The sequence below is a fragment of the Rattus norvegicus genome, chromosome 7, assembly GCF_036323735.1.
Source record: "Rattus norvegicus strain BN/NHsdMcwi chromosome 7, GRCr8, whole genome shotgun sequence".
Classification (NCBI taxonomy): domain Eukaryota; kingdom Metazoa; phylum Chordata; class Mammalia; order Rodentia; family Muridae; genus Rattus; species Rattus norvegicus.
Window position 1 is genome coordinate 11253685 of NC_086025.1, and position 72089 is coordinate 11325773.

General features: G+C 41.1%; 2 protein-coding genes and 3 pseudogenes across 2 annotated transcripts; all 5 read right to left on the minus strand.

The window, feature by feature from the left end:
- Positions 21737-21892, minus strand: Olr1080-ps (olfactory receptor pseudogene 1080; annotated as a pseudogene).
- LOC134479621 (igE-binding protein-like) lies at positions 28918-31809 on the minus strand (annotated as a pseudogene).
- A 7336-nt stretch (positions 31810-39145) lies between these two features.
- Or7a38b (olfactory receptor family 7 subfamily A member 38B) lies at positions 39146-40099 on the minus strand. Its single transcript, NM_001000592.1, has one exon. The coding sequence runs from the start codon at positions 40097-40099 to the stop codon at positions 39146-39148; it is 954 nt and encodes a 317-aa protein (NP_001000592.1).
- Positions 40100-52172: 12073 nt separating this feature from the next.
- Positions 52173-55304, minus strand: LOC134479622 (igE-binding protein-like; annotated as a pseudogene).
- A 6278-nt stretch (positions 55305-61582) lies between these two features.
- Or7a38c (olfactory receptor family 7 subfamily A member 38C) lies at positions 61583-62536 on the minus strand. Its single transcript, NM_173335.2, has one exon. The coding sequence runs from the start codon at positions 62534-62536 to the stop codon at positions 61583-61585; it is 954 nt and encodes a 317-aa protein (NP_775457.2).
- Between the last annotated feature and the right edge of the window lie 9553 nt (positions 62537-72089).

Genomic DNA, 72089 nt, shown 5'->3' on the forward strand with positions numbered 1-72089 from the left:
TGGAGTTGTATCTCATTACAGGCATGCAAATAAAAATAAAGAATAATAAAAGTGAAGAAACACACTGGACACGTGTAAAAACTGGCCTGATAGAAACACATACAAAATTAAAAGACACATTGATGAATTCTTTCTGAAGAGCAAGAAGCCAGTTAAACACTAGTATGGCTGATTATAATAGATTTGTGCACACAAAATAAACTTTTAAATATTACTATAAATATACATCTAGGAATAATAAAGGAATAGGTGGAAGGTAGGCCATTTGTGAAAAAGAATGTAAAAGGACTCTAATACATACAGGGAAAGAGTACATTTGACACCAGGAATACATATATGTTCCCACAAGAGAATACAAGAAAGGACGTTCTAGGCATTTTCAGTAGAGAAAGAAAATGAACAATAACTCATAGAAACATTGAGTCTCTCAGAGATTGGAGCAGTCACCCCCCCTCTCTCTCTCTGTGTGTGTGTTTAATAGTCATTTCTCATCGATGTATAAGAATGCTTTCTACTGATGTTTTTCATCCTCCTAAAAACAATAAATCTTGTTTAATACAAAAATGCCTTTATTTCTCTGCACCACAGTCATTCTTCCACTACTTTTAACTGTAAAGATTATTGGATAGTTCTTACAATGTATTGAAATTGAATGCCAAGGTAAGCTCAGAGGCATCCCACTACACGAACAGGGACTGGCTCTCCAGTGACCTCAGAAGGATGAACCCGAGACCACCTTTCTTTGACAATTTCTTGCGGTGTCTTTAGAGTTCTGAGACTCACCTGAGCACTCTCTTTGAAGTTCCCAGAATGTCAGCTCAAGCTTCTCAGTGAATGGTGGAGACTGAAGGTCTGAGCCAGTCCACATAGCACAAAGAACTGGAAAGACTTAAGACTTAAAATGCAATGAGTTCTCCCTCTCCAGCTTCTGTCCAAGGCTGCATACTCTGAAGGTCATCAGATGACAAGCTTGAAGTGTCCTATATTTGCTCGTTGGCACATTTCCCTATTTTTACATCATTATCCTTTAAGCAGCTGATTACCCTCTGGGACACAGGTCTGGAAAGCCAAGAATTTAATTTTGCTATTTCCAGGGACCAATGACTTTTGGCTGTCTCTTTTCCATGAACTTAACTAGTCTCTAGAGGTCTTGTCTCCTAGCACCATTATTCCATTGACATTTTCCTAAAGCCCAAGACAAATGGATTTTCTTAAGTCAATTTTATGAATCTTTAAAATATTAGTGGCTCGTACAAAAATCCCTGAAACTTCAGAAAACTGTCACCACATCTGCTCTCAAAACTTTTATTGTTGTTGTTTTGTCTGCGCGCGTGCACGCGCGCACACACACACACACACACACACACACACACACACACCCCATATGGGTGCCTGTGCCTTGAGGGACCAAAAATAGATCTTGAAGAAGTGGAGTTAGGGATGGTTGTGGACTCTGATGTGCATTTCAAGAACAAAATGTGAATTGTCTGCATAGTAGCAAATCCGCTAACTACTGCTCCATCTTGCCATCCTCACCTTTAACGTTTTTATTTAATTTAAATTTTTTTTACTTATTCAATTAACATCATGTACACTATCCCCCTCAAGGTCACCCCCTTCCATAATCTTTCACTAATACTCCATCCCATTCTCCTCTGAGTATGTGGGGACTCCCTGGGTTTCTCTCCCCTTCTTGGCATTTCAAGTCTTTGGGAGACAGGACACTTACACGTGGAGGTTTCAGGAAACAGCCCAGCTAGTAGAACACATCCCAGGTACAGGCTTTGATGATAATCCCCAATGCAGTTGTTCAGAACCCACATGAAGGGCAAACTGCACATCTGCTATATTCGATTGTGGAGGCCTAGATCCAGCCTGTGTATGTTCTTTGTTGGTGGTTCAGACTCTGACAGCCCCCAAGTGTCCAGGTTAGTTGACTCTGTTGTTCTTTTGTTGAAGTTCCACTCCTTCGGGGCCACAATCCTCCCTCATATTTTCCATATCAGTAACCAAGCTCCATCCACTGTTTGGCTATGGACATCTTTATCTGTCTCAATCAGCTGCTGAGTGGACCCTCTCAGATGACAACATGGCAATGATGGCAAGCATAACACAGAATCATTAATAGTGTTAGTGATTCCCATTTGTCCATGGATGGGTCTCAATTTGGGCCAGTTATTGGTTGGCTATATCCTCCCTCTGCTTCAATCCCCACACTTATTTTTTGATAAAGAACCAAAAACTATACAATGGAAAAAGGAAGGCATCTTCAAAAAAATGTAGATGGACTAACTGGATGTCTACATGTAGAAGAACAAAAATAGATCCTTCCTTAAATCTCTGCAAATAAATAAATTCAAGTGGATCAAGGACCTCAGCATAAAACCTGATACAATAAATCCCATAGAAAAGAAACTGGGGGCATTCAAACAGCAGATCTCCTGCGGTCCAGACACCAGCCTGGACCTGAAGGGACCCGGTCAACAGCTCCCTGCACCCAAATCCTGGGAGAGGGAGAGCTAAACCTTCAGAGGGGAAGACATACATGGGAAGCCAGAAGAGAGTACACTCTACCCACATTTCTGACTCCAGAGGAAAACACATAACACCATCTGGGACTCCGGTGCACAGGAGCCCTGGGAAAAGGCAGCTCAGGCCTTCCTGATTGCTACTCTCACAGAGAGCTCAAAAGCAGTCCCCCATGAGCAACTTCAGCCATGGGACGACAGGTAAAACCAACTTTTCTGCTCTAAGAGACCTCCTTGTGGATTCAGGACACATGCCCACAGGAAGAGCTGAAGACCAGTAGATAGGAAAGACTACACGCCTGAAAGCAGAACACTCTGTTCCCACAACTGGCTGAAAGAAAATGAGAAAACAGGTCCACAGCACTCCTGACACACAGTCCTATATGATGGTCTAGCCAGTGTCAGAAATAGCAGAACAAAGTAACACTAGAGACAACCTGATGGTGAGAGACAAGCACAGCAACCCAAGCAACAGGAACCAAAACTACATGGCATCATTGGAGCCCAATTCTCCCACCAAAGCAAACACTGAATATCCAAACACACCAGAAAAGCAAGAGCTTCATTTTAAATCACATTTGACCATGATGATGGAGGATTTCAAGAAAGACATGAAGAACTCCCTTAGAGAAATGCAGGAAAACATAAATAAACAAGTAGAAGCCTATAGAGAGGAATCACAAAAATCCCTGAAAGAATTCCAGAAAAACACAATCAAACAGATGAAGGAATTAAAAATGGAAATAGAAGCAACAAAGACAGCACAAAGGGAGACAACCCTGGATATAGAAAAACCAAAGGAAGAGACAAGGAGGCGTAGATACAAGCATCACCAACAGAATACAAGAGATAGAAGACACAATCTCAGGAGCAGAAGATTCCATAGAAATCATCGACAAAACTTTCAAAGATAATGTAAAACAGAAAAAGCTACTGGTCCAAAACATACAGGAAATCCAGGACTCAATGAGAAGATCAAACCTAAGGATAATAGGTATAGAAGAGAGTAAAGACTCACAGCTCAAAGAACCAGTAAATATCTTCAACAAAATCATCGAAGAACACTTCCCTAACCTAAAGAAAGAGGTGCCCATAAACATACCAGAAGCCTACAGACATCCAAATAGATTGGACCAGAAAAGAAACTCCTTCCATCACATAATAGTCAAAACACCAAATGCACAAAACAAAGGAAGAATATTAAAAGCAGTCAGGGAAAAAGGTCAAGTAACATATAAAGGCAGACCTATGAGAATCACACCGGACTTCTCACCAGAGACTATGAAAGCAAGAAGATCCTGGACAGATGTCGTACAGACCCTAAGAGAACACAGATGCCAGCCCAGGTTGCTGTATCCAGCAGAACTCTCAATTAACATAGATGGAGAAACCAAGATATTCCATGACAAAACCAAATTTACACAACATCTTTCTACAAATCCAGCCCTACAAAGGATAATAAATGGTAAAGCCCAAAATAAGGAGGCAAGCTGCACCCTAGAAAAAGCAAGAAACTAATCGTCTTGGCAACAAAACAAAGAGAAGAAAAGCACAGAAACGTAATCTCACATCAAATACGAATATAAAAGGAAGCAACAATCACTATTCCTTAATATCTCTCAACATCAATGGGCTCAACTCCCCAATAAAAAGACATAGACTAGCAAACTGGGTAAAATATGAGGACCCTGCATTCTGCTACCTACAGGAAACACACCTCAGAGACAAAGACAGACACTACCTCAGAGTGAAGGCTGGAAAAGAACTTTCCAAGCAAATGATCTGGAGAAGCAAGCTGGAGTAGCCATTCTAATATGGAATAAAATCGATTTTCAACTAAAAGTCATCAGAAAAGATAAGAAAGGACACTTCATATTCATCAAAGGAAAAATTCACCAAGATGAACTCTCAGTCCTAAATACCTATGCTCCAAATACAAGGACACCTACATACATAAAAGAAACCTTACTGAAGCTCAAAGTACACACTGCACCTCACACAATAATAGTAGGAGATTTCAATACCACACTCTCATCAATGGACAGATCATGGAAACAGAAATTAAACAGAAACATAGATAGACTAAGAGAAGTCATGAACCAAAAGGACTTAGCAGAAATTTATAGAACATTCTATCCTAAACCAAAAGGATATACCTTCTTCTTACCACCTCATGGTAATTTCTCCAATATTGACCATATAATTGATCATAAAACAGGCCTCGATAGATACAGAAAGATAGAAACATTCCCATTCATCGTATCAAACCAACATGGGCTGGTCTTCAACAACAGTAAGGGAAGAACACCCACATATACATGGAAGTTGAACAGTGCTCTACCCAATGATAACCTGATCAAGGAAGAAATAAAGGAAGAAAATAAAGACTTCTTATAATTTAATGAAAATGAAGGTACAACATCCCCAAACTTAGGGGACACAATGAAAGCTGTGCTAAGAGGAAAACACATAACTCTGAGTGTCTGCAGAAAGAAACAGGAGAGAGCATATAGCAGCAGTTTGACAGCACACCTAAAAGCTCTAGAACAAAAAGCAGCAAATACACACAGGAGGAGTAGAAGGCAGGAAATAATCAAACTCAGAGATAAAATCAACTAAGTAGAAACAAAAAGGACTATACAAAGAGTCAACAGAACCAAAAGCTGGTTCTTTGAGAAAATCAAAAAGGTAGATAAACCCTTAGCGAGACTAACCAGTGGACACAGAGAGTGTGTCCAAATTAACAAAATCAGAAATGAAAAGAGAGACATTATAACAGAAATTCAAAAATCATCAGATCCGGCTACAACAGCCTACATTCAACAAAAGTGGAAAATCTGGAGGAAATGGACAATTTCCTAGACAGATACCAGGTACCGAAGTTAAATCAGGAAAGATAAACCATTTAAAGAACCCCATAACCCCTAAAGAAATAGAAGCAGTCATTAAAGGTCTCCCAACCAAAAAGAGCCCAGGTCCAGATGGGCTCAGTGCAGAATTCTATCAGACCTTCATAGATGACCTCATACCAATACCATCCAAACTATTCAACAACTTTGAAACAGATGGAGCGCTACTGAATTCCTTCTATGAAGCCATAATTACTCTTATACCTAAACCACACAAAGACCCAACAAAGAAAGAGAACTTCAGACCAATTTCCCTTATGAATATCGACGCAAAGATATTCAATAAAATTCTTGCAAACCGAATCCAAGAGCACATCAAAACAGGGATGGTTTGATATATGGAAAACCATGAACGTAATCCATTATATAAACAAACTGAAAGAACAAAACCACATGATCATTTCATTAGATGCTAAGAAAGCATTTGACAAAATTCAACCTCTTCATGATAAAAGTCCTGGAAACAATAGGAATTCAAGGCCCATACCTAAGCATAGTAAAAGCCATATACAGCAAACCAGTAGCTAACATTAAACTAAATGGAGAGAAACTTGAAGCAATCCCACTAAAATGAGAGACTAGACAAGGTTGTCCACTCTCTCCCTACTTATTCAATATAGTTCTTGAAGTTCTAGCCAGAGCAATCAGTCAACAAAAGGAGATCAAAGGATACAGATCGGAAAAGAAGAAATCAAAATATCACTATTTGCAGATGATAGGATAGTATATTTAAGTGATCACAAAAATTCCCCCAGAGAACTACTAAAGCTGATAAACAACTTCAGCAAAGTGGCTGGGTATAAAATTAACTCTAATAAATCAGTAGCCATCCTCTACACAAAGAGAAACAAGCTGAGAAAGAAATTAGGGAAACGACACCCTTCATAATAGTCCCAAATAATATAAAATACCTCAGTGTGACTTTTAGCAAGCAAGTAAAAGATATGTACAATAAGAACTTCAAGACTCTGAAGAGAGAAATTGAAGAAGACCTCAGAAGATGGAAAGATCTCCCATGCTCATGGATTGGCAGGATTAATATATTAAAATTGGCCATTTTACCAAAAGCGATCTACAGATTCAATGCATTCCCGATCAAAATACCAATCCAATTCTTCAAATAGTTAGATAGAACAATTTGCAAATTCATCTGGAATAACAAAAAACCCAGGATAGCTAAAACTATCCTCAACAATAAAAGGACTTCAGGGGGAATCACTATCCCTGAACTCAAGCAGTATTACAGAGCAATAGTGATAAAAAACACTGCATGGAATTGGTACAGAGACAGACAGATAGACCAATGGAATAGAACTGAAGACCCAGAAATGAACCTACACACCTATGGTCACTTGATTTTTGACAAAGGAGCCAAAACCATTCAATGGAAAAAAGATAGCATTTTCAGCAAATGGTGCTGGTTCAACTGGAGGTCAACATGTAGAAGAATGCAGATCGATCCATGCTTATCACCCTGTACAAAGCTTAAGTCCAAGTGGATCAAGGACCTCCACATCAAACCAGATACACTCAAACTAATAGAAGAAAAACTAGGGCAGCATCTCAAACACATGGGCACTGGAGAAAACTCCTGAACAAAACACCAATGGCTTATACTCTAAGATCAAGAATTGACAAATGGGATCTCATAAAACTGCAAAGCTTCTGTAAGGCAAAGGACACTGTTGTTAGGACAACGTGGCAACCAACAGATTGGGAAAAGATCTTTACCAATCCTGCAATTGATAAAGGACTTATATCCAAAATATACAAAGAACTCAAGGGGTTAGACTGAAGGGAGACAAATATCCCTATTAAAAAATGGGGTTCAGAGCTAAACAAAGAATTCACAGCTGAGGAATGCTGAATGGCTTAGAAACACCTGAAGAAATGTTCAACATCTTTAGTCATAAGGGAAATGCAAATCAAAACAACCCTGAGATTTCACCTCACACCAGTAAGAATGGTTAAAATCAAAAACTCACGTGACAGCAGATGCTGGCAAGGATGTGGAGAAAGAGGAAAACTCCTCCATTCTTGGTGGGATTGCAGACTGGTACAACCATTCTGGAAATCAGTCTGTAGGTTCCTCAGAAAATTGGACATTGAACTACCTGAGGACCCAGCTTTACCTCTCTTGGGTATATACCCAAAAGATGCCCCAACATATAAAAAAGACACATGCTCCACTGTGTTCATAGCTGCCTTATTTATAATAGCCAGAAGCTGGAAAGAGCCCAGATGCCCTTCAACAGAGTTATGGATACAGAAAATGTGGTACATCTACACAATGGAATATTACTCACCTATCAAAAACAATGACTTTATGAAATTCATAGGCAAGTGGAAGGAACTGGAAAATATCATCCTGAGTGAGGTAACCCAATCACAGAAAAACACACATGTTGTGCCCTCATTAATAAGTGGATATTAGCCCAAATGCTCAAATTACCCTAGATGCATAGAACACATGAAACTCAAGAAGGATGACCAAAATGAGAAATGCTTCACTCCTTCTTTATAAGAGGAACAAGAATACCCTTGGGAGGGAATAAAGAGGCAAAGTTTAGAACAGAGGCAGAAGGAACCCCCATTCAGAGCCTGCCCCACATGTGCCCCATACATATACAGCCACCAAACAAGATAAGATGGATGAATCAAAGAAGTGCAGGCCTACAGGAACCTGATGTAGATCTCTCCTGAGAGACCCAGACAGAATACACAAAATACATAGGCGAATGCCAGCATTAAACCACTGAAGTGAGAATGGGACCCCCATTGAAGGAATTAGAGAAAGGACAGAAAGAGCTTGAAGGGACTTGAGACCTCATATGAACAACAATGCCAACCTACCAGAGTTTCCAGGGACTAAGCCACTACCCAAAAACTATACATGGACTGATCCTGGGCTCCAACCTCATAGGTAGCAATGAATAGCCTAGTAAGAGCACCAGTGAAAGGGAAAGCCCTTGGTCTTGCCAAGACTGAAACCCCAGTGAACATGATTGTTGGGGGGAGGGCGGTAATGGAGGAAGGATGGGGAGAGGAACACCCATATAGAAGGGAGGGGGAGGGGCTAGGGTGATGCTGGCCTGAAAACCAGGAAAGGGAATAACATTTGAAATGTAAATAAGAAATGTCCCAGTTAATATAGATGAAAAAAGAATATGTAATTATAATATCTGAACATAAAATATTAAGTATCTTGTTTAGTAAAATGAAAAGTAATTTTTAGAAAAAAGGGAAAAAAAAGAAAGAAATTGATGCCCATAAATATACAAGAAACCTACAGTACACCAAAGAGATTGAACCAGAAAAGAAATTCCTCCTGTCACATCAGACTCAAAACATGAAATACAAAAAAACAAAGAAAGAATATTAAAAGCAGTAAGGAAAAAAGTCACATAACATATAAAGGCAGACCTATTAGAATTACACCAGAATTTTCAGAGAGACTATGAAAGCCAGAAGATCCTGGGCAGATGTCATACAGACTCTATAAGAACACAAATGCCAGCCTAGGGTATTATATCCAGCAAAGCTCTCAATTAACCTAAATAGAGAAACCAAGATATTCCATGACAAAACAAAATTGACACAGCTTCTGTCTACAAATCCAGCACTACAAAGGGTTATAGATGGAAACTCCACCACAAGGAGGGAAAGTATACCCTAGCAGAAGCAAGAAAGTAATATTCTTTCAACAAACCCAAAAGAAGAGAAACACAAACATAATTCCACCTCTAATAAAAAATAACAGGAAACAACAATCACTATTACTTAATATCACCTAATATCCATTAACTCACTTTCCCAATTAAAAGACATAGACTAACAGACTGGATATTCCAAGAGGACCAAACATTTTGCTGCATAGAGGATACACATCTCCGTGACAAAGACAGGTACTACCTGAGAGTCAAAGGCTGGAAAACTATTTTCCAAACAATTGGTCCCAGGAAACAAGTTGGAGAAGCCATACTAATATTAAAAAAATAGACTTTCAACAAAAAGTTATCAAAAAACATGAGGAAGGACACTTCATATTAATCAAGGAAAAATCCACCAAGATGAATTCTCTATCCTAAATGTCTATGCTCCAAATGCAAGGGCACCTACATTCATACAAGAAACTACACTAAAGCTCAAAACACACATTGAACCTCACACAATAATAGTGGGAGATTTCAACACATCACTCTCAGGCATCATGGGAACAGAAACTAAACACAGACATACAGAAGCTAACCAAAGTTGTGAACCAAATGGATTTAACAGATATTTATAGAACAGTTCCTCCTAAAACAGAGGAATATACCTTTTCTTAGCTCCTCCTGGTATCTACTCCAAAATTGGCCATATGATCTGTCACAAAACAAGTCTTAACACATACAAGTAGATTGAAAAAAATCCTATGCATCCTATAAGAACACCATGAACTAAGGCTTGTCTTCAATTAAAAAAAAAAAGAAAGCCCACATACACAAGGACACCAAACAATGCTTGACTCAATGATATCTCAGTCAAGGATGATATAAAGAAAGGAATTGAAGACTTTTTAGAATTTAATGAAAATGAAGGCACAGCATACCCAAAATTATGGGGCACAATGAAAGCATCGTGAAAAACTCATAGCTCTCAGTGCCTCCAAAAAGAAATTGGAGAGAGGATATAGTATAACCTTGACAGCACACATAGGAGCTGTAGAACAAAAAGAAGCAAGTACACCAAAGCGGGGTAGAAGGCAGGAAATATTCAAAAGCAGGGCATATATCAACCAAGTAGAAACAAAAAGGACTATACAAAGAATCAAAACTACTAGAAGCTGGTTCTCTGAGAAAATCAACAAGGTGGATAAACCTTTAACCAGACTATCTAGAGGGCACAGAGAGTATCCAAATTAACAAAAGCAGAAATGAAAAGGGGGGACAAGACCCGCGGATCCCGGCCCGCAGCAGCTCTCTGCTCCCAAACCCCGTGGGAGAGAGACCTCACCGCCTGATCAGGTGGGCACTCCTGAGGCTGCAGAGCGGAGGAGACCACCAACACTGCCCACCCCTGCCCACATCCCTGGCCCAAGAGGCAACTGTATAAGGCCTCTGGGTTCCCGTAGGGGAGGGCCCAGGAGCGGCAGGATCCCTGCGCCTGAGACACCGCCGGAACCTGAAGGAAACAGACCGGATAAACAGTTCTCTGCACCCAAATCCCGTGGGAGGGAGAGCTAAAGCTTCAGAGAGGCAGACAAGCCTGGGAAACCAGAAGAGACTGCACTCTGCGCACATCCAGATGCCAGAGGAAAACACCAAACGTCATCTGGAACCCTGGTGCACGGAGGCTCCCGGAAAGAGCGGCGCAGAACTTCCCGGGTGCTGCCGCCACGGAGAGGACTTAGGCAGTACCCCACGAGCAAACTTGAGCCTTGGAACCACAGGTAGGACCAACTTTTCCCCTGCAAGAAACCTGCCTGGTGAACTCAAGACACAGGCCCACAGGAACAGCTGAAGACCTGTAGAGAGGAAAAACTACACCCCTGAAAGTAGAACACTCTGTCCCCATAACTGGCTGAAAGAAAACAGGAAAACAGGTCTACAGCACTCCTGACACACAGGCTTATAGGACAGTCTAGCCACGGTCAGAAATAGCAGAACAAAGTAACACTAGAGATAATCTGAAGGCGAGAGGCAAGCGCAGGAACCCAAGCAACAGAAACCAAGACTACATGGCATCATCGGAGCCCAATTCTCCCACCAAAGCAAACACGGAATATCCAAACACACCAGAAAAGCAAGATCTAGTTTCAAAATCATATTTGATCATGATGCTGGAGGACTTCAAGAAAGACATAAAGAACTCCCTTAGAGAACAAGTAGAAGCCTACAGAGAAGAATCGCAAAAATGCCTGAAAGAATTCCAGGAAAACACAATCAAACAGTTGAAGGAATTAAAAATGGAAATAGAAGCAATCAAGAAAGAACACATGGAAACAACCCTGGACATAGAAAATCAAAAGAACAGACAAGGAGCTGTAGATACAAGCTTCACCAACAGAATACAAGAGATGGAAGAGAGAATCTCAGGAGCAGAAGATTCCATAGAAATCATTGACTCAACTGTCAAAGATAATGTAAAGCGGAAAAAGCTACTGGTCCAAAACATACAGGAAATCCAGGACTCAATGAGAAGATCAAACCTAAGGATAATAGGTATAGAAGAGAGTGAAGACTCCCAGCTCAAAGGACCAGTAAATATCTTCAACAAAATCATAGAAGAAAACTTCCCTAACCTAAAAAAAGAAATACCCATAGACATACAAGAAGCCTACAGAACTCCAAATAGATTGGACCAGAAAAGAAACACCTCCCGTCACATAATTGTCAAAACACCAAACGCACAAAATAAAGAAAGAATATTAAAAGCAGTAAGGGAAAAAGGTCAAGTAACATATAAAGGCAGACCTATCAGAATCACACCAGACTTTTCGCCAGAAACTATGAAGGCCAGAAGATCCTGGACAGATGTCATACAGACCCTAAGAGAACACAAATGCCAGCCCAGGTTACTGTATCCTGCAAAACTCTCAATTAACATAGATGGAGAAACCAAGATATTCCATGACAAAACCAAATTTACACAATATCTTTCTACAAATCCAGCACTACAAAGGATAATAAAGGGTAAAGCCCAACATAAGGAGGCAAGCTGTACCCTAGAAGAAGCAAGAAACTAATCGTCTTGGCAACAAAACAAAGAGAATGAAAGCACACAAACATAACCTCACATCCAAATATGAATATAACAGGAAGCAATAATCACTATTCCTTAATATCTCTCAACATCAATGGACTCAACTCCCCAATAAAAAGACATAGATTAACAAACTGGATACGCAACGAGGACCCTGCATTCTGCTGCCTACAGGAAACACACCTCAGAGACAAAGACAGACACTACCTCAGAGTGAAAGGCTGGAAAACAACTTTCCAAGCAAATTGTCAGAAGAAGAAAGCTGGAGTAGCCATTCTAATATCAAATAAAATCAATTTCCAACTAAAAGTCATCAAAAAAGATAAGGAAGGACACTTCATGTTCATCAAAGGAAAAATCCACCAAGATGAACTCTCAATCCTAAATATCTATGCCCCAAATACAAGGGCACCTACATACGTAAAAGAAACCTTACTAAAGCTCAAAACACACATTGCACCTCACACAATAATAGTGGGAGATTTCAACACACCACTCTCATCAATGGACAGATCATGGAAACAGAAATTAAACAGTAATGTCGACAGACTAAGAGAAGTCATGAGCCAAATGGACATAACGGATATTTATAGAACATTCTATCCTAAAACAAAAGGATATACCTTCTTCTCAGCTCCTCATGGTACTTTCTCCAAAATTGACCATATAATTGGTCAAAAAACGGGCCTCAACAGGTACAGAAAGATAGAAATAATCCCATGCGTGCTATCGGACCACCACGGCCTAAAACTGGCTTCAATAACAATAAGGGAAGAATGCCCACATATACGTGGAAATTGAACAATGCTCTACTCAATGATAACCTGGTCAAGGAAGAAATAAAGAAAGAAATTAAAAACTTTTTAGAATTTAATGAAAATGAAGATACAACATACACAAACTTATGGGACACAATGAAAGCTGTGCTAAGAGGAAAACTCATAGCGCTGAGTGCCTGCAGAAAGGAACAGGAAAGAGCATATGTCAGCAGCTTGACAGCACACCTAAAAGCTCTAGAACAAAAAGAAGCAAATACACCCAGGAGGAGTAGAAGGCAGGAAATAATCAAACTCAGAGCTGAAATCAACCAAGTAGAAACAAAAAGGACCATAGAAAGAATCAACAGAACCAAAAGTTGGTTCTTTGAGAAAATCAACAAGATAGATATTCCCTTAGCCAGACTAACGAGAGGACACAGAGAGTGCGTCCAAATTAACAAAATCAGAAATGAAAAGGGAGACATAACTACAGATTCAGAGGAAATTCAAAAAACCATCAGATCTTACTATAAAAACCTATATTCAACAAAATTTGAAAATCTTCAGGAAATGGACAATTTCCTAGACAGACACCAGGTATTGAAGTTAAATCAGGAACAGATAAACCAGTTAAACAACCCCATAACTCCTAAGGAAATAGAAGCAGTCATTAAAGGTCTCCCAACCAAAAAGAGCCCAGGTCCAGACGGGTTTAGTGCAGAATTCTATCAAACCTTCATAGAAGACCTCATACCAATATTATCCAAACTATTCCACAAAATTGAAACAGATGGAGCACTACCGAATTCCTTCTACGAAGCCACAATTACTCTTATACCTAAACCACACAAAGACACAGCAAAGAAAGAGAACGTCAGACCAATTTCCCTTATGAATATCGACGCAAAAATACTCAATAAAATTCTGGCAAACCGAATTCAAGAGCACATCAAAACAATCATCCACCATGATCAAGTAGGCTTCATCCCAGGCATGCAGGGATGGTTTAATATACGGAAAACCAACAACGTGATCCATTATATAAACAAACTGAAAGAACAAAACCACATGATCATTTCATTAGATGCTGAGAAAGCATTTGACAAAATTCAACACCCCTTCATGATAAAAGTCCTGGAAAGAATAGGAATTCAAGGCCCATACCTAAACATAGTAAAAGCCATATACAGCAAACCAGTTGCTAACATTAAACTAAATGGAGAGAAACTTGAAGCAATCCCACTAAAATCAGGGACTAAACAAGGCTGCCCACTCTCTCCCTACTTACTCAATATAGTTCTTGAAGTTCTAGCCAGAGCAATCAGACAACAAAAGGAGATCAAGGGGATACAGATCGGAAAAGAAGAGGTCAAAATATCACTGTTTGCAGATGACATGATAGTATATTTAAGTGATCCCAAAAGTTCCACCAGAGAACTACTAAAGCTGATAAACAACTTCAGCAAAGTGGCTGGGTATAAAATTAACTCAAATAAATCAGTTGCCTTCCTCTATACAAAAGAGAAACAAGCCGAGAAAGAAATTAGGGAAACGACACCCTTCATAATAGACCCAAATAATATAAAGTACCTCAGTGTGACTTTAACCAAGCAAGTAAAAGATCTGTACAATAAGAACTTCAAGACACTGAGGAAAGAAATTGAAGAAGTCCTCAGAAGATGGAAAGATCTCCCATGCTCATGGATTGGCAGGATTAATATAGTAAAAATGGCCATTTTACCAAAAGCAATCTACAGATTCAATGCAATCCCCATCAAAATACCAATCCAATACTTCAAAGAGTTAGACAGAACAATTTGCAAATTCATCTCGAATAACAAAAAACCCAGGATAGCTAAAGCTATCCTCAACAATAAAAGGACTTCAGGGGGAATCACTATCCCTGAACTCAAGCAGTATTACAGAGCAATAGTGATAAAAACTGCATGGTATTGGTACAGAGACAGACAGATAGACCAATGGAATAGAATTGAAGACCCAGAAATGAACCCACACACCTATGATCACTTGATTTTTGACAAAGGAGCCAAAACCATCCAATGAAAAAAAGATAGCATTTTCAGGAAATGGTGCTGGTTCAACTGGAGGGCAACATGTAGAAGAATGCAGATCAATCCATGCTTATCACCCTGTACAAAGCTTAAGTCCAAGTGGATCAAGGACCTCCACATCAAACCAGACACACTCAAACTAATAGAAGAAAAACTAGGGAAGCATCTGGAACACATGGGCACTGGAAAAAATTTCCTGAACAAAACACCAATGGCTTATGCTCTAAGATCAAGAATCGACAAATGGGATCTCATAAAACTGCAAAGCTTCTGTAAGGCAAAGGACACTGTGGTTAGGACAAAACGGCAACCAACAGATTGGGAAAAGATCTTTACCAATCCTACAACAGATAGAGGCCTTATATCCAAAATATACAAAGAACTCAAGAAGTTAGACCGCAGGGAAACAAATAACCCTATTAAAAAATGGGGTTCAGAGCTAAACAAAGAATTCACAGCTGAGGAATGCCGAATGGCTGAGAAACACCTAAAGAAATGTTCAACATCTTTAGTCATAAGGGAAATGCAAATCAAAACAACCCTGAGATTTCACCTCACACCAGTGAGAATGGCTAAGATCAAAAACTCAGGTGACAGCAGATGCTGGCGAGGATGTGGAGAAAGAGGAACACTCCTCCATTGTTGGTGGGATTGCAGACTGGTAAAACCATTCTGGAAATCAGTCTGGATGTTCCTCAGAAAATTGGACATTGAACTGTCTGAGGATCCAGCTATACCTCTCTTGGGCATATACCCAAAAGATGCCTCAACATATAAAAGAGACACGTGCTCCACTATGTTCATCGCAGCCTTATTTATAATAGCCAGAAGCTGGAAAGAACCCAGATGCCCTTCAACAGAGGAATGGATACAGAAAATGTGGTACATCTACACAATGGAATATTACTCAGCTATCAAAAACAACGAGTTTATGAAATTCGTAGGCAAATGGTTGGAACTGGAAAATATCATCCTGAGTGAGCTAACCCAATCACAGAAAGACATACATGGTATGCACTCAGTGATAAGTGGCTATTAGCCCAAATGCTTGAATTACCCTAGATCCCTAGAACAAAGGAAACTCAAGACGGATGATCAAAATGTGAATGCTTCACTCCTTCTTTAAATGAGGAAAAAGAATACCCTTGGCAGGGAAGGGAGAGGCAAAGATTAAAACAGAGACTGAAGGAACACCCATTCAGAGCCTGCCCCACCTGTGGCCCATACATATACAGCCACCCAATTAGACAAGATGGATGAAGCAAAGAAGTGCAGACCGACAGGAGCCGGATGTAGATCGCTCCTGAGAGACACAGCCAGAATACAGCAAATACAGAGGCGAATGCCAGCAGCAAACCACTGAACTGAGAATAGGTCCCCTGTTGAAGGAATCAGAGAAAGAACTGGAAGAGCTTGAAGGGGCTCGAGACCCCAAAAGTACAACAATGCCAAGCAACCAGAGCTTCCAGGGACTAAGCCACTACCTAAAGACTATACATAGACTGACCCTGGACTCTGACCCCATAGGTAGCAATGAATATCCTAGTAAGAGCACCAGTGGAAGGGGAAGCCCTGGGTCCTGCTAAGACTGAACCCCCAGTGAACTAGTCTATGGGGGGAGGGCGGCAATGGGGGGAGGGTTGAGAGGGGAACACCCATAAGGAAGGGGAGGGTGGAGGGGGATGTTTGCCCGGAAACCGGGAAAGGGAATAACACTCGAAATGTATATAAGAAATACTCAAGTTAATAAAAAAAAATAATAAAAAAAGTAAGTAAATAAATAAATCTTTTAAAAAAATAAAAAAATAATATAGTAATATAATTTATGTAAAAATGTTGCTCAATCAGGTTAATCCTTATAATTAATCTCTGTGTTGGTTCCTGCTGTTGCCCGATTTACACGGAATGAAGCTGGGACACACAGGAATGAGATTTACCCATTTTAAAGGCAGCCGTAGAAGCAATGGTAAATCAAATCCCAGTGAAGCTATGTTCAATGAAGTTTGATGAGTGACTGTGCACCCATGCTGGTCAACCACAGAAATATTTTTAAATTGAATTTGTTTTGTTCTATTGTTCTGGATTTATTTTGTGGAATTGATTCCAATGATCACTTCTTTTTAAGTTTGACTTAAATTGGTTAACACATTTTGTTTCCTATTGGGAAGAGTCAATGCAGTGTTTCCTGTATCACATAATTGCATGATTATATGATTCAAGGACAGGCCTATAATTGTGGAGTCTGTACTTGGCTGTCTATGATGATATACAAGTAAAGAGCACTTCTTGGGTGTTTCTTTGTTAAAAAAAAAAAGAAATACTCAAGTTAATAAAAAATAAAAAAAATAAAAAAAAATAAATAAAATAAAAAAAAAGAAAATACAAATTAAAAAAACAAACAAAAAAAACAAACAAACAAACAAACTGGATACGCAATGAGGACCCTGCATTCTGTTGCCTACAGGAAACACACCTCAGAGACAAAGACAGACACTACCTCAGAGTGAAAGGCTGGAAAACAACTTTCCAAGCAAATGGTCAGAAGAAGCAAGCTGGAGTAGCCATTCTAATATCAAATAAAATCAATTTTCAATTAAAAGTCATCAAAAAAGATAAGGAAGGACACTTCATATTCATCAAAGGAAAAATCCACCAAGATGAACTCTCAATTCTCATCTTCGATTGGTTTATAAGTGTGCAATTTCTAGGCTTGAAAGTAAAATGATGCTATCTGGTGCTGGATAGAGGAGCCTTATTTTTTATTATGGCAGCTTGCTATTTTTGTAACATGGTGATTTGGTTGAACACAATAAAGTACAGTAGTAACTGATCTCCCCCTCTTCCTGGATGAGTGAGGAGATGATTAAATGTTGATGTCAGCATCCATGAGCATATTCAGATGACCTTCTGCTTCTGTTGAAAAGGATGCTGTGTTTGATTGTGGTCCGAAGCTTTGAAGCACTACTTGGCATCTCCTTCCTTGGAGGTCTCACTGTTTAAACATAACAGATTTGATAGCTTGTTGGTAAGGTGAGGTCCAGCTTGTCTCCACTAGGTCATCTTCATGTGAATCCGGTGGTTATACGGTTTTGTTCTAGGGATATTTCATTTTTTTAATAACGGTTTTAGCTGACATTCATGGAGAGAATGAATCCTTAGAACTGTGCCACTATGAAAGGAAATCCTGTCTAGAGTATGTTTCTTTACAAAGCTGTGTCACACCATCCTTTGGGCCCTCTGCTGGAAAAGTAGAATCAAGTCTCAAATAATGCCTTTTAAATTGTATCCTCTAGTATTATAGATGTAGGACAGTACTGTATCATACCTCTGTGGATGTAAAATAGCTTGTACCTGCTTTATGATACGTAGTAGTGACCGTGTTTTATCAGAGCTGTTTTTAATGATGTTGCTCAGAATGTTTTCTTCCAGATGATGATTGAGAAGCTAATTTAAAAAAAAATGGTGCCAGGTACCACAAGAGTAACAGAACTGTGCTGTTTTCTCGGGTTTTGTTTTTTTACTTTTTTTTTTTTAATGGAGTGTGCTGGATGTCTCTACAGTTTTGTTCAGATGACTGCAGAACCTGGAAAAGCTGTTGCTGCTGTTGATGCATAACACACTGCTATTATTGGTCTTTTTATATAAATATAAATATATATACAGATATATAATTTGAATTTTTTGAAACTTTACCTGTGCTGTCAACTTTCGAAAGAAGTATCCCCATTTACTGTGTTGAGTTGGCACTGTACAGAAATTAACAGCCATATTGGTCTAGAAATGTTGAACTTAAGTTTTTTCCATTTGTACAGGGGTAACACACTGTATTAAATATGTAAGGTCTTATATACGTGGGTTTGATTACAAAAACTAATAAAGTATTCTCTAAATTGAAAAAAAAGAAAAGAAAAGGGGGGACAAAATAACAGAATCTGAGAAAATTTAGAAAATCATTAGATCCTACTACAAAAGTCTATATTCAAAAACACCTGGAAAATCTAGATGAAATGGGTAATACCAGGTAATAAAGTTAAAGCAGGATCAAATAAACCATATAAACAGAGCCATAACTCCTAAAGAATTAGCAGCAGTTATGAAAGTCTCCCAACCAGAAAAAGCATAGAACCAGATGTGTTTAGTGCAGAATTCTATCAGACCTTCTTAGAAGACCTCATACCAATACTGTCCAAACTATTCCACAAAATAGAAACAGAGGGAGGACTACCAAATTCCTTCTATGATGCCACAATTATGGGTATACCTACACCACAAGAAGACCCAACAAAGAAAGACAAATTCAGACCAATTTCCCTTATGAATATCAAGGCAAAAATATTCAATAAAATTCTTGTAAACTGAATCCAAGAACCCAACAAAACGATCATCCATCATGATCACCTAGGCTTCAACCCAGGAATACAGGGATGGTTCAATATATGGAAAACCATCAACGTAATCCACTATGTAAACAAACTCAAAGAAAAAAAACCACATGATTATCTCATTAGATTCCAAGAAAGCATTTGAAAAATTCAACACCCCTTCCCATTAAAAGACTTGGAATGATCAGAAATCCAAAGTAAATACCTAAACATAGTAAAAAGGAATATACAGTAAACCAGTAGCCAATATTTAACTAAATGGAGAGAATTTTGAAGCAATATGCTAAAATCAGGGTCTAGACAGGGCTGGCCCCCTCTCTCCCTACTTATTCAATATATTACAGAAAGTCCTAGCCAGAGCAATCAGACAACAAAATGAGGGCAAAAGAACACTAACTGAAAAGGAAGAAGGCAAAATATCACTATTTGCAGATGATATGATAGTATACCTAAGTGACCCCAAAAGTTCCATTAGAGAACTACTAAGCCTGGTTAAAAAACTTCAGCAAAGTGGCCTGGTATAAAATTAACTCAAACAAATCATTAGCCTTCCTCAATTCAAAGGATAAACAGGCAGAGAAAGAAATTAGGGAAACGATACCCTTCACAATAGTCCCAAATAACATAAAACACCTTGGTGTGACTCTAACCAAGCCAGTGAAAGCTCTGTATGACAAGATCTTCAAGTCTATGAAAAAATAAATTGAAGAAGGTCTCAGCAGATGTAAAGACCTTCCATACTCATGGAGTCATAGGAGTAATAGTGAAAATGGCCATTTTGCCAAAAGCAATATATAGATTCAATGAAATCCCCATCAAATCAATTCTTCATAGAGTTAGAAAGAGAAATTTGCAAATTCATTTGGAATAACAATAAATCCAGGATAGGAAAAACTATCACCAACAATAAAAGAACTTCTGGGGGAAACATGTCACTGACCTCAAGCTTTATTACAGAAAAATAATGATAAAAATTGCATGGTATTAGTACAGCGACAGGCAGGTAGATCAGTGGAATAGAATTGAAGACCCCTAAATGAAGCCACACACCTATGTTCACTTGATCTGTGACAAAGGCTAAACCCTTTTAGTGGAATAAAGACAGCATTTTCAATAAATTGTGCTGGTTCAACTGGCACTCACAATGTAGAGGAATCAAAATCAATCCATACTTATTGTCTTGTACAAAGCTCAAACCCAAGTGGACCAAGGACCTCCACATAAAACCAGATACAATGAAACTGATAAAAAGTGGAGAAGTATCACAAACACATAGGCACTGGGTAAAATTTCCTGAATAGGGCAGCAATGGTTTATGCTCTAAGATCAAGAATCGACAAATGGGACCTCATAAAACTACAAAGCTTTTGAAAGGCAAAGGATGCTGTCATTAGGATAAAATGGCAAACAACAAATTGGGAAAAGATCTTTACCAATCCTACATCTGATTGAGGGCTACTATCCAATGTTTACAAAGACCTCAGGAAGTTAGACTCCACAGAATCAAATAACCCTAATAAAAATGGGGTACAGAGCTAATCAAAAAATTCTCGGGGCTGGAGAGATGGCTCAGTGGTTAAGAGCACTGACTGCTCTTCCAGTGGTCCTGAGTTCAAATCCCAGCAACCACATGGTGGCTCACAACCATCTGTAATGAGATCTAATGCCCTCTTCTGGTGTGTCTGAAGACAGCTACAGTGTACTTGTATATAATAAATAAATAAATAAATAAATAAATAAATAAATAAACCTTTTAAAAAAATTCTCGACTGAGAAATGGGGAATGGCCATGAAGCACCTGAAAAATGTTGAACACCCTTATTTATCAGGGAAATGCAAATCAGGTCAACCCTGAGATCCCATCTCACATCAGTCAGAATGGTTTAGATCAGAAACTCTGGTGACAGCAGATGCTAGCTAGGATGTGGAGAAAGGTGAGCACTCCTCCATTGTTGGCAGGATTTCAGGAAGGTATAACCACTTTCAAAATCAGTCTGGAGGTTCCTCAGAAAATGGGATATAGTACTACCTGAGGACCCAGGTATACCACTCATGGGCATATACCCAAAAGATGGTTGATAATATAACAAGGACACATGCTCCACTATGTTCGTCGCAGCCTTATTTATAATAGTCAGAAGGTGGAAAGAAGACAGATGCCCTTCAACAGAGGAATGGATACAGAAAATGTGGTACATCTACACAATGGAATATTACTCAGCTATTAAAAACAATGACTTCATAAAATTCTTGGCAAATGGTTGGAACTAGAAAATATCATCCTTAGTGAGGCAACCCAAGCACAAAGGAATTAACATATGTACTCACTGGTAAGTTGATATTTGTGATGATGGCCATAATGATAAGCAGGTTCCCAAGCACTGTTACCAGGTACATGGACAGGAATAGTGCAAAAATGAGGAAGTGAAGTTGTGGGTTTTCTGTAAATCCAAGAAGAAAAAAACTTGAAAATCTTCTTGTGCTGTTCCCTGATTCCATCAGTCACATGTGTCTAAAGGAAAGGTAACAAGGCTCTTCTTCTCACATTCCTGATATATGTGATATGTTACATCTTATGTTTCCAACAAATTAACTTCTGAATTGGTTTCATGGAATTATTCAACTTAAGGAGTCCCTCCTGGTAATTGTGATAGACAGACATTCTTTCACTCTCTGAACCATTCCATTAAAAGGTTCCAAAGAATTCTACAATTTGAAGATTATTATGAAAAAATATTGTGAGGGATTAATATAGTTCAGGCTATGTTTAGAGATTTATAGAAGTTGGTAACAACAAAAAGTATTTCACGTCTATGGCTCAATGAATAGAATGTAGGCAAACAAAAAATACAATCTTCTCTCTTTGGGGTGATTGCATGCATATTGACCATGTATAGATTCAGCAGATTTCACCCTTTTAATAATGTGAACACAGACACACAGACACACAGACACATAGACACACAGACACACACACACACACACAAACACTCCCTCTCAAAGACAAGAGACAGAGAGAGCACAGAGAGAGGGGTGAGAAGAAGGGATGGAGAGAGGGAGGGAGGGAGAGAGAAGACAGAGAGAGAGAGAGAGAGAGAGAGAGAGAGAGAGAAACAACTAAAGATTTAAAAGCAATTATCTTTTAACAGGACAAGGAGTGATAACACAGCGAAGAATATTAAAGCATATATAATTGAAAAGGAAGATAGAAGCTGTCTTTATTTGTCTGTAATGTGCCTGCATATATCTGTGATTTATGTATTTTTGGGGATTCACACCCAGGACTTTCTGCATAGGAGCCAGATAACATTCTGACCAGATCAACCGGTGTAGTGGGATGTTCTGTGCCTCATTAGATGCTTAGAAACATCCCAGCCTCTAATGAAGCTTCCATGTATGACAGATGATAGTTCTAGACACTGAAGAGTGAAATTGCTTCACACCAAGAATTACAATTTGACCTAAAAGTAAAATTGTTATATCAGTATGGATATAATTATAAATCTATGAAAAAGAACACAAAATATCATCCCAGTGGATCCACAGGCTCAAGTATACAGTAGTCTACAAGGTGTCAAACAGCTAATCTGTAGTATGAACATTCATTTGCAGATGTCCCTGGCTCTTACTTATTGGGAAGATAGGGAGAGAAAAGCAATTGGAGGAGATATATAAGGCATAATGACAGGCCTAGAATGCTGCTGGAGCATTTCATACACATGTTTGAGCAAGGAGCACACATACTATGTAGAAAGACAGTTTAAGATATAATAAGAACCCCTGAGACAGAAAAGGGCAGCATCACCTAATCTTTATTCCTTGGTACCTTGAGATTATGGAGATTTTTTTTCATTTTATTTAGTATCATCACTACTTTTATTTATTCAAAGTGCTGTGGCTCATTGTGACATATCTGCACTTTTATAGAGAGGATCTCAATCACATTTCCCTACTCTACTACAATTTCTATGTGTCCTCTCTCTCACTCTTTCTTATTACCATGTCCACATTCATACAATGTTTTAGTATGACATGATTTCTTTAGTGTGGCTAAAGGTAGGGAAGCACAAAGGAGTGAAAGGAAGGGTAATCATGATACCGTGCAGTGTTACTATTATGTTGTCATTGATTGTGGCTTTTAATTTATCCCCAGTAACTTCTAATATGCATAGGATTCAGAGGGATAACTCCACACAAGTACACAGCATGCAATGGTCACATCAAGGGATTTAGTGCTGCTCTTTCCTTCAACATTTATTACTTACGTATGTTATAAGGATTTACATTCCTCTGTTCTAAATTTGTTTAAAAAGCATGTAATAAATGACGTGTACATTTTTAAAGTAACTTTTTAATTATTTTTAATTATTCTATTCCCTTTGAGTAGGGAAGTTACCAGGCGCCTGCGTATTGCCCTTTTTACTAGGTGCGTTCTGCCGGATGCCGGTGCCATCTTGTAATGGAGTATGTGAGGACAGCTCCTCACATATGTGAGGACAGCTCCTCACATCTCCCCCTTTTCTGTTTTTTTAAGCAAACAGGACACCCAGATATAGGAGGGCGAAGACAGAGGTCATATCCTCGTACGAAGTTGGCGAACCTGTACAAGAGAGATACCCTTAGGCTGTTGTTGGGACCCAGGGCACTCCCGACCCATCGCACTGACATTTTTCGAGGGAGGGAAAACTGGGGCAGAAACCCTCATGTAATATGACATGTCTTCCAGGGAGCGTATTTGGTAGAACTTCCCTGTGCGATGCTAAGCTCGTCACCCCTCATGGGCTGCTCAAGCCGGACACTCTAATCCTGTGCAATGAACCGAGGTTGTAGGAGTGCAAGAGCTGTCCAGCCGGCAACCTGTTGCTTGAGCATGGTCAACCAGATATCGGCTGACGCTCCTTATTCAAGGGCTACACGCGCCTGGGCCATCACTACTTTGTCCTTTCTTGTTTGAGATCTCAATTTGCAAAGCAACCAGAGGAGTAACACTAATCCACAGCAGAGGATCACTCCAAAAAGTCCCACTCCCACCCATTCCTTGAAATAAGAGACTGCTGAGGTGATTCAGGACGACAATCCCTCTGTCAAAGACAGGTCCAGTAGGGTAGAATTTACTTGAATGATGGTCGCTCTCAGCTCTCGAAGTGTCTGTTCAACCTCCGAGGTCCAATTCTGTAACAGATGCTGTGAAAGACTCTTAGACAGATTAGCAGCTCGGGTAAATTTGTCATATTATATGGAGGTGACACAAAGGCCTGGGAGTTTTTGCTCACAGCCAAGCTGGGCCAGTTGCCATACAATGTCTAATTGCTCTCGGACCAGATCTATACGTTGGTTGACAAGCATAAGGCCTCCCTATATCTGAGTATTGGCCGAGGCCTGTCTGTCCCGAGCCACAGAGATGGTGGCCGATAAATCATTGATAGTTTGGGTTGTCTGTACTGAATTTGACAAGGCCAGTGCCGAGGCAGTAACCGAGGCAGTGACTGCTGTCGTAGCAATAATGCCAGCAATAATTGCAGAAGTACCAAAATCTCTTTTTCCTCTAAATAAGGTCATGGTCCCCGGGGTATCAACAGGGATCGGGATAAAGCGAGGCATGCAGGTAACTACTGCGGTATTTTATATGAGTAGCTGTCCAGACAGAGGCAGCAGGTTTGATGTTCCCCATCCAGGAAAATGACAACCGTCCCTTTTCGCCCTTTCCTCCAAGTAGCATCGCCATGGGCGTAAGAACAGTGCAGCTACCATTAACGCAATGTAAGGCCACCACCATAGAGAACTGTGGTGTTAGCCACAATGTCCTCCTCACCAGTTCCCCATGTAGCCTCCCTTAACCAAGCAGAAGATTGATTACATAACATAATGCAAGGGAGATCAAAAGATGTTTTGTTGAATATGCAAAAACAAAGGTTGCCCTTAAGGGGAATAGTCCTATTTTCTTTTAGTCGTTCAACCTGTGAATCCTCAGGTAAATTCAACCTGTGGATCCTCAGGTAAATAGGCCAACCCTAAATCCCTGTTAGTGGTACATCACCGGCATCGGGAGTGGAAAGGTTGACATTATTCCCCAGCGTAACTTGCCCTGCACCGTTGCTGGCATCCATGGAAGAAGAGTGAGGAGGTGCAGGAGTCCCAGTCCCTTCTTGATCACTTGCTGTGATACTCTGAGTAAGTCGTCCTGGGATCCATATGGGATTTTCATGGTCCTGTGGAAAAACACAGACAGCTCCCCTGGATCTTATTAAAACAGGATCCTGGCCTTTCCATTCATTTGTCAATACATCCTTCCATTTGACTAATTCTTTTGGCCTCTTGGGCTCTGAGCAATGTCACTCAGCCGCTGTTTGTCCAGCTTCATCAAGATTTAAAAAATTTAAGGTAAAAAGGGCCAGAGAGGTGGCCACTTGGGGTGTTGGGAGGAGTTCTATCATAATTCCCACTCTTCGTTTTATTAAATATGATTTGAGCATCCGATGAGCACACTCTATGATTCCCTGTCCTTGAGGGTTGTAGGGCAGGCCCGTCAGGTGGGTAACCTGCATCTGAGCACAAAACTGACAGAATTTTTGAGATGCGTAGGTGGGGCCATTGTCAGTTTTTACACATTTTGGCTTTCCCCAAGCAGACCATGCTTCAAGGCAGTGCTGAATGACATGTGTTGTTTTTTCTCCTGTAAGTGGGGTGGCATGTAGAATGCCAGAACATGTGTCTATAGATACATGCACATACTGTAATTTTCCAAAAGTAGAATTATGAGTAACATCCATTTGCCAGATTTGCAATGGCTGTATTCCTCTCGGGTTGACCCCGATGTGAGGAACTGGGAGGAACTGGCAGCACTGTTGGCATTCGGTGACTATATCACGTGCCTCTTTTCTAGTTATAGAGAAGCGGCTGCGTAAAGTTTCTGCGGTGACATGGAAATTGCCATGAAAGGCTTTAGCGGCCTCTAAAGGAGAGGCCAGGGCCACAGCTATCATTTTTGTGGCTTTGTCAGCCAAATCATTCTCTGAACTCATTGGGCCAGGGAGTCCAGAATGGGCCCGTATATGAGTAATGTATACAGGGAATCTTCTATTTAATAGGACAATTTGGATTTTTCAGAAAATATCTGCCACCTTACTAGTGGTTTTAATTATACCAGCGGTTTCAAGAATACTAACAGCATTAACCACATAGGAGGAATCTGAAACAATATTTAGAGGAACCTGGAATTTTTCAATGACTTCCATGACCAATAGGCATTCTACCACTTGGGGTGAGGTTTCAAAATATTGTCGTGAGAATACTTGGGAGTTTACCACATATGCTCCCACCCCTGTTTTTGACCCATCCGTATACTCTGTTATCCCCTCCTTTAATGGTCTGTGGGATGTGACTCGAGGGAAAACAACAGGTTGTAATCTTGCAAAACACAATAGGGGGTGTTTAGGATATGATTATCTATCTTCCCTGCAAAGGATGTGAGCAGCACTGCCCAATCATCAGAGGTACCGGCTAGAGTTTGGACCTGGTAGGGTGTATATGGGATAATCAAAGATTGGGGTGGAGTCCCAAAATGACAGATGGCAGCTTTTAGGCCCTTCATAGCCCGATGTGCTACTGCGGCTGGATACCAATCAATAATCTTCACAGGGAAAGCATGTGGATGGATCCATAACAGTGGACCTTGTTGCCATAAAACTGCAGTGGGTAAATCCTTGGTATCTAGTACACAGAGTGAAAAAGGTAGAGACCAATCAATGCGTTGCAATTGGGCCTGTTTTATGGCATCTTCTACTTTTAGTAAGGCCTTGGTTGCAGCGGGAGTTAGCACACGAGGGGAGGTGATGTGGCCATCCCCTTCCAATATTTCGAGGAAAGGTTTTAATTCCGTGGAAGGGATTTTCAAAAATGGTCTCAACCAGTTGATATCTCCCAAGAGCTTCTGAAAGTCATTAAGAGTATGGAGGTGGTCTCTACGGATTTCCAGTTTCTGGGGTATAATCTTATCAGGGAAAATAATGGATCCTAGAAAATGACCTGTGTGCAATTTGGACCTTTTCTGTAGCAATATGTAAGTCCCATTGTTTAAGGGTTTTTTGTAATAAGGAATAGGCTTGTTTGAGTAATTCTAAGTCTTTATGACACATCAATATATCATCCATGTAATGGATTAACAGTAAATTTGGATAGGTCTCCCTGACTGGTTTGAGGGCTTCCTGAACATATAACTGACACATCGTAGGGCTGTTGGCCATGCCCTGAGGTAGGACCTTCCACTGGTATCTTTTATCAGGTTCAGTATGATTAATTGATGGGACAGTAAAAGCAAACCTGGGCCTATCAGGGGGGTAAAGCAGAATAGAGAAAAAACAATCCTTGATATCTATTATTACCAAATTCCAATATTTTTGTAGGGCCGAGAGTATAGGAAGGCCCCACTGAATGGGTCCGAGGGATTCCATCTGATCGTTAATGGCCCTCAAGTCATGGAGTAGTCGCCATTTTCCTGATTTTTTCCTTATTACAAAAATTGGGGTGTTCCAAGGAGAGGTGGAGGGCTCCAAATGTCCCAATCTTAATTGTTCATCCACCAGTCCTGTAGCTGCCTGTAATTTCTCAGAGGTTAATGGCCATTGGGGAACCCACACCGTGTCCTCCATCCTCCATGGTATGGGTCGTGCTGCCCCAATGGCGCCTAGGAAAAACCCAGGCCTTGTTTATGGGGGTTGACGATCGTTTCAGTGGGCGTGAGACGACCCTGTTCTAATCGCCCTAGGCCTTTCCCTTCCTTATAGCCCATTCTTGACGTCATGTGGGCCACTTGTGGGGGGTATTCATTAGATAAGGTCAGTCCCATGGTCTACATAAAATCCTTCCCCCAAAGATTAACAGGCAGGGGAAGTACATAAGGAATAAATTGTCCCTGTCAGCCATCGGCAGTTGTCCAAGTTAGAGTGGCAGAGCTGATCATAGGGCATGACTGGTAGCCTAATCCTTGTATCGAGTGAGAAGATTTTGTGGTAGGCCATGATTGAGGCCACCATTTTAAGGAAATTATACTTTTATCAGCCCCAGTATCCAGTATGCCTTCGAATTTCTTTCCATTAATTTCTAAGCTCAATTTTGGGCTGTTGTTAAGGTGAACCACCAAATATGCTGAATCATGACCAGTGGACCCCATGGGTCCCTTGGTATCCTGTATCGTGGCCTGGGAGCACGGAAGGAGTAATAACTGTGCTATTCTATCTCCTTTACTTATGGAAAAACCCCATTGGGACTTGAACAAAGAGTCTGAACATCACGAGAGCGCTGAGCTTCAACAAGGCCTGGATGGACTATCAGTCCTTGTACGGCAAGAGATCCTCTAACAAGGACAAGGCCTATGGTTCCTGGGAGTAGAGGCCCCACAGTCTGAGCAGGAATTGGCTGAATGCCCATCTGGGGCATTAGAAAGAAGTCTGAGGTGGCACGCAGGTCCAATTTTGTGTCGCCTATTGGGGGACCTCCTCTGCCGGGGTCATGGCCCTGTGAAAGCGGTTCCCATATCTTTGAGGGCCCTGGGACCGGGGGCCCACCAGCCCATTTTTTGACATCTCATTAGGCCGAGTCTCCAAAGGAGGGAGTAGTTTGCCTTTAATGTCTCTCACTGATCGGCACTGGTCAGCCCTATGGTAGCCATTGCCACATCGGACACAGAGGGTTGCAGACCCCCTGTCTCCTTTTGTCATCCTGCAGTCTCTTTTTAGATGGCCTGTTTTCCCACATTGAAAGCATGATCTTTTATCCGTCCCTTTAACGGGGCGTCGCTGGGACTGGAGAATGGCGGCCGCCAGGCCTGAGTTAGTAAGGGGCCCTCCAAGTTCCCTGCAGACTCTAAGCCAATCCTGTAGCCCTTTATTTCTTTGGGGGGCTATGGCTGCTCGGCACTCCTGGGTGGCTTGCTCAAAAACGGGCTGTTCTATAAGCGGTGCTGCTTGTTCAGGATCGCCAAAGATTCGTCCTGCAGCCTCTGTCATTCTAGCTACAAAATCTGAGAAATTTTCCTGGGGTCCCTGAATGATTTTTGTAAGTTGATTATCGATCCCTCCTCTCCTGGACAGTGCCTTCCAGGCTCTAATAGCCGTGCTGGAGACCTAAGCATAGGCGCCCCAGTGGTAAGCAGACTGATCAGCTGCAAAGTGGCCCTGTCCTGTTAAGAGTTCGAAAGTCCATTCCCGTTGCTCAGGTATTAAGGCCGTAGCATTCACTCTGGCCTGTGTTTGGGCTGCCTCATACCAGAGCACTTTCCATTCCATGTATTGGCCCATGCTGGTAAGGGCTGCCTTAGCAATTATCTGCCAATCAGCTGGTGTCAATGCCGTCATGGCCAACCTGTAGAGTTGTGTTAGAGTCAAGTTGGCCGTGACTCCATACTTTCTAACTGATTCCGCTAATTCCTTAATCTGATTATATTCAACAGGGGCATGGACCCGTCCTCCCTCCAGAGTCTCAAAGACAGGAAATGTCATACTCAGCTTTCTTCTCACCCTCTCAGGGACTGGTGAGAAGGCACGTGAGCGTGTCTCATATGGAGGGGGCGCCGTTTGTGGCGGCCGCGCTAGAACCCTTCTATTGCTTCCCCTACATTCATCGGGGTAATATCTTTCCTCCTCATATTTAGCTGCTTCCTCATCTAGCTCAGCCTCCTCCTCTGAGTCTAAGGTTTTATTTTCAGAGCTTTCAGAACTGTCGAGATTCAGCGCTTCCTGCTCTTTCACAGGATATAGGCTGGCTCCCCCTCCTGGTTTGTGTGTAGAGGAGGAAGTGCTGGAATCTGAAAATTTCAACGCTCCCTTGTCTGTGGACTTACCGGGAGGGCCTTTTTTCTTTCTTAGGACGTCCTTTTTCTTGCGTGCGCCCAACCTTTCACTACGTTCGGTTTCTGACATACTGTCCTGGACTACCTCGAGAGTGGCCTGTCCTTCTACTACTGCTGCCTTACACGTTTCATCCTTTAAACAATTCTTACCAGCTTCCATATAGCTTTCGTCCCTAGGCGCAGATCCTCTTCCGCCAATTTTCTGTCAAGGTCCTTTCCAAGTTTGTTCCATGAGGCAATTGTAAACGAGCCTGAACAGGCAAACCAAGGAGCCACCCTCTCCACATCCTTCACAAAGTTTTTAAGTGTTCTTCCTCCAATTTTGATGTCCCTCTGCTTTAACACCGTTTCCAAGGCCCTGACCACAGACTGTGAGGATCCCATGATGGGCCAGGAACGCCAGCGGCTTATCTACGTCCGTCTGACAAGGCGTGAGGTGAAAGGATAGAGACGGACACGCTGCTCTCTTATGTACGGGAGTCTTACATGCGCCTCCACGGACGGTGCCATTTATCTACGTCGACCTTATCGCGTCCTTATTCCTCAACAGTCAAAATCGAAGGTAAAAGGGAGCTGCGCGAAGCTCACTTATATACGAGAGACTGAGATGCGCCTTCAGCTCCTGTGATCGTCCTTTTAACAGTGAAAACAGTGAAAACAGAACATAATAATAAGAAAGAGTAGGGTGGCTCCCAGGACAAATACTATAGCCTCAACAAATCCTTCCCAAGGCGGTGACAACCCCAGACCAAAGTCCAAGAGAGGCCTGCCTCTCCAAACGTACCTACCTGAAGATCTGAATCCTCCTTGTCGCCAAGGGATCTCCAAAGGTGCTGACGATGGTGAGGTCTTTCCCGGGTTTTCCGCACCAGATGTCCCACGCTACGTCTCGCCAGCAGGAACGACGCGGCACACACAGGATCCTACTGCAGAAAAGCTTTAATGCGTCTTGAGAGGGAGAGCATAAGCTTTCAATGCGGAGACGCCGAGTGAGGAATAACCGGCTCTTATATAGGAAACTATCCTCGCCTAGGATGTGTCACTCCCTGACTGGTCACTGCCAATTATGCCAGATGACATACCAAAGCGTACGTGTCCCTTTGAGTAGGGAAGTTACCAGGCGCCTGTGTATTGCCCTTTTTACTAGGTGCGTTCTGCCGGATGCCGGTGCCATCTTGTAATGGAGTATGTGAGGACAGCTCCTCACATATGTGAGGACAGCTCCTCACATCCGCTCCACTCTTTCCCCCTTTATTTCCTTTAGAGAGGAGCAATTCTGGATTAAAATATTGGGAAGGGTGGGAGACTTTATTAACCTCTGTTCTCTACAGGTTCTCCCTCCCCTTTATTGGGCATTTCAGCTAATCTCATCCATCTTGGGTCTTGGGCGCCGCTTGCTTTCCTGACACATGGGACTTGCTGGTGGCTAACCCAGGTTACCCATCCACAGTTGCTACACACCTATGTTCACATTACTGGCACTGTGTATATTATCCCTGTCTCCTCTCACACCTGATTGTGTCATCTTTTCCACTTCCACTGATCTATTCATCCCATGTTCATCCCACATTCTACCTCATATATTTTGTGCCCCCTTAAAGAAGGACAGAAGCACACATAATGTGATTGTTCTTCTTAAGCTTCATGTGGTCTGTCAATTGTATCTTGAGTATTACCAGTTGGGGCTAATATCTACTTATATTGGATACCATGTGTGTTCTTTTGTGATTGCATTATCTCACTCAGGATGATATTTTGAAGTTAAATTAATTTGTCAAAGAATTTCATGATGTCACTGTTTTTATTAACTGAATAGTATACTCAGGTGGGGAAGGCTCTAAATGACCATTCCTTCAGTCTCTGTTCCAAAATTTGTCTTAATAACACCTCCTATGAATATTTTTGTTCCCCTTTTTAAGAAGGACTGAGGCATCCACATTTTAGTCATCCTTCTTCTTGAGCTTCATGTGGTCTGTGGATTTTATCTGTGGTAATTCAAGCTTTGGGGCTAATATTCACTTATCACTGAGTGCATACCATGTGTGTCTTTGTGATTGGGTTACATCATTCAGGATGATATTTTGTACTTCCATCCATTTGCCTATGAGTTTCATGAAGTCATTGTCTTTAATGGCTGAATAATACTGCATTGTGTAAATGGAGTAACACATCTTCTGTATCCATTCTCTGTTGAAGGAAATCTGGGTTCTTTACAGCTTCTGGCTATTAAATGAGGCTGCTATGAACATAGGGAGTATGCATCCTTGTTATGTGTTGGAGCATCTTTTGGGTTTATGCCCAGAAGTGGTACAGCTGGGTCTGCAGGTAGTGTTGTGTCCAATTTTCTGAGGAACCATCAGACTGATTTCCAGAGTGATTGTAACACCTTGCAATGCCACCAACAATAGCGGAATGTTCCTCTCTCTCCACATCCTCACCAGCATGTTTTCACCTGAGTTTGATCTTAGCCATTCTGCCTGGTGTCAGGTGGAATCTCAAGGTTGTTTTGATTTGCATTTCCCTAATGACTAAAGATGTTGAACATTCTTCAGGTGCTTCTAAGACATTCGATATTCCTCACTTGAGAATCCTTTGTTTATCACTGTACCCCATTTTTAATAGGGTTATTTGATTCTCTGAAGTCTAACCTCTTGAGTTCTTTGTATATTGGATATTAATACTCTACCGGATGTAGGATTGGTAAAGATCTTTTCCCAATCTGTTGCCTGCTGTTTTGTCGTATTGACAATGTCTTTTTCCTTACAGAAGATTCTCAGTTTTATGAGATTCCATTTGTCAATTCCTGATCTTAGAGGATAAGACATTGGTGTTCTGTTCAAGAAATTTTCACCTGTGCCCATGTGTTTAAGGCTAGTCTCTGCTTTCTCTTCTTTTAGTTTCAGTGTATGTGGTTTGATGTGGAGGTTCTTGATGTACTTGGACTTCAGCTTTGTATAGGGTGATAAGAATGGATCAATATACTTTCTTCTACATGCTGACCTCCAGTTGAACCAGCACCATTTCTTGAAAATGCTCTTTTTTCCACTGGATGGTATTAGCATCTTTGTATAAGATCAAGTGATCATAAGTGTGTGGCTTCATTACTGGGTCTTCAATTATATTCCATTCATCTACCTGCCTGTTTCTGTACCAGTACCATACAGGTTTTTGTCACTATTGCTCTGTAATACAGCTTGAGGACAGCAATGGTCTTTACAACAGAACATCTGCTCTCTGAAGTTTCTATTTGGAGGCACTGAGAGCTATGAGTTTTCCTCTTACCACTTTTTTCATTGTGTCCTATAAGTTTGGGTATGTTGTGCCTACATTTTTTTTAATGCTAAAAAGTCTTTCATTTCTTTCTTTATTTCTTTTTTGACTGAATTATGATAGAGTAGAACATTATTCAGCTTCCATATCTGTATGGTCGTCTTGGTGTTTTTGTTGTTATTGAAGACCAGCCTTAGTCCATGGTGATGTGATAGGATGCATGATATAATTTCAATCTTCTTGTATCTGTTGAGTCCTGTTTCATGACTGAATATGTGGTCAATTTTGGAAAATGTACTGTGATGTACTGAGAACAAAATATATTCTTTTGTTTTAGGATGAAATATCCTATAGATATCTGTCAAGTTCATTTGGTTCATTACTTCTATTAGCCTTATTGTATCTCTTTCAGCTTCTGTTTCCATGATCTGTAAATTGAAAAGAGTTGGTTGTTGAATTCTCCCACTGCTATTGTCTGTGATGAAGTGTGTGCTTTGAACTTTAGTAAAGTTTCTTTTATGAATGTTGGTTCTCTTGCATTTGGAGCATAGAAATTCAGAATTGAAAGTTCATCTTGGTGGATTTTTCCTTTGATGTGTATGAAGTGCTCTTCCTTGTCATTTTTGATAACTTTTGATTAAAATTCAATTTCATTCAATATTAGAATGGCTACTCCAGCTTATTTCTTGGAACAATTTGCTTGAAAATATTTTCCAGCCTTTAGGTCTCAAGTAGTGGCTGTCTTTGTCATTGAGGTGTGTTTCTCATAAGAAGCAAACTGCTGGATCCTGTATATGTATCCCGTCTGTTAATTTGTGCCTTTTTTTATTGGGGAATCTTATTGGGGAATCAATGTTAAGAGATATTATGGAGTAGTGGTTGCTGTTTCCTGTTATTTTTGTTGTTAGCTGTTGAATTATGTCTGCATGTATCTCTTCTTTCAGGTTTGTTGCAACAGGAATATTTTCTTGCTTTTTCTTTGGTATCGTTTCCCTCGTTGTGTTGGAGTTTTCCATCTAATATCTATTATTGGGCTGGATTTGTGGAAAATTATTGTGTAAATTTGTTTTTGTTGTGGAATACTTGGGATTCTCCCTCAATGTTAATTGAGAGTTTTGCTGGATATAGTAGCCTGGGCTGGCATTTGTGTTCTCTTAGGCCTGAATGACATCTATCCTGGATGTTCTAGCCTTCATGGTCTCTGTTGAAAAGTCTTGTGCAATTCTGATACATCTGCTTCACCTATTTCCCTTACAGTTTTCAATATTCTTCCTTTGTTTTGTGCATTTAGTGTTTTGACTATTATGTGATGGGAGTAGTTTCTTTTCAGGTCCAGTCTATTTGTAGTTCTGTAGGCTTCTTGTATGTTCATGGTCATCTCTTTATTTAGGTTAGGGAAGTTTTCTTCTATAATTTCAGTGAAGATATTTACTGGCCATTTAAGTTAGGAATCTTCACTCTCTTCTTTACCTATTATTTTTAGGTTTGGTCTGCTCATTGTGTCCTAGATTGCCTAGATATTTTGGGTTAGGAGCTTTTTGCATTTTGCATTTTCTTTGACTGTTGTGTCAATGTCTTCTATGCTATCTTTAGAACCTGAGATTCTCTTTTCCATCTCTTTTGTTCTGTTGATGATGCTTGCATCCATGATTCCGGATCTCTTTCCTAGGTTTTCTACCTCCAGAGTTGTCTCCTTTTGTGATTTCTTTATTGTTTATATTTCAATTTTTAGATCTCCAGCGGTTTTGTCCCATTTCCTTATATAATTTGTTGTGTTCTCCTGTGTTTAAGGGAGTAATTCATATCTTTTTTAAAATCCTCTATCATCATGATGGGATATGATTTTGCTCCGAATCTTGCTTTTCATGTGTAATGGGGTATCCTGGACTTGCTGTAGTTTGAGAATTGGGTTCTGATGATTCCCAGTAGCCTTGGTTTATGTTGTTTATGTTCTCGTACTTGCCTCTTGCCATCTGGTTATCTCTAGTGCCTGGCCTAACTGTCTCTGGATCCTGTCCTTCTTGTGATCCTGGTTCTGTCAGAACTCCTCAGAGTCCAGCTGTCTTTGTGATTCTGGGATTCTGGGATTCTGGGATTCAGGGATCCTCAGTGTTTCAGACTGGGAGTTTCTGGGAGTGAAGCTGCCTCTGAGATACCGACGTCCTGGTGTGACCAAGCTCCTGAGTTCTTGTCGTGTCAGAGCTCCTGGGAGTCAAGCTTTCTCTGGTTGTTGCAGGAGTGTGTTGGGGGAGGCCAGAGCTCTGAGTTTGTTCTGGCTTCAGATGCAAGCCGGAAGGAACCCATGCCTCTGGGTGGTCAGTGGTTTGTGTTTCCCTGCTTCCTATGTGAAGCTCAGTTATGCTGGGTTTGGGGGAAGATGTTATGGCCTCAACTGTGACCTTGAATATGTCAGATCTCCAGTGCTCCTGGTTTTGTCTGATTTTCTAGAATTCGAGTTTCCTCTCTGATCATGTACTCCTATGATCTTGGGTCTGTTAGCACACCTGCAATCCTGTGATCCTGTATTCCTATAATCCTGGGCATGTCAGAGTACCTGGGTGACAGGCTTCCTATGGGTCTTTTGGAAATGGGTGTGGTACCAGTACCCAAGGACTGCTCAGGGCACGTGTTCAAACTGGAAGGAATCCACACTGCTGGCTGGGCAGGGGATTCTGTGTCCCTGGATCTTGGGGAAACCCAGTAACTGTGGGTGTTAGGACAGATGTTGTGCCCTCCTCACCTGTGTTCCTGGGCATGCATATTTGAGTCTAACTTTTTGTGTTTTTATATATTTTGAATATTAGCTATCTGTCAGATCAGGAGTTAGTGAAGTCCTTTTCCCACTTGGTAGGCTGCTGTTTTGTCCTATTCACAGTGTCCTTTGCCTCACAGAAGGTTTTTAGTTTCATGAGGTCCCATTTATCAATTGTCAATCAATGACCCTGAGTCATTGCTGTTGTGTTCATGAAATTTTCTGCTTTTCCAATGTGTTTAAGGCTATTTTCCACTTTTTCTTTATTAGATTTAGTACATCGAGTTTTACGTTGAGGTCTTTGATGTACTTGGACTTGAGTATTGTGCAGGGTAGTAGATAAGGATCTCTTTGCAGAATCAGAGAAAGGACTGAAAGAGCTTGAAGGGGCTTGAGACCCCATATGAACAACAATATCAACAAACCAGAACTTCCATGGACTTAAGCCACTACCCAAAGACTATACATGGACTGACCCTGGGCTCCAACCTCATAGGTAACAATGAATAGCCTAGTAAGAGCACCAGTGGAAGGGGTCCTGCCAAGACTGAACCCCCAGTGAACGTGATTGTTTGGGGAGGGCGGCAATGGGGGGAGGATGGGGAGGGGAACACCCATAAGGAAGGGGAGGGGAGGGATTAGGGGGATATTTGCCCGGAAACCGGGAAAGGGAGTAACACTCGAAATGTAAATAAAAAACACTCAAGTTAATAAAAAAAATCCAATAAAGCAGACTTTCAACCAAAAGTAATCAAAAGACATGAGAAAGCACACTTCTTACTCACCAAAGGAAAAAACCCACCAAGATAAACTCTCAATTCTAAATATCTATACCGCCAAAGAAAGAGCCTAGGGTATTATATTCAGCAAAACTCTCAATTAACATAAATAGAGAAACCAAGATATTCCATGACAAAATAAAATTGACACAGCATCTGTCTACAAACCCAGCACTACAAAGGGTTATAGATGGAAACTCCACCACAAGGAGGGAAAGTATACCCTAGCAAAAGCAAGAAAGTAATATTCTTTCAACAAACCCAAAAGAAACACACAAACATAATGCCACCTCTAATAAAGAAAATAACAGGAATCTACAATCACTATTACTTAATATCACCTAATATCAATTAACTCACTTTCCCAATAAAAAGACATAGACTAACAGACTGGATATGCAAAAGGACCAAACATTTTGCTGCATAAAGGAAGCACATCTCCGTGACAAAGACAGGTACTACCTGAGAGTCAAAGGCTGGAAAACTATTTTCCAAGCAATTGGTCCCAGGAAACAAGTTGGAGAAGCCATACTAATATTAAAAAAATAGACTTTCAACAAAAAGTTATCAAAAAACATAAGGAAGGACACTTAATATTAATCAAGGAAAAATCCAACAAGATGAACTCTCAAACCTAAATGTCTATGCTCCAAATGCAAGGGCACCTACATTCATACAAGAAACTAAACTAAAGCTCAAAACACACATTGCACCTCACACAATAATAGTAGGAGATTTCAACACACCACTCTCAGGCATCATGGGAACAGAAACTAAACACAGACATACAGAAGCTAACCAAAGTTGTGAACCAAATGGATTTAACAGATATTTATAGAACAGTTCCTCCTAAAACAGAGGAATATACCTTTTCTCAGCTCCTCCTGGTACCTGCTCCAAAATTGGCCATATGATCTGTCACAAAACAAGTCTTAACACATACAAGTAGATTGAAAAAGTCCTATGCATCCTATAAGACCACCATGAACTAAGGCTTGTCTTCAATAAAAAAAGAAAGCCCACATACACAAGGACACTGATTAATGCTCGACCCAATGATATCTTGGTCAAGGAAAAAATAAAGAAAAAAATTAGAATATGATTCTTAATGAGGTAACCCAGTCACAAAAGAACACACATGGTGTGTAAACCCTGAAAAGTGAATATTAGTCAAAAAGGAGCTCACAATACACGTAATACAACTCAAAAAATTAAAAAGGGTTGTAATTTAATCCACAAGATCATTACTCTGAATTGGTCATGTCTTTGAATTAAAGCATGATAGGAAAGTCAATAACTGTGTTTAAATATGAAAGAAAGAGTTAATGAATTCAGTAAGATTTTAAGCAGGTGTTAAAACGCAGTTTACTATCTGAAGTCCACACTATCAGCATAAAGTTAAGATGTTGCCATGCTAATGACAGCAGGCTCAAAAGAGAAACTTCAGCCTTTAGATTTTCTGCCACTACAGTGAATAAAACAGCATTAGTGGTCGAGCCTTGCCCCACGTCCTTACAATGCCATACTTGTTTATATGGTAGGAAAACAACAAAAAATAAATACTACCCTACAGAATACATGTCGCATGTAAAGAAATTATTCTTAAGTGTTGCTGATCTATATAATTTTAGTCCTGTGTTTGGAATAACTCTGGGAATCCAGGACAACTAGAAATGAGAAAATTGTTGCACAACAGAGAGAACAAATATCTTAGTAATGTGGCTTGCATGATTCATGTCGACAGCAAGAATGAGAGGAATGGAAACTCCAGGGAATATTTATGTACAATTACAAGATCAATTTTATTTTTCTTATCGATATGTGTGTGTGTGTGTGTGTGTGTGTGTGTGTGTGTGTGTGTGTGTGTGGTATTGTGCCGGTTAGGTTAGGTATCTAGAAAGGTGAGAAGAGAGCATTTCATCCCTTGGAGCTTGATTTACAGGAACTAAATTTTGGTCTTCTGGAGAGCAGCAAGTATTCCTCTAACTTTGAACAAACTCTCCAGAATCTCCACAAAATATCCAGATGTATCTATCCCTGTGTGATCTGAAGAAAGAGCCCCAGTTTCTGGCTCTGTAGCTACACCCTCTGCAATCATGGGAACTTCATCCAGTCCAATGATACACTTTACAGTTTCCTTCTAACAGTCTTTCCAGAGCTCTCTTCACATCTTTATTCCTTAGACTATAAATGAAGGGGTTCAGCATGGGAGTGACCATAGTATACATGACCGAAGCACTTGCAGCAGAATTTGAGCTTTGGACCACAGCAGAACTGACGTACACTCCGAGGCCTGTACTATAAAATAAGGAGACAATGGAAAGGTGAGAGGCACATGTAGAAAATGCCTTGTACTTCCCCTGAACTGTGGAGATAGAATGTATGGAGGATACTATCTTGAAATAAGAGTAAAGGATGCCACTGAAGGAAATGGCTGCCAACATAACAGGTACAAGATTCATTATGAGGTGACTTGGAAAGTTGTCTGAACAGGTGAGTTGGGACAGCTGATTAAGTTCACAGAAGAAGTGAGGGATTTTCACATCTCCACAGAAGGTCAACTGTAGCACAATTAAGCTCTGTATGATGGCATGGAAAATGCTGACAACCCAGGACAGCAGAAGCAGCAGGATACAGAGACGGTGGTTCACAATGACTGTGTAACACAGTGGGTGACAGATAGCCACATATCGGTCATAGGCCATCACAGCCAGGAGAAAGTTGTCCAATTCTGGGAAAACCAAGAAGACACACATCTGGCTAATACAGTCTTCATAGGTGATGCTCTTGCTCTGGGTGTATATATTTACCAACATCTTTGGGATGGTGGTGGAGGTGAAACAGATGTCCACAAAAGATAGGTTAGCAAGGAAGAAGTACATGGGTGTATGCAAATGAGACTGTGTGATGATGGCCATGATGATAAGCAGGTTCCCAAGCACTGTTACCAAGTACATGGACAGGAACAGTGCAAAAATGAGGAAGTGAAGTTGTGGGTTTTCTGTAAATCCTAGAAGAAAAAAACTTGAAAATCTTCTTGTGCTGTTCCCTGATTCCATCAGTCACATGTGTCTAAAGGAAAGGTAACAAGGCTCTTATTCTCACATTCCTGATATATGTGATATGTTACATCTTATGTTTTCAACAAATTAACTTCTGAATTGTTTTCATGGAATTGTTCAACTTAATGAATCCCTCCTGGTAATTGTGATAGACATTCCTTTCACTCTCTAAACCATTCCATTAAAAGTTTCCAAAAATTCTACAATTTGAATGGAAAATTATTATGAAAAATATTGTGAGGGATTAATATAGTTCAGGATGTGTTTAGAGATTTATAGAAGTTGGTAACAACAAAAAGAATTTCACGTCTATGGCTCAATGAATAGAATATAGGCAAACAAAAAATACAATCTTCTCCCTTTGGGGTGATTGTATGCATATTGACCATGTATAGATTCAGCAGATTTCACCCTTTTAATAATGTGAACACAGACACACAGACACACACACACAAACACACACAAAAACTCTCTCTTTCTCTCTCTCTCTCTAACACAAGAGACAGAGAGAGCACAGAGAGAGGGGTGAGAAGAAGGGATGGAGAGAGGGAGGGAGAGAGAAGACAGACAGAGAGAGAGACAGAGAGAGACAGAGAGAGAGACAGAGAGAGAGACAGAGAGAGAGACAGAGAGAAACAACTAAAAATTTAAAAGCAGTTATCTTTTAACAGGACAAGGAGTGATAACTCAGCGAAGAATATTAAAGCATATATAATTGAAAAGGAAGATAGAAGCTGTCTTTATTTGTCTGTAATGTGCCTGCATATATCTGTGATTTATATATTTTGGGGGATTCACACACAGGACTTTCTGCATAGGAACCAGATAACAGTCTGACCAGGTCATTTAGTGTAGTGGGATGTTCTGTGCCTCATAGGATGCTTAGAAACATCCCAGCCTCTAATGAAGCTTCCCTGTATGACAGATGCTAGTTCTAGACACTGAAGAGTGAAATTGTTTCACACCAAGAATTACAATTTGACCTAAAAGCAAAATTGTTATATCAGTATGGATATAATTATAAATCTATGAAAAAGAACACAAAATATCATCCCAGTGGATCCACAGGCTCAAATATACAGTACTCTACATGGTGTGAAACAGCTAATCTGTACTATGAACATTCATTTTCAGATGTCCCTGGCTCTTATTTAGTGGGAAGATAGGAAGAGAAGTAGAAAAGCAAACTGGAGCAGATATATAAGGCATAATGACAGACCTAGAATCCTGCTGGAGCATTTCATACACAATGTTTGAGCAAGGAGCACACATACTATGTAGAGAGACAGTTTAAGATATAATAAGAACCCCTGACACAGAAAAGGGCAGCATCACATAATCTTTATTCCTTGGTACCTTGAGATTATGGAGATTTTTTCATTTCATTTAGTATCATCACTACTTTTATTTATACAAAGTGCTGTGGCTCATTGTTACATATCTGCACTTTTATAATAGAGGATCTCAATCACATTTCCCTGCTCTACTACATTTTCTCATGTGTCCTCTCTCTCACTCTTTCCTATTACCATGTCCACAATCCTACAAATTTTTAGTATGACATGTTTTCTTTAGTGTGGCTAAAGGTAGGGAAGCACAAAGGAGTGAAAGGAAGGGTAATCATGATACCGTGCAGTGTTACTATTATGTTGTCATTGATTGTGGCATTTAATTTATCCCCAGTAACTTCTAATATGCATAGGATTCAGAGGGATGACTCCACACAAGTACACAGCATGCGATGGTCACATCAAGGGATTTAGTGCTGCTCTTTCCTTCAACATTTATTACTAACGTATGTTGTAAGGATTTACATTCCTCTGTTCTAAATTTGTTTAAAAAGCATGTAATAAATGACGTGTACATTTTTTAAAGTAACTTTTTAATTATTCTATGAAATAAATATTAGATGTGAATGTATACATAATAAGTTTCAAACTGGGATCCCCTTGGCATACTGCAGATCCTGAGGTCTTCAGCACTCATGAAGTATTATTTGGTATCAGTTTGAATCTCCTTTTCTCCTATGATCTATTTTCCTAGACTTCAGTGACATCCTCTACTTTATATAACATTTTTATTTTTGTTTAGTTTGCTTCAATATGAACCAAATATCTAAAAGAACAATTTTTGATGACATTACAAGGGGTAAGTAACCTTTAATTGTATGTATTAGAGTTCTTTCATTTTTTTCACAAATTGCCTGCTTGCCACTTATCCCTCTAATGTTCCTATGTATGTTTATGGCAATATTTAGAAGTTTGTTTTGTTTACCTGTATGTATTTCAATCAGCCACCATAAACTCTTGAAGACTTGAAAGTAAGCAAATATGATTTAAAACCACCTATAAATACATGGAGGCTGGTTTATCAAAACATAATGTGTATCAAAGAGCTACATGTACAAGTATGCTCAAGTACATGGATGTTTCCTAGGTGATTTGTACCATGCAAATAATGAATAAATTGATGCTAGCCTCCCCTTTTGGGGTTATATCTCATTGCAGACATGCGAATAGCAAAAGAAGAAAAAGAAAGATGAAGAAACACGCTGGAAGCATGTAAAAATGACCTAATGGTGGCTGATTATAACAGGTACAGGTATACAAAACAAACTTTTAATTATTACCATAAACACATATATAGGAACATTAAAGGGATAAGTGGCAAGCAGGCAATTTGTGAAAAAATGAAAGAACTCTAATATATACGCTGAAAAAGTGCGCTCGATACCAGAAATATAAATGTTCCCACAACACAAAAAAAGACCTCATAGGCATTTTCAGTAGAGAAAGGAAGTGACCAATAACCTTATAGAAACATTGAGACTCAAAGACTGAAACAATACCCACCTCTCTCTCTCTCTCTCTCTCTCTCTCTCTCTCTCTCTCTCTCTCTCTCTGTGTGTGTGTGTGTGTGTGTGTGTGTGTGTGTGCAAGAGGTGATGTTTAGTAGCCATTTCTCAACAATATGTGAGAATGTTTTCTACTGACGTTTCTCATCATCATAAACACAATAAATCTTATTTAATACAAAATGGCTTTATTTCACTGCACCACAGCCCTTCATCGTTCCATTAATTTTAACCGTAAAGATTACTGAGTAGTTCCTACACTGTAATGAACTTGAATGGCAATGTAAGCTTAGAGAAATCCCACTACACTAACAGGGACTGGCTCTCCAGTGTCCTCAGATGGACAAACAGGATCAGTTATCTTTGACACTCTCCTGCAGTGTCTACAGTGTTCTGAAACTCACCTGAGCACTCTCTTTGAAGAGGTTCTCTGAATGATAGCTCAAGATTCTCCCTGAATGTTGAAACTGAAGCTTTTAACCAGTTCACACAGCACAAAGAACTGGAAACACTTAGGACTTAGAATGCAATGAGTTCTCCCTCTCCAGCTTCTGTCCAAGGCTGCATACTCTGAAGGCCATCAGAAGATGAGCTTGAAGTGTCCTATATTTGCTCGTTGGGCACATTTCCCTATTTTTACATCATTATCCTTTAAGCAGCTGATTACCCTCTGGGGCACAGGTCTGGAAAGCCAAGAATTTAATTTTGCTGATTCCCAGGGACCAATGACCTTTGGTTGTCTCTTCTCCATTAACTACTTCTCTCTAGAGGTCTTGTGTCCTAGCAACTTTACCCCATTGACATTTTCCTATAGCTCAACACAAATGGCCTCTCTCAAGTTAATCTCAAGAACCTTTAAAATATTAGTCAGTGCCTTGTACAAAAATCCCCAACGCTTTAGAAAATTGTCATCACCTTGTGTCTGAAAATATGTGTGTATGTTTGTTTGCCTGTATACATGAAGTGCACCTTCAGGGGCCAGAATAGGGGATTAGATACTGTAGAACTGGAGTTAGAGATGGTTGTGGGCTACCATGTGTGTTCCAGGCACGAAACCTGGACTGATGGCATGGTAGTAAATGTGCTAGCTTCTGCTCCACCTCACCAACCTTTCTCTTTGCCCTTATTGTACTTGGTCTTTGACAATTTCATACAAGTCTTATATACATTTTGATTGTTACAAATCAATCCCAACTCACCCCTCTTCCTACAGCTTCTTATTCCTGGTCCACCTTTCACCTTCAGCTTTCCCCCTTCTTATTATATTTTTATTTTTTTTCAGACTCACTGAAATTAAGTAGTATGTTTCTGGTCATAAGCGTAGATCTACACACTCAAGTCTGTTTGGGTCCTCAGTGGTCAAAAAACTAAAATGAATGACTATAAGAATTTGTCAGTAGTCAGTAGTTCATCAGGGAGGAGCAGAGCGCCATCTCCCTACTTCAGTCACAGTGATGTCATGGCGGTTTTGCTTTTGTCATGCTCGGAAGTAAGCATCTTGCATGTGTGTCTGTCTGTGTGGCTCTATATAAGATCGTTCCTACATGCAGTCAGTCATGAATTGGGGTGAGTATAAGGGTCCTGTTTAGAACTGTGCTTTCAGGTGTTACTTTCAGTAATGTGAACAGCCGTGCATCTACAGTCACCACTGTTCATTACAAAGATCTATTTCTCTAATTAGAGCTGGGAGTGTTAGAGGCCAGTTGGTTGAGTATTAACTGTATAAACTACCGACTTGACCAATATATGGAACGATTAAGTGGAAGTTATTTTTATTACTAATTTAATATGGGAGAGGACACGGAGGTGGCCTCTTCAGGTTCCACATCCCACTGCTATGCATCGCAACTAAGTTCCCCCTCCTTGACTCTTGGGAACCTCCACTATCCCAGGTCTCTGGCACTTCCTAGAGATTCCTACCACCCCGACCACTGGCAGCAGCAGATTTCCATTCATTTTCTTGGCTCTTTGGTTCTCTCTCCTGTCTTGACTTGAACCTGACAACACCCTTCCTTCCATTCCCATTCCCACCCAGTTCTCTCACTCTCTGTGTATCCTATGAGTATTTTATTCCCCATTCAAAGAGTGATTCAAGCATCCTTGCTTGGGCCTACATTCTTTTTTATTGAATATTTTTTATTTAAATTTCAAATGTTATCTCCTTTCCTGGTTTCCCATCCATAAACTTCCTTTACCCTCCCCCTCCCCCTTCTTGTATGGAGGTGTTCTTCTACCCAACCACCTAACCATTCCTCCCCACCCCAACATTCCCCTACACTGGGGAATACAGCCTTGGCAGGACCAAGGGTTTCTCCCATTGCTGCCCAACAAGGCCATCTTATGTTACATATGCAGCTGGAACCATGAGTCTGTCCATGTGTACTCTTTAGATGGTGGTTTAGTCCCTGGGAGCTCTGGTTGGTTGGTATTGTTGTTTTTTATTGGGTTGCAAACCCCTTCAGCTCCTTTACTCTTTTCTCTAACTCCTCCAATGGGAACCCCATTCGCAGTTCGCTGCGTGACTGCCAGAATTCATCTCTGTATTTGTCGATGCTCTGGCAAAGCCTCTCAGGAGACAGTTATATCAGGTTCCTGTCAGCATGCACTATTTTATTCCCCATTCGAAGGGAGATTTAAGCATCCTCATTTGGGCCTACCTCCTTGTTTAGCTTCTTTGGGTCTGTGGAGTATAGCATGGGTATCTTTTACTTTATGTCTAATATACACTTATAAGTGAGTATATATACCATGCAGGTCCTTTTGGGTCTGGGTTACTTCATTCAAGGTATATCCATTTGCCTGCAACCTTCATGACGTTCTTGTTTTTAATAGCTAGATAGTATATTGGGTAACTCAGTCCCATTTTCTATATTGATTCTTTGGTTGAGGGACATCTGGGTAGTTTCCAGTTTCTGGCTAAGAACAAAGCTATTATGAACATATGAGACCCAGCAGTATGGTGGAGTATGTTTTTATATACCTAGGAGTGGTATAGCTGGATACTCAGATAGAACTATCTTCAATTATCTGAGATACCACCAGACTGATTTCCAGAGTGGTTGCACAAATTTTCAATCCCATTAGCAGTGGAATAATGTTGCCCTTTCTCTGCACCTTTACCAACATGTGCTGTCACTTGAGTTTTTGATTGCGTCTGTTCTGATGGGTGTAAAATAGAATTTTGGAGTCAATTTGATTTGCATTTCCATGATGACTTAAGATGCTGAACATTTTTAAGTTAATTTTTTAAATTTTATTGGATATTTAATATATTTACATTTCAAGTGTTATTCCATGTCCTGGTTCCCCCCTATCTCATACCCTCTTACCCTGCTTCTATAAGAATGCTTCCCCTCCCACCCACCAGCTCCCATATCTCTGCCCAGGCATTCCCCTACACTGGGGTATTGAGCCTTCAAAGGACCAAGGGCTTCTCTTCCTTTTGATGCCAGAAAATGCCATCCTTTGATACATGTGCGGCTGGAGCCATGGGTCTCTCCATGTGTAAGCTTTGGTTAGTGATTTAATCCCTGAGAGCTCCGCTGTACTCTGGTTGTTTGATATTGTTGTTCTTCCTATGGGGCTACAAACTCCTTCAGCTCCTTCAGTCATTTCCCCAACTCCTCCATTAGGGTCCCCACACTCAGTATGATGGTTAGCTGAAAGCATCCTTGTCTGTATCAGTAAGGCTCTGGCAGATCCTCTCAGGAAATATCTATATCAGCCTCCTGTCAGCAAGCACTTCTTGGCATCAGCAATAGTGACTGGGTTTGGTGACTGCATATGGGATGGATCCCGAAATGGGGCAGTCTCTATATGGCCTTTCCTTCAGTCTCCGCTTATCCCACACTACGTCTCGCCAGCAGGAACGACGCGGCACACACAGGATTCTACTGCAGAAAAGCTTTAATGCGTCTTGAGAGGGAGAGCATAAGCTTACAATGCGGAGACGCCGAGTGAGGAATAACCGGCCCTTATATAGGAAACTATCCTCGCCTAGGTCGTGTCACTCTCTGACTGGTCACTGCCAATTATGCCAGGTGACGTACCAAAGCGTACGTGTCCCTTTGAGTAGGGAAGTTACCAGGGGCCTGCGTATTGCCCTTTTTACTAGGTGCGTTCTGCCGGATGCCGGTGCCCTCTTGTAATGGAGTATGTGAGGACAGCTCCTCACATATGTGAGGACAGCTCCTCACATCTCCCCCTTTTCTGTTTTTTTAAGCAAACAGGACACCCAGATATAGGAGGGCGAAGACAGAGGTCATATCCTCGTACGAAGTTGGCGAACCTGTACAAGAGAGATACTCTTAGGCTGTTGTTGGGACCCAGGGCACTCCCGACCCGTCGCACTGCCATTTTTCGAGGGAGGGAAAACGGGGGCAGAAACCCTCACGTAATATGACATGTCTTCCAGGGAGCGTATTTGGTAGAACTTCCCTGTGCGATGCTAAGCTCATCACCCCTCATGGGCTGCTCAAGCCGGACACTCTAATCCTGTGAAATGAACCGAGATTCTAGGAGTGCAAGAGCTGTCCAGACGGCGACCTGTTGCTTGAGCATGGTCAACCAGATATCGGCTGACGCTCCTTGTTCAAGGGCTACACGCGCCTGGGCCATCACTACTTTGTCCTTTCTTGTTTGAGATCTCAATTTGCAAAGCAACAAGAGGAGTAACAATAATCCACAGCAGAGGATCACTCCAAAAAGTCCCACTCCCACCCATTCCTTGAAATAAGAGACTGCTAAGGTGATTCAGGACGACAATCCCTCCGTCAAAGACAGGTCCAGTAGGGTAGAATTTACTTGAATGATGGTCGCTCTCAGCTCTCGAAGTGTCTGTTCAACCTCCGAGGTCCAATTCTGTAACAGATGCTGTGAAAGACTCTTAGACAGATTAGCAGCTCGGGTAAATTTGTCATATTATATGGAGGTGACACAAAGGCCTGGGAGTTTTTGCTCACAGCCAAGCTGGGCCAGTTGCCATACAATGTCTAATTGCTCTCGGACCAGATCTATACGTTGGTTGACAAGCATAAGGCCTCCCTATATCTGAGTATTGGCCGAGGCCTGTCTGTCCCGAGCCACAGAGATGGTGGCCGATAAATCATTGATAGTTTGGGTTGTCTGTACTGAATTTGACGAGGCCAATGCCGAGGCAGTAACCGAGGCAGTGACTGCTGTCGTAGCAATAATGCCAGCAATAATTGCAGAAGTACCAAAATCTCTTTTTCCTCTAAATAAGGTCATGGTCCCTGGGGTATCAACAGGGATCGGGATAAAGTGAGGCATGCAGGTAACTACTGCGATATTTTATATGAGTAGCTGTCCAGACAGAGGCAGCAGGTTTGATGTTCCCCATCCAGGAAAATGACAACCGTCCCTTTTCGCCCTTTCCTCCAAGTAGCATCGCCATGGGCGTAAGATCAGTGCAGCTACCATTAACGCAATGTAAGGCCACCACCATAGAGAACTGTGGCATTAGCCACAATGTCCTCCTCACCAGTTCCCCATGTGGCCTCCCTTAACCAAGCAGAAGATTGATTACATAACATAATGCAAGGGAGATCAAAAGATGTTTTGTTGAATATGCAAAAACAAAGGTTGCCCTTAAGGGGAATAGTCCTATTTTCTTTTAGTCGTTCAACCTGTGGATCCTCAGGTGAATTCAACCTGTGGATCCTCAGGTAAATAGGCCAACCCTAAATCCCTGTTAGTGGTACATCACCGGCATCGGGAGTGGAAAGGTTGACATTATTCCCCATCGTAACTTGCCCTGCACCGTTGCTGGCATCCATGGAAGAAGAGTGAGGAGGTGCAGGAGTCCCAGTCCCTTCTTGATCACTTGCTGTGATACTCTGAGTAAGTCGTCCTGGGATCCATATGGGATTTTCATGGTCCTGTGGAAAAACACAGACAGCTCCCCTGGATCTTATTAAAACAGGATCCGGGCCTTTCCATTCATTTGTCAATACATCCTTCCATTTGACTAATTCTTTTGTCCTCTTGGGCTCTGAGCAATGTCACTCAGCCGCTGTTTGTCCAGCTTCATCAAGATTTAAAAAATTTAAGGTAAAAAGGGCCAGAGCAGTGGCCACTCGGGGTGTTGGGGGGGAGTTCTATCATAATTCCCCCTCTTCGTTTTATTAAATATGATTTGAGCGTCTGATGAGTGCGCTCTATGATTCTCTGTCCTTGAGGGTTGTAGGGCAGGCCCGTCAGGTGGGTAACCTGCATCTGAGCACAAAACTGACAGAATTTTTGAGATGCGTAGGTGGGGCCATTGTCAGTTTTTACACATTTTGGCTTTCCCCAAGCAGACCATGCTTCAAGGCAGTGCTGAATGACATGTGTTGTTTTTTCTCCTGTAATTGGGGTGGCATGTAGAATGCCAGAACATGTGTCTATAGATACATGCACATACTGTAATTTTCCAAAAGTAGAATTATGAGTAACATCCATTTGCCAGATTTGCAATGGCTGTATTCCTCTCGGGTTGACCCCGATGTGAGGAACTGGGAGGAACTGGCAGCACTGTTGGCATTGGGTGACTATATCACGTGCCTCTTTTCTAGTTATAGAGAATCAGTGGCATAAAGTTTCTGAGGTGACATGGAAATTGCCATGAAAGTCTTTAGCGGCCTCTAAAGGAGAGGCCAGGGCCACAGCTATCATTTTTGTGGCTTTGTCAGCCAAATCATTCTCTGAACTCATTGGGCCAGGGAGTCCAGAATGGGCCTGTATATGAGTAATGTATACAGGGAATCTTCTATTTAATAGGATAATTTGGATTTTTCAGAAAATATATGCCACCTTACTAGTGGTTTTAATTATACCAGCGGTTTCAAGAATACTAACAGCATTAACCACATAGGAGGAATCTGAAACAATATTTAGAGGAACCTGGAATTTTTCAATGACTTCCATGACCAATAGGCATTCTACCACTTGGGGTGAGGTTTCAAAATATTGTCGTGAGAATACTTGGGAGTTTACCACATATGCTCCCACCCCTGTTTTTGACCCATCCGTATACTCTGTTATCCCCTCCTTTAATGGTCTGTGGGATGTGACTCGAGGGAAAACAACAGGTTGTAATCTTGCAAAACACAATAGGGGGTGTTTAGGATAATGATTATCTATCTTCCCTGTAAAGGATGTGAGCAGCACTGCCCAATCATCAGAGGTACCGGCTAGAGTTTGGACCTGGTAGGGTGTATATGGGATAATCAAGGATTGGGGTGGAATCCCAAAATGACAGATGGCAGCTTTTAGGCCCTTAATAGCCAGATGTGCTACTGCGGCTGGATACCAATCAATAATCTTCACAGGGGAAACATGTGGATGGATCCATAACAGTGGACCTTGTTGCCATAAAACTGCAGTGGGTAAATCCTTGGTATCTAGTACACAGAGTGAAAAAGGTAGAGACCAATCAATGCGTTGCAATTGGGCCTGTTTTATGGCATCTTCTACTTTTAGTAAGGCCTTGGTTGCAGCGGGAGTTAGCACACGAGGGGAGGTGATGTGGCCGTCCCCTTCCAATATTTCGAGCAAAAGTTTTAATTCCGCGGAAGGGATTTTCAAAAATGGTCTCAACCAGTTGATATCTCCCAAGAGCTTCTGAAAGTCATTAAGAGTATGGAGGTGGTCTCTATGGATTTCCAGTTTCTGGGGTATAATCTTATCAGGGAAAATAATGGATCCTAGAAAATGACCTGTGTCAGCAATTTGGACCTTTTCTGTAGCAATATGTAAGTCCCATTGTTTAAGGGTTTTTTGTAATAAGGAATAGGCTTGTTTGAGTAATTCTAAGTCTTTATGACACATCAATATATCATCCATGTAATGGATTAACAGTAAATTTGGATAGGTCTCCCTGACTGGTTTGAGGGCTTCCTGAACATATAACTGACACATCGTAGGGCTGTTGGCCATGCCCTGAGGTAGGACCTTCCACTGGTATCTTTTATCAGGTTCAGTATGATTAATTGATGGGACAGTAAAAGCAAACCTGGGCCTATCAGGGGGGTAAAGCAGAATAGAGAAAAAACAATCTTTGATATCTATTATTACCAAATTCCAATCTTTTTGTAGGGCCGAGAGTATAGGAAGGCCCCGCTGAATGGGTCCGAGGGATTCCATCTGATCGTTAATGGCCCTCAAGTCATGGAGCAGTCGCCATTTCCCTGATTTTTTCCTTATTGCAAAAATTGGGGTGTTCCAAGGAGAGGTGGAGGGCTCCAAATGTCCCAATCTTAATTGTTCATCCACCAGTCCTGTAGCTGCCTGTAATTTCTCAGAGGTTAATGGCCATTGGGGAACCCACACCGTGTCCTCCGTCCTCTATGGTATGGGTCATGCTGCCCCAATGGCGCCTAGGAAAAACCCAGGCCTTGTTTATGGGGGTTGGCGATCGGTTCAATGGGCGTGAGACGACCCTGTTCTAATCGCCCTAGGCCTTTCCCTTCCTTATAGCCCATCCTTGACGTCATGTGGGCCACTTGTGGGGGGTATTCATTAGATAAGGTCAGTCCCATGGTCTGCATAACATCCCTCCCCCAAAGATTAACAGGCAGGGGAAGTACATAAGGAATAAATTGTCCCTGTCAGCCATCGGCAGTTGTCCAAGTTAGAGTGGCAGAGCTGATCATAGGGCATGAATGGTAGCCTAATCCTTGTAGCGAGTGAGAAGATTTTGTGGTAGGCCATGATTGAGGCCACCATTTTAAGGAAATTATACTTTTATCAGCCCCAGTATCCAGTATGCCTTCGAATTTCTTTCCATTAATTTCTAAGCTCAATTTTGGGCGGTTGTTAAGGTGAACCACCAAATATGCTGAATCATGACCAGTGGACCCCATGGGTCCCTTGGTATCCTGTATCGTGGCCTGGGAGCATGGAAGGACTAATAACTGTGCTATTCTATCTCCTTTACTTATGGAAAAACCCCATCGGGACTTGAACAAAGAATCTGAACATCACGAGAGCGCTGAGCTTCAACAAGGCCTGGATGGACTATCAGTCCTTGTACGGCAAGAGATCCTCTAACAAGGACAAGGCCTATGGTTCCTGGGAGTAGAGGCCCCACAGTCTGAGCAGGAATTGGCTGAATGCCCATCTGGGGCATTAGAAAGAAGTCTGAGGTGGCACGCAGGTCCAATTTTGTGTCGCCTATTGGGGGACCTCCTCTGCCGGGGTCATGGCCCTGTGAAAGCGGTTCCCATATCTTTGAGGGCCCTGGGACCGGGGGCCCACCAGCCCATTTTTTGACATCTCATTAGGCCGAGTCTCCTAAGGAGGGAGTAGTTTGCCTTTAATGTCACTCACTGATCGGCACTGGTCAGCCCTATGGTAGCCTTTGCCACATCGGACACAGAGGGTTGCAGACCCCCTGTCTCCTTTTGTCATCCTGCAGTCTCTTTTTAGATGGCCTGTTTTCCCACATTGAAAGCATGATCTTTAATCCGTCCCTTTAACGGGGCGGCGCTGGGACTGGAGAATGGCGGCCGCCAGGCCTGAGTTAGTAAGGGGCCCTCCAAGTTCCCTGCAGACTCTAAGCCAATCCTGTAGCCCTTTATTTCTTCGGGGGGCTATGGCTGCTCGGCACTCCTGGTTGGCTTACTCGAAAACGAGCTGTTCTATAAGCGGTGCTGCTTGTTCAGGATCGCCAAGATTCGTCCTGCAGCCTCTGTCATTCTAGCTACAAAATCTGAGAAATATTCCTGGGGTCCCTGAATGATTTTTATAAGTTGATTATCAATCCCTCCTCTCCTGGACAGTGCTTTCCAGGCTCTAATAGGTGTGCTGGAGACCTGAGCATAGGCGCCCCAGTGGTAAGCAGACTGATCAGCTGCAAAGCGGCCCTGTCCTGTTAAGAGTTCGAAAGTCCATTCCTGTTGCTCAGGTATTAAGGCCGTAGCATTCGCTCTGGCCTGTGTTTGGGCTGCCTCATACCAGAGCACTTTCCATTCCATGTATTGGCCCATGCTGGTCAGGGCTGCCTTAGCAATTATCTGCCAATCAGCTGGTGTCAATGCCGTCATGGCCAACCTGTCAAGTTGTGTTAGAGTAAAGTTGTCCGTGACTCCATACTTTCTAACTGATTCTGCTAATTCCTTAATCTGATTATATTCAACAGGGGCATGGACCCGTCCTCCCTCCAGAGTCTCAAAAACAGGAAATGTCATACTCAGCTTTCTTCTCACCCTCTCGGGGACTAGTGAGAAGGCGCGTGAGCGTGTCTCATATGGAGGGGGCGCCGTTGGTGGCAGCCACGCTAGAAGCCTTCTATTACTTCCCCTACATTCATCGGGGAAATATCTTTCCTCCTCATATTTAGCTGCTTCCTCATCTAGCTCAGCCTCCTCCTCTGAGTCTAAGGTTTTATTTTCAGAGCTTTCAGAACTGTCGAGGTTCAGCGCTTCCTGCTCTTTCACAGGGTATAGGCTGGCTCCCCCTCCTGGTTTGTATGTAGAGGAGGAAGTGCTGGAATCTGAAAATTTCAACGCTCCCTTGTCTGTGGACTTACCGGGAGGGCCTTTTTTCTTTCTTAGGACGTCCTTTTTCTTGCGTGCGCCCAACCTTTCACTACGTTCGGTTTCTGACATACTGTCCTGGACTACCTCGAGAGTGGCCTGTCCTTCTACTACTGCTGCCTTACAAGTTTCATCCTTTAAACAACTCTTAACCAGCCTCCATATAGCTCTGGTCCCTAGGCGCAGATCCTCTTCCGCCAATTTTCTGTCAAGGTTTTTTCCAAGTTTGTTCCAAGAGGCAATTGTAAACGAGCCTGAACAGGCAAACCAAGGAGCCACCCTCTCCACATCCTTCACAAAGTTTTTAAGTGTTCTTCCTCCAATTTTGATGTCCCTCTGCTTTAACACTGTTTCCAAGGCCATGACTACAGACTGTGAGGATCCAATGATGGGCCAGGAACGCTAGCGGCTTATCTACGTCCGTCTGACAAGGCGTGAGGTGAAAGGGTAGAGACGGACACGCTGCTCTCTTATGTACGGGAGTCTTACACACACCTCCCTGGACAGTGCCGCTTATCTACGTCGGCCTTATCGCGTCCTTGCTCCTCAACAGTCAAAATCGAAGGTAAAAGGGAGCTGCGAGAAGCTCACTTATATACGAGAGACTGAGACGAGCCTTCAGCTCCTGTGATCGTCCTTTTAACAGCGAAAACGGTGAAAACAGAACATAATAATAAGAAAGAGTAGAGTGGCTCCCAGGACAAATACTATAGCCTCAACAAATCCTTCCCAAGGTGGTGACAACCCCAGACCATAGTCCAAGAGAGGCCTTCATCTCTGAAAGTACCTACCTGCAGTTCTGAATCCTCCTTGTCGCCAAGGGATCTCCAAAGGTGCTGACGATGGCGAGGTCTTTCCCGGGTTTTCGGTATTCCAATTTGGGGCTAATATCTACTTATATTGGATACCATGTGTGTTCTTTTGTAGTTGAATTATCTCACTCAGGATGATATTTTGAAGTTAAATCAATTTGTCAAAGAATTTCATGACGTCATTGTTTTTATTAGCTGAATAGTATACTCAGGTGGGGAAGGCTCTAAATGACCATTCCTTCAGTCTCTGTTCCAAACTTTGTTTTAATAACACCTCCTATGAATATTTTTGTTCCCCTTTTTAAGAAGGACTGAGGCATCCACATTTTAGTCATCTTTCTTCTTGAGCTTCATGTGGTCTGTGGATTTTATCTGTGGTAATTCAAGCTTTAGGGCTAATATTCACTTATCACTGAGTGCATACCATGTGTGTCTTTTGTGGTTGGGTTACATCATTCAGGATGATATTTTGTACTTCCATCCATTTGCCTATGAGTTTCATGAGGTCATTGTCTTTAATGGCTGAATAATACTGCATTGTGTAAATGGAGTAACACATTTTCTGTATCCATTCTCTGTTGAAGGAAATCTGGGTTCTTTACAGCTTCTGGCTATTAAATGAGGCTGCTATGAACATAGGGAGTATGCATCCTTGTTATGTGTTGGAGCATCTTTTGGGTTTATGCCCAGAAGTGGTACAGCTGGGTCTGCAGGTAGTGTTGTGTCCAATTTTCTGAGGAACCATCAGACTGATATCCAGAGTGATTGTAACACCTTGCAATGCCACCAACAATAGCGGAATGTTCCTCTTTCTCTACATCCTCACCAGCATGTTTTCACCTGAGTTTGATCTTAGCCATTCTGCGTGGTGTCAGGTGGAATCTCAAGGTTGTTTTGATTTGCATTTCCCTAATGACTAAAGATGTTGAACATTTTTCAGGTGCTTCCAAGACATTCGATATTCCTCAGTTGAGAATCCTTCGTTTATCACTGTACCCCATTTTTAATAGGGTTATTTGATTCTCTGAAGTCTAACCTCTTGAGTTCTTTGTATATTGGATATTAGCACTCTACCAGATGTAGGATTGGTAAAGATCTTTTCCCAATCTGTTGCCTGCTGTTTTGTCATATAGACAATGTCTTTTTCCTTACAGAGGATTCTCAGTTTTATGAGATTCCATTTGTCAATTCTTGATCTTAGAGGATAAGACATTGGTGTTCTGTTCAAGAAATTTTCACCTGTGCCCATGTGTTTAAGGCTAGTCTCTGCTTTCTCTTCTTTTAGTTTCAGTGTATGTGGTTTGATGTGGAGGTTCTTGATGCACTTGGACTTCAGCTTTGTACAGGGTGATAAGAATGGATCAATATACTTTCTTCTACATGCTGACCTCCAGTTGAACGAGCACCATTTCTTGAAAATGCTCTTTTTTCCACTGGATGGTATTAGCATCTTTGTCAAAGATCAAGTGATCATAAGTGTGTGGCTTCATTACTGGGTCTTCAATTATACTCCATTCATCTACCTGCCTGTTTCTGTACCAATACCATACAGGTTTTTGTCACTATTGCTCTGTAATACACCTTGACGACAGCAATGGTCATTACAACAGAACATCTGCTCTCTGAAGTTTCTATTTGGAGGCACTCAGAGCTATGAGTTTTCCTCTTATCACTTTTTTCATTGTGTCCTATAAGTTTGGGTATGTTGTACCTTCATTTTCTTTAAATGCTAAAAAGTCTTTCATTTCTTTCTTTTTTTCTTTTTTGACTGAATTATGATAGAGTAGAACATTATTCAGCTTCCATATCTGTATGGTCGTCTTGGTGTTTTTGTTGTTATTGAAGACCAGCCTTAGTCCATGGTGATGTGATAGGATGCATGGGATAATTTCAATCTTCTTGTATCTGTTGAGTCCTGTTTCATGACTGATCATATGCTCAATTTTGGAAAAAGTACTGTGATGTACTGAGAACAAAATATATTCTTTTGTTTTAGGATGAAATATCCTATAGATATCTGTCAAGTTCATTTGGTTCATTACTTCTATTAGCCTTATTGTATCTCTTTCAGCTTCTGTTTCCATGACCTGTAAATTGAAAAGAGTTGGTTGTTGAATTCTCCCACTGCTATTGTCTGTGATGAAGTGTATGCTTTGAACTTTAGTAAAGTTTCTTTTATGAATGTTGGTTCTCTTGCATTTGGAGCATAGAAATTCAGAATTGAGAGTTCATCTTGGTGGATTTTTCCTTTGATGTGTATGAAGTGCCCTTCCTTATCATTTTTGATAACTTTTGATTAAAATTCAATTTCATTCAATATTAGAATGGCTACTCCAGCTTATTTCTTGGAACAATTTGCTTGAAAATATTTTCCAGCCTTTAGGTCTCAAGTAGTGGCTGTCTTTGTCATTGAGGTGTGTTTCTCATAAGAAGCAAACTGCTGGATCCTGTATATGTATCCCGTCTGTTAATTTGTGCCTTTTTTTATTGGGGAATCTTATTGGGGAATCAATGTTAAGAAATATTATGGAGTAGTGGTTGCTGTTTCCTGTTATTTTTGTTGTTAGCTGTTGAATTATGTCTGCATGTATTTCTTCTTTCAGGTTTGTTGCAACAGGAATATTTTCTTGCTTTTTCTTTGGTATCGTTTCCCTCCTTGTGTTGGAGTTTTCCATCTAATATCTATTATTGGGCTGGATTTGTGGAAAATTATTGTGTAAATTTGTTTTTGTTGTGGAATACTTGGGATTCTCCCTCAACGTTAATTGAGAGTTTTGCTGGATATAGTAGCCTGGGCTGGCATTTGTGTTCTCTTAGGCCTGAATGACATCTATCCTGGATGTTCTAGCCTTCATGGTCTCTGTTGAAAAGTCTTGTGCAATTCTGATACATCTGCTTCACCTATTTCCCTTACAGTTTTCAATATTCTTCCTTTGTTTTGTGCATTTAGTGTTTTGACTATTATGTGATGGGAGTAGTTTCTTTTCAGGTCCAGTCTATTTGTAGTTCTGTAGGCTTCTTGTAAGTTCATGGTCATCTCTTTATTTAGGTTATGGAAGTTTTCTTCTATAATTTTATTGAAGATATTTACTGGCCAGTTAAGTTAGGAATCTTCACTCTCTTCTTTACCTATTATTTTTAGGTTTGGTCTGCTCATTGTGTCCTAGATCGCCTAGATATTTTGGGTTTGGAGCTTTTTGCATTTTGCGGTTTTTTTGACTGTTGTGTCAATGTCTTCTATGGTATCTTCAGCACCTGAGATACTCTCTTCCATCTCTTCTGTTCTGTTGATGATGCTTGCATCCATGATTCCCGATCTCGTTCCTAGGTTTTCTACCTCCAGAGTTGTCTCCTTTTGTGATTTCTTTATTGTTTATATTGCAATTTTTAGATCTTTGATGATTTTGTCCCATTTCCTTATATAATTTGTTGTGTTCTCCTGTGTTTAAGGGAGTAATTCATATCTTTTTTAAAATCCTCTATCATCATGATGGGATATGATTTTGCTCCGAATCTTGCTTTTCATGTGTAATGGGGTATCCTGGACTTGCTGTAGTTTGAGAATTGGGTTCTGATGATTCCCAGTAGCCTTGGTTTATGTTGTTTATGTTCTCGTACTTGCCTCTTGCCATCTGGTTATCTCTAGTGCCTGGCCTAACTGTCTCTGGATCCTGTCCTTCTTGTGATCCTGGTTCTGTCAGAACTCCTCAGAGTCCAGCTGTCTTTGTGATTCTGGGATTCTGGGATTCTGGGATTCAGGGATCCTCAGTGTTTCAGACTGGGAGTTTCTGGGAGTGAAGCTGCCTCTGAGATACCGACGTCCTGGTGTGACCAAGCTCCTGAGTTCTTGTCGTGTCAGAGCTCCTGGGAGTCAAGCTTTCTCTGGTTGTTGCAGGAGTGTGTTGGGGGAGGCCAGAGCTCTGAGATTGTTCTGGCTTCAGATGCAAGCCGGAAGGAACCCATGCCTCTGGGTGGTCAGTGGTTTGTGTTTCCCTGCTTCCTATGTGAAGCTCAGTTATGCTGGGTTTGGGGGAAGATGTTATGGCCTCAACTGTGACCTTGAGTATGTCAGATCTCCAGTGCTCCTGGGTTTGTCTGATTTTCTAGGATTCGAGTTTCCTCTCTGATCATGTGCTCCTATGATCTTGGGTCTGTTAGCACACCTGCAATCTTGTGATCCTGTATTCCTATAATCCTGGGCATGTCAGAGTACCTGGGTGACAGGCTTCCTATGGGTCTTTTGGAAATGGGTGTGGTACCAGTACCCAAGGACTGCTCAGGGCACGTGTTCAAACTGGAAGGAATCCACACTGCTGGCTGGGCAGGGGATTCTGTGTCCCTGGATCTTGGGGAAAACCAGTAACTCTGAGTGTTAGGACAGATGTTGTGCCCTCCTCACTTGTGTTCCTGGGCATGCATATTGGAGTCTAACTTTTTATGTTTTTATATATTTTGAATATTAGCTATCTGTCAGATCAGGAGTTAGTGAAGTCCTTTTCCCACTTGGTCGGCTGCTGTTTTGTCCTATTCACAGTGTCCTTTGCCTCACAGAAGGTTTTTAGGTTCATGAGGTCCCATATATCAATTGTCAATCAATGACCCTGAGTCATTGCTGTTTTGTTCATGAAATTTTCTGCTTTTCCAATGTGTTTAAGGCTATTTTCCACTTTTTCTTTATTAGATTTAGTACATCGAGTTTTACGTTGAGGTCTTTGATGTACTTGGACTTGAGTATTGTGCAGGGTAGTAGATAAGGATCTCTTTGCAGAATCAGAGAAAGGACTGAAAGAGCTTGAAGGGGCTTGAGACCCCATATGAACAACAATATCAACAAACCAGAACTTCCATGGACTTAAGCCACTACCCAAAGACTATACATGGACTGACCGTGGGCTCAAACCTCATAGGTAACAATGAATAGCCTAGTAAGAGCACCAGTGGGAGGGGAAGCCCTTGGTCCTGCCAAGACTGAACCCCCAGTGAACGTGATTGTTGGGGGAGGGCGGCAATGGGGGGAGGATGGGGAGGGGAACACCCATAAGGAAGGGGAGGGGAGGGATTAGGGGGATGTTTGCCCGGAAACCGGGAAAGGGAGTAACACTCGAAATGTAAATAAGAAACACTCAACTTAATAAAAAAAAATCCAATAAAGCAGACTTTCAACCAAAAGTAATCAAAAGACATGAGGAAGCACACTTCTTACTCACCAAAGGAAAAAACCCACCAAGATAAACTCTCAATTCTAAACATCTATACTGCCAAAGCAAGAGCCTAGGGTATTAAATCCAGCAAAACTCCCAATTAACATAAATAGAGAAACCAAGATATTCCATGACAAAATAAAATTGACACAGCATCTGTCTACAAACCCAGCACTACAAAGGGTTATAGATGGAAACTCCACCACAAGGAGGGAAAGTATACCCTAGCAAAAGCAAGAAAGTAATATTCTTTCAACAAACCCAAAAGAAACACAGAAACATAATTCCACCTCTAATAAAGAAAATAACAGGAATCAACAATCACTATTACTTAATATCACCTAATATCAATTAACTCACTTTCCCAATAAAAAGACATAGACTAACAGACTGGATATGCAAAGAGGACCAAACATTTTGCTGCATAGAGGAAGCACATCTCCGTGACAAAGACAGGTACTACCTGAGAGTCAAAGGCTGGAAAACTATTTTCCAAGCAATTGGTCCCAGGAAACAAGTTGGAGAAGCCATACTAATATTAAAAAAAAATAGACTTTCAACAAAAAGTTATCAAAAAACATAAGGAAGGACACTTAATATTAATCAAGGAAAAATCCACCAAGATGAACTCTCAATCCTAAATGTCTATGCTCCAAATGCAAGGGCACCTACATTCATACAAGAAACTAAACTAAAGCTCAAAACACACATTGCACCTCACACAATAATAGTAGGAGATTTCAACACACCACTCTCAGGCATCATGGGAACAGAAACTAAACACAGACATACAGAAGCTAACCAAAGTTGTGAACCAAATGGATTTAACAGATATTTATAGAACAGTTCCTCCTAAAACAGAGGAATATACCTTTTCTCAGCTCCTCCTGGTACCTGCTCCAAAATTGGCCATATGATCTGTCACAAAACAAGCCTTAACACATACAAGTAGATTGAAAAAATCCTATGCATCCTATAAGACCACCATGAACTAAGGCTTGTCTTCAATAAAAAAAGAAAGCCCACATACACAAGGACACTGAACAATGCTCGACCCAATGATATCTTGGTCAAGGAAAAAATCAGAATATGATTCTGAATGAGGTAACCCAGTCACAAAAGAACACACATGGTGCATACACCCTGAAAAGTGAATATTAGTCAAAAAGGAGCTCACAATACACGTAATACAACTCAAAAAATTAAAAAGGGTTGTAATTTAATCCACAAGATCATTACTCTGAATTGGTCATGTCTTTGAATTAAAGCATGATAGGAAAGTCAATAACTGTGTTTAAATATGAAAGAAAGAGTTAATGAATTGAGTAAGATTTTAAGCAGGTGTTAAAACGCAGTTTACTATCTGAAGTCCACACTATCAGCATAAAGTTAATATGTTGCCATGCTAATGACAGCAGGCTCAAAAGAGAAACTTCAGCCTTTAGATTTTCTGCCACTACAGTGAATAAAACAGCATTAGTGGTCGAGCCTTGCCCCACGACCTTACAATGCCATACTTGTTTATATGGTAGGAAAACAACAAAAAATAAATACTACCCTACAGAATACATGTCGCATGTAAAGAAATTATTCTTAAGTGTTGCTGATCTATATAATTTTAGTCCTGTGTTTGGAATAACTCTGGGAATCCAGGACAACTAGAAATGAGAAAATTGTTGCACAACAGATAAAACAAATATCTTAGTAATGTGGCTTGCATGATTCATGTCGACAGCAAGAATGAGAGGAATGGAAACTCCAGGGAATACTTATGTACAATTACAAGATCAATTTTATTTTTCTTATCGATATATATGTGTGTGTGTGTGTGTGTGTGTGTGTTATTGTGCCGGTTAGGTTAGGTATCTAGAAAGGTGAGAAGAGAGCATTTCATCCCTTGGAGCTTGATTTACAGGAACTAAATTTTGGTCTTCTGGAGAGCAGCAAGTAGTCCTCTAACTTTGAACAAACTCTCCAGAATCTCCACAAAATATCCAGATGTATCTATCCCTGTGTGATCTGAAGAAAGAGCCCCAGTTTCTGGCTCTGTAGCTACACCCTCTGCAATCATGGGAACTTCATCCAGTCCAATGATGCACTTTACAGTTTCCTTCTAACAGTCTTTCCAGAGCTCTCTTCACATCTTTATTCCTTAGACTATAAATGAAGGGGTTCAGCATGGGGGTGACCACAGTATACATGACCGAAGCACTTGCAGCAGAATGTGAGCTTTGGACCACAGCAGAACTGACGTACACTCCGAGGCCTGTACTATAAAATAAGGAGACAATGGAAAGGTGAGAGGCACATGTAGAAAATGCCTTGTACTTCCCCTGAACTGTGGAGATAGAATGTATGGAGGATACTATCTTGAAATAAGAGTAAAGGATGCCACTGAAGGAAATGGCTGCCAACATAACAGGTACAAGATTCATTATGAGGTGACTTGGAAAGTTGTCTGAACAGGTGAGTTGGGACAGCTGATTAAGCTCACAGAAGAAGTGAGGGATTTTCACATCTCCACAGAAGGTCAACTGTAGCACAATTAAGCTCTGTATGAAGGCATGGAAAATGCTGATAACCCAGGACAGCAGAAGCAGCAGGATACAGAGCCGGTGGTTCACAATGACTGTGTAACACAGTGGGTGACAGATAGCCACATATCGGTCATAGGCCATCACAGCCAGGAGAAAGTTGTCCAATTCTGCGAAAACCAAGAAGACACACATCTGGCTAATACAGTCTTCATAGGTGATGGTCTTGCTCTGGGTGTATATATTTACCAACATCTTTGGGATGGTGGTGGAGGTGAAACAGATGTCCACAAAGGATAGGTTAGCAAGGAAAAAGTACATGGGTGTATGCAAATGAGACTGTGTGATGATGGCCATAATGATAAGCAGGTTCCCAAGCACTGTTACCAGGTACATGGACAGGAATAGTGCAAAAATGAGGAAGTGAAGTTGTGGGTTTTCTGTAAATCCAAGAAGAAAAAAACTTGAAAATCTTCTTGTGCTGTTCCCTGATTCCATCAGTCACATGTGTCTAAAGGAAAGGTAACAAGGCTCTTATTCTCACATTCCTGATATATGTGATATGTTACATCTTATGTTTTCAACAAATTAACTTCTGAATTGTTTTCATGGAATTGTTCAACTTAAGGAATCCCTCCTGGTAATTGTGATAGACATTCCTTTCACTCTCTAAACCATTCCATTAAAAGTTTCCAAAAATTCTACAATTTGAATGGGAAATTATTATGAAAAATATTGTGAGGGATTAATATAGTTCAGGATGTGTTTAGAGATTTATAGAAGTTGGTAACAACAAAAAGAATTTCACATCTATGGCTCAATGAATAGAATATAGGCAAACAAAAAATACAATCTTCTCTCTTTGGGGTGATTGTATGCATATTGACCATGTATAGAGTCAGCAGATTTCACCCTTTTAATAATGTGAACACAGACACACAGACACACACACACACAAACACACACAAAAACTCTCTCTCTCTCTTTCTCTCTCTCTCTCTAACACAAGAGACAGAGAGAGCACAGAGAGAGGGGTGAGAAGAAGGGATGGAGAGAGGGAGGGAGAGAGAAGACAGACAGAGAGAGAGAGAGATAGAGAGAGAGACAGAGAGAGAGACAGAGAGAGAGAGAAACAACTAAAAATTTAAAAGCAGTTATCTTTTAACAGGACAAGGAGTGATAACTCAGCGAAGAATATTAAAGCATATATAATTGAAAAGGAAGATAGAAGCTGTCTTTATTTGTCTGTAATGTGCCTGCATATATCTGTGATTTATATATTTTGGGGGATTCACACACAGGACTTTCTGCATAGGAACCAGATAACATTCTGACCAGGTCATTCAGTGTAGTGGGATGTTCTGTGCCTCATAGGATGCTTAGAAACATCCCAGCCTCTAATGAAGCTTCCCTGTATGACAGATGCTAGTTCTAGACACTGAAGAGTGAAATTGTTTCACACCAAGAATTACAATTTGACCTAAAAGCAAAATTGTTATATCAGTATGGATATAATTATAAATCTATGAAAAAGAACACAAAATATCATCCCAGTGGATCCACAGGCTCAAATATACAGTACTCTACATGGTGTGAAACAGCTAATCTGTACTATGAACATTCATTTTCAGATGTCCCTGGCTCTTATTTAGTGGGAAGATAGGGAGAGAAGTAGAAAAGGAAACTGGAGGAGATATATAAGGCATAATGACAGACCTAGAATCCTGCTGGAGCATTTCATACACAATGTTTGAGCAAGGAGCACACATACTATGTAGAGAGACAGTTTAAGATATAATAAGAACCCCTGACACAGAAAAGGGCAGCATCACATAATCTTTATTCCTTGGTACCTTGAGATTATGGAGATTTTTTCATTTCATTTAGTATCATCACTACTTTTATTTATACAAAGTGCTGTGGCTCATTGTTACATATCTGCACTTTTATAATAGAGGATCTCAATCACATTTCCCTGCTCTACTACATTTTCTCATGTGTCCTCTCTCTCACTCTTTCCTATTAGCATGTCCACAATCCTACAAATTTTTAGTATGACATGTTTTCTTTAGTGTGGCTAAAGGTAGGGAAGCACAAAGGAGTGAAAGGAAGGGTAATCATGATACAGTGCAGTGTTACTATTATGTTGTCATTGATTGTGGCATTTAATTTATCCCCAGTAACTTCTAATATGCATACGATTCAGAGGGATGACTCCACACAAGTACACAGCATGCGATGGTCACATCAAGGGATTTAGTGCTGCTCTTTCCTTCAACATTTATTACTTACGTATGTTGTAAGGATTTACATTCCTCTGTTCTAAATTTGTTTAAAAAGCATGTAATAAATGACGTGTACATTTTTTAAAGTAACTTTTTAATTATTCTATGAAATAAATATTAGATGTGAATGTATACATAATAAGTTTCAAACTGAGATCCCCTTGGCATACTGCAGATCCTGAGGTCTTCAGCACTCATGAAGTATTATTTGGTATCAGTTTGAATCTCCTTTTCTCCTATGATCTATTTTCCTAGACTTCAGTGACATCCTCTACTTTATATAACATTTTTATTTTTGTTTAGTGTGCTTCAATATGAACCAAATATCTAAAAGAACAATTTTTGATGACATTACAAGGGGTAAGTAACCTTTAATTATATGTATTATAGTCTTTTATTTTTTTTCACAAATTGCCTGCTTGCCACTTATCCCTCTAATGTTCCTACGTTTGTTTTGTTTACCTGTATGTATTTCAAACAGCCACCATAAACTCTTGAAGACTTGAAAGTAAGCAAATATGATTTAAAACCACCTATAAATACATGGAGGCTGCTTTATCAAAACGTATTGTGTATCAAAGAGCTACATGTACAAGTATGCTCAAGTACATGGATGTTTCCTAGGTGATTTGTACCATGCAAATAATGAATAAATTGATGCTAGCCTCCCCTTTTGGGGTTATATCTCATTGCAGACATGCGAATAGTAAAAGAAGAAAAAACAAAGATGAAGAAACACGCTGGAAGCATGTAAAAATGACCTAATGGTGGCTGATTATAACAGGTACAGGTATACAAAACAAACTTTTAATTATTACCATAAACACATATATAGGAACATTAAAGGGATAAGTGGCAAGCAGGCAATTTGTGAAAAAATGAAAGAACTCTAATATGTACACTGAAAAAGTGCACTCCATACCAGAATTATAAATGTTCCCACAACACAAAAAAGACTTCATAGACATTTTCAGTAGAGAAAGGAAGTGACCAATAACCTTATAGAAACATTGAGACTCAAAGACTGAAACAATACCTCTCTCTCTCTCTCTCTCTCTCTCTCTCTCTCTCTCTCTCTCTCTCTCTCTCTCTGTGTGTGTGTGTGTGTGTGTGTGTGTGTAAGAGGTGATGTTTAATAGCCATTTCTCAACAATGTGTAAGAATGTTTTCTACTGATGTTTCTCATCATCATAAAGACAATAAATCTTATTTAATACAAAAAATGGCTTTATTTCACTGCATGACAGCCCTTCATTCTTCCATTACTTTTAACCGTAAAGTTTATTGGGCAGTTCCTACACTGTAATGAACTTGAATGGCAATGTAAGCTTAGAGAAATCCCACTACACTAACAGGGACTGGCTCTCCAGTGTCCTCAGATGGACAAACAGGATCAGTTATCTTTGACACTCTCCTGCAGTGTCTACAGTGTTCTGAAACTCACCTGAGCACTCTCTTTGAAGAGGTTCTCTGAATGATAGCTCAAGATTCTCCCTGAATGTTGAAACTGAAGCTTTTAACCAGTTCACACAGCACAAAGAACTGGAAACACTTAGGACTTAGAATGCAATGAGTTCTCCCTGTCCAGCTTCTGTCCAAGACTGCATACTCTGAAGGCCATCAGAAGATGAGCTTGAAGTGTCCTATATTTGCTCGTTGGGCACATTTCCCTATTTTTACATCATTATCCTTTAAGCAGCTGATTACCCTCTGGGACACAGGTCTGGAAAGCCAAGAATTTAATTTTGCTGATTCCCAGGGACCAATGACCTTTGGTTGTCTCTTCTCCATTAACTACTTCTCTCTAGAGGTCTTGTGTCCTAGCAACTTTACCCCATTGACATTTTCCTATAGCTCAACACAAATGGCCTCTCTCAAGTTAATCTCAAGAACCTTTAAAATATTAGTCAGTGCCTTGTACAAAAATCCCCAACGCTTTAGAAAATTGTCATCACCTTGTGTCTGAAAATATGTGTGTATGTTTGTTTGCCTGTATACATGAAGTGCACCTTCAGGGGCCAGAAGAGGGGATTAGATACTGTAGAACTGGAGTTAGAGATGGTTGTGGGCTACCATGTGTGTTCCAGGCACGAAACCTGGACTGATGGCATGGTAGTAAATGTGCTAGCTTCTGCTCCACCTCACCAACCTTTCTCTTTGCCCTTATTGTACTTGGTCTTTGACAATTTCATACAAGTCTTATATACATTTTGATTGTTACAAATCAATCCCAACTCACCCCTCTTCCTACAGCTTCTTATTCCTGGTCCACCTTTCACCTTCAGCTTTCCCCCTTCTTATTATATTTTTATTTTTTTTCAGACTCACTGAAATTAAGTAGTATCATGATTCTGGTCATAAGTGTAGATCTACACACTCAAGTCTGTTTGGGTCCTCAGTGGTCAAAAAACTAAAATGAATGACTATAAGAATTTGTCAGTAGTCAGTAGTTCATCAGGGAGGAGCAGAGCGCCATCTCCCTACTTCAGTCACAGTGATGTCATGGCGGTTTTGCTTTTGTCATGCTCGGAAGTAAGCATCTTGCATGTGTGTCTGTCTGTGTGGCTCTATATAAGATCGTTCCTACATGCAGTCAGTCATGAATTGGGGTGAGTATAAGGGTCCTGTTTAGAACTGTGCTTTCAGGTGTTACTTTCAGTAATGTGAACAGCCATGCATCTACAGTCACCACTGTTCATTACAAAGATCTATTTCTCTAATTAGAGCTGGGAGTGTTAGAGGCCAGTTGGTTGAGTATTAACTGTATAAACTACCGACTTGACCAATATATGGAACGATTAAGTGGAAGTTATTTTTATTACTAATTTAATATGGGAGAGGACACGGAGGTGGCCTCTTCAGGTTCCACATCCCACTGCTATGCATCGCAACTAAGTTCCCCCTCCTTGACTCTTGGGAACCTCCACTATCCCAGGTCTCTGGCACTTCCTAGAGATTCCTACCACCCCGACCACTGGCAGCTGCAGATTTCCATTCATTTTCTTGGCTCTTTGGTTCTCTCTCCTGTCTTGACTTGAACCTGACAACACCCTTCCTTCCATTCCCTCTCCCACCCAGTCTCTCTGTGTATCCTATGAGTATTTTATTCCCCATTCAAAGAGTGATTCAAGCATCCTTGCTTGGGCCTACATTCTTTTTTATTGAATATTTTTTATTTACATTTCAAATGTTATCTCCTTTCCTGGTTTCCCATCCATAAACTTCCTATACCCTCCCTCTCCCCCTTCTTGTATGGAGGTGTTCTTCTACCCAACCACCTAACTCTTCCTTCCTCCCCACCCCAACATTCCCCTACACTGGGGAATACAGCCTTGGCAGGACCAAGGGTTTCTCCCATTGCTGCCCAACAAGGCCATCTTATGTTACATATGCAGCTGGAACCATGAGTCTGTCCATGTGTACTCTTTGGATGGTGGTTTAGTCCCTGGGAGCTCTGGTTGGTTGGTATTGTTGTTTTTTATGGGGTTGCAAACCCATTCAGCTCCTTTACTCTTTTCTCTAACTCCTCCAATGGGAACCCCATTCGCAGTTCGCTGGGTGACTGCCAGAATTCATCTCTGTATTTGTCGATGCTCTGGCAAAGCCTCTCAGGAGACAGTTACATCAGGTTCCTGTCAGCATGCACTATTATATTCCCCATACGAAGGGAGATTTAAGCATCCTCATTTGGGCCTACCTCCTTGTTTAGCTTCTTTGGGTCTGTGGAGTATAGCATGGGTATCTTTTACTTTATGTCTAATATACATTTATAAGTGAGTATATATACCATGCAGGTCCTTTTGGTTCTGGGTTACTTCATTCAAGGTTTATCCATTTGCCTACAACCTTCATGACGTTCTTGTTTTTAATAGCTAGATACTATATTGGGTAACTCAGCCCCATTTTCTATATTGATTCTTTGGTTGAGGGACATCTGGGTAGTTTCCAGTTTCTGGCTGAGAACAAAGCTATTATGAACATATGAGACCCAGCAGTGTGGTGAAGTATGCTTTTGGAATATACCTAGGAGTGGTATAGCTGGATACTCAGATAGAACTATCTTCAATTATCTGAGATACCACCAGACTGATTTCCAGAGTGGTTGCACAAATTTTCAATCCCATTAGCAGTGGAATAATGTTGCCCTTTCTCTGCACCTTTACCAACATGTGCTGTCACTTGAGTTTTTGATTGTGTCCATTCTGATGGGTGTAAAATAGAATTTTGGAGTCAATTTGATTTGCATTTCCATGATGACTTAAGATGCTGAACATTTTTAAGTTAATTTTTTAAATTTTATTGGATATTTAATATATTTACATTTCAAGTGTTATTCCATGTCCTGGTTCCCCCCTATCTCATACCCTCTTCCCCTGCTTCTATAAGAATGCTTCCCCTCCCACCCACCCACTCCCATATCTCTGCCCAGGCATTCCCCTACACTGGGGTATTGAGCCTTCAAAGGACCAAGGGCTTCTCTTCCTTTTGATGCCAGAAAATGCCATCCTTTGATACATGTGCGGCTGGAGCCATGGGTCTCTCCATGTGTAAGCTTTGGTTAGTGATTTAATCCCTGAGAGCTCCAGTGTGCTCTGGTTGGTTGATATTGTTGTTCTTCCTATGGGGCTACAAACTCCTTCAGCTCCTTCAGTCATTTCCCTAACTCCTCCATTAGGGTCCCCATGCTCAGTATGATGGTTAGCTGAAAGCATCCTTGTCTGTATCAGTAAGGCTCTGGCAGATCCTCTCAGGGAATATCTATATCAGCCTCCTGTCAGCAAGCACTTCTTGGCATCAGCAATAGTGACTGGGTTTGGTGACTGCATATGGGGCAGTCTCTATATGGCCTTTCCTTCAGTCTCCGCTCCACTCTTTGCCCCTGTATTTCCTTTAGAGAGGAGCAATTCTGGATTAAAATATTGGGAAGGGTGGGAGCCTTTATTAACCTCTGTTCTCTACAGGTTCTCCCTCCCCTTTATTGGGCATTTCAGCTAATCTCAACCATCTTGGGTCTTGGGAGCCTCTTGCTTTCCTGACACATGGGACTTGCTAGTGGCTAACCCCAGTTACCCATCCACAGTTGCTACACACCTATGTTCACATTACTGACACTGTGTATATTATCCCTGTCTCCTATCACACCTGATTGTGTCATCTTTTCCCCTCCCACTGCTCTATTCATCCCAAGTCCATCCCACATTCTACCTCATATATTTTGTTCCCCCTTAAAGAAGGACAGAAGCATCCATAATGTGATTGTTCTTCTTAAGCTTCATGTGGTCTGTCAATTGTATCTACGGTATTCCCAGTTGGGGCTAATATCTACTTATATTGGATACCATGTGTGTTCTTTTGTGATTGCATTATCTCACTCAGGATGATATTTTGAAGTTAAATCAATTTGTCAAAGAATTTCATGACGTCACTGTTTTTATTAGCTGAATAGTATACTCAGGTGGGGCAGGCTCTAAATGACCATTCCTTCAGTCTCTGTTCCAAACTTTGTCTTAATAACTCCTATGAATATTTTTGTTCCCCTTTTTAAGAAGGACTGAGGCATCCACATTTTAGTCATCCTTCTTCTTGAGCTTCATGTGGTCTGTGGATTTTACCTGTGGTAATTCAAGCTTTGGGGCTAATATTCACTTATCACTGAGTGCATACCATGTGTGTCTTTTGTGATTGGGTTACATCATTCAGGATGATATTTTGTACTTCCATCCATTTGCCTATGAGTTTCATGAGGTCATTGTCTTTAATGGCTGAATAATACTGCATTGTGTAAATGGAGTAACACATTTTCTGTATCCATTCTCTGTTGAAGGAAATCTGGGTTCTTTACAGCTTCTGGCTATTAAATGAGGCTGCTATGAACATAGGGAGTATGCATCCTTGTTATGTGTTGGAGCATCTTTTGGGTTTATGCCCAGAAGTGGTACAGCTGGGTCTGCAGGTAATATTGTGTCCAATTTTCTGAGGAACCGTCAGACTGATTTCCAGAGTGATTGTAACACCTTGCAATGCCACCAACAATAGCGGAATGTTCCTCTTTCTCCACATCCTCACCAGCAGTTTTCACCTGAGTTTGATCTTAGACATTCTGCGTGGTGTCAGGTGGAATCTCAAGGTTGTTTTGATTTGCATTTCCCTAATGACTAAAGATGTTGAACATTTTTCAGGTGCTTCCAAGACATTCGATATTCCTCAGTTGAGAATCCTTCGTTTAGCCCGGCCCGCAGCAGCTCTCTGCCCCCAGACCCTGTGAGAGAGAGACCCAACCGCCTGGTCAGGTGGGCACTCCTGAGGCTGCAGAGCGGAAGAGACCACCAACACTGCTCACCCCTGCCCACATCCCTGGCCCAAGAGGAAACTGTATAAGGCCTCTGGGCTCCCGTGGGGGAGGGCCCAGGAGCGGCAGGACCCCTGCCTGAGACACCACCAGAATCTGAAGGAAACAGACCGGATAAACAGTTCTCTGCACCCAAATCCCGTGGGAGGGAGAGCTGAACCTTCAGAGAGGCAGACAAGCCTGGGAAACCAGAAGAGACTGCTCTCTGCACACACATCTCGGACGCCAGAGGAAAAAGCCAAAGACCATCTGGAACCCTGGTGCACTGAAGCTCCCGGAAGGGGCGGCACAGGTCTTCCTGGTTGCTGCCGCTGCAGAGAGCCCGTGGGCAGTACCCCACAAGCGAACTTCAGCCCCGGGACCACAGGTAAGACCAACTTTTCTGCTGCAAGAAAGCTGCCTGGTGAACTCAAGACACAGGACCACAGGAACAGCTGAAGACCTGTAGAGAGGAAAAACTACACGCCAGAAAGCAGAACACTCTGTCCCCATAACTGACTGAAAGAGAGAAAAACAGGTCTACAGCACTCCTGACACACAGGCTTATAGGACAGTCTAGCCACTGTCAGAAATAGCAGAACAAAGTAACACTAGAGATAATCTGATGGCGAGAGGCAAGCGCAGGAACCCAAGCAACAGAAACCAAGACTACATGGCACCATCGGAGCCCAATTCTCCCATCAAAACAAACATGGAATATCCAAACACACCAGAAAAGCAAGATCTAGTTCCAAAATCATATTTGATCATGATGCTGGAGGACTTCAAGAAAGACGTGAAGAACTCCCTTAGAGAACAAGTAGAAGCCTACAGAGAGGAATCGCAAAAATGCCTGAAAGAATCTCAAAAATCCATGAAAGAATTCAAGGAAAACATAAATAAACAAGTAGAAGCCCATAGAGAGGAGACACAAAAATCCCTGAAAGAATTACAGGAAAACAAAAATAAACAAGTAGAAGCCCATAGAGAGGAGACACAAAAATCCCTGAAAGAATTCCAGGAAAACACAATCAAACAGTTGAAGGAATTAAAAATGGAAATAGAAGCAATCAAGAAAGAACACATGGAAACAACCCTGGATATAGAAAACCAAAAGAAGAGACAAGGAGCTGTAGATACAAGCTTCACCAACAGAATACAAGAGATGGAAGAGAGAATCTCAGGAGCAGAAGATTCCATAGAAATCATCGACTCAACTGTCAAAGATAATGTAAAGCAGAAAAAGCTACTGGTCCAAAACATACAGGAAATGCAGGACTCAATGAGAAGATCAAACATAAGGATAATAGGTATAGAAGAGAGTGAAGACTCCCAGCTCAAAGGACCAGTAAATATCTTCAACAAAATCATAGAAGAAAACATCCCTAACCTAAAAAAAGAGATACCCATAGACATACAAGAAGCCTACAGAACTCCA

What these genes read in the sequence shown, in the direction of transcription:
- Or7a38b (NM_001000592.1), bottom strand. Translation starts at nt 40,099, where the DNA reads ATGGAATCAGGGAACAGCACAAGAAGATTTTCAAGTTTTTTTCTTCTA.
- Or7a38c (NM_173335.2), bottom strand. Translation starts at nt 62,536, where the DNA reads ATGGAATCAGGGAACAGCACAAGAAGATTTTCAAGTTTTTTTCTTCTT.